General features: G+C 39.9%; 3 protein-coding genes across 6 annotated transcripts in view; 1 reads left to right on the forward strand and 2 right to left on the reverse strand.

Moving 5' to 3' along the window:
- Nucleotides 1-3,371: 3,371 nt before the first annotated feature.
- ubxn4 (UBX domain protein 4) lies at nt 3,372-36,355 on the reverse strand. Of its 3 annotated transcripts, XM_062432389.1 has the most exons (14): nt 34,903-35,102; nt 34,106-34,208; nt 33,452-33,480; nt 33,035-33,153; nt 30,954-31,083; nt 30,831-30,917; nt 27,793-27,925; nt 24,611-24,665; nt 23,921-24,085; nt 14,770-14,897; nt 12,640-12,742; nt 6,583-6,714; nt 6,061-6,275; nt 3,372-4,255 (listed from the first exon to the last, which is right to left on the reverse strand). In XM_062432389.1, exons 1-14 carry the CDS (start codon nt 34,982-34,984, stop codon nt 4,117-4,119), a joined length of 1,620 nt encoding a protein of 539 aa, XP_062288373.1. In that variant the 5' UTR covers nt 34,985-35,102; the 3' UTR covers nt 3,372-4,116. The 3 variants fall into 3 exon arrangements, with proteins under 3 accessions (XP_062288373.1, XP_062288372.1, XP_062288371.1); XM_062432388.1 differs by lacking the exon at nt 34,903-35,102 and adding an exon at nt 36,193-36,355 and having other exon boundaries at nt 30,831-31,083; XM_062432387.1 differs by having other exon boundaries at nt 30,831-31,083.
- Nucleotides 36,356-38,057: 1,702 nt separating this feature from the next.
- Nucleotides 38,058-57,175, forward strand: nmi (N-myc (and STAT) interactor). 2 transcript variants are annotated; one of them, XM_062432419.1, is made up of 10 exons: nt 38,058-38,181; nt 38,272-38,313; nt 38,394-38,462; nt 42,712-42,870; nt 42,976-43,092; nt 43,315-43,477; nt 43,704-43,810; nt 45,189-45,375; nt 46,535-46,638; nt 46,971-47,498. In XM_062432419.1, the coding sequence occupies exons 2-10, from the start codon at nt 38,275-38,277 to the stop codon at nt 47,169-47,171; spliced, it is 1,146 nt and encodes a 381-aa protein (XP_062288403.1). In that variant the 5' UTR covers nt 38,058-38,181; nt 38,272-38,274; the 3' UTR covers nt 47,172-47,498. The 2 variants fall into 2 exon arrangements, with proteins under 2 accessions (XP_062288403.1, XP_062288402.1); XM_062432418.1 differs by lacking the exons at nt 42,712-42,870; nt 42,976-43,092; nt 43,315-43,477; ... (2 more) ...; nt 46,535-46,638; nt 46,971-47,498 and adding exons at nt 52,277-52,435; nt 52,541-52,657; nt 52,880-53,042; ... (2 more) ...; nt 56,107-56,210; nt 56,543-57,175 and having other exon boundaries at nt 38,060-38,181.
- Nucleotides 57,176-58,185: 1,010 nt separating this feature from the next.
- Nucleotides 58,186-72,089, reverse strand: part of LOC133993443 (rho-related GTP-binding protein RhoE-like) — a 19,073-nt gene continuing 5,169 nt past the window's right edge. Inside the window, exons 3-5 of the mRNA XM_062432424.1 lie at nt 61,382-61,491; nt 60,829-60,954; nt 58,186-58,963 (exon numbers count right to left, since the gene is read on the reverse strand). Of these exons, the coding sequence (XP_062288408.1) occupies nt 58,718-58,963; nt 60,829-60,954; nt 61,382-61,491 (482 nt within the window). The 3' untranslated portion in view covers nt 58,186-58,717. The remainder of the gene's footprint in view (nt 58,964-60,828; nt 60,955-61,381; nt 61,492-72,089) is intronic.

Below are 72,089 nucleotides of genomic sequence, written 5' to 3' on the forward strand. Positions count from 1 at the left end.
ACACGTTCTGATGGGACACTTGTTGCAGGGATGGACAAGTAGTTTCTGGCCAATTTGGAAAGCAGTGGAAGATCCACCTGTTCTTTCCACCACTGCAACACATCACCATTCAGACATCAACAATCCCTCCCCCTGTACTTTGCAATTTCCTCCTGAGCTCTGTCCCTTATGCTCTTCTTTGGGGCTCTTGGAGTGAGGAAACCTCCAAACATCTGGTCCAAGGGTGACTTCTTTTTGGGGGGCTCTGGGAGAAGAGAAGAGAAATAAAATTCAATACTGTAGCATATTTCTACAATGATATCCTACCCATTTTCAAATCAACTCACTACAATATAGTTAAGTTTTAAGTTCATAACAAAATAAAACAAACCTGTCTCTGCCTCTTTCTCCTTCTCTTTGTCGTTGTCACCCCATCCGTGGGAGCTCTGGTGGTCACCTACTGGTTCAGCTGCCGGTCTCTCATTCAGTGTGCCATCATCCTCTGGCTGACAATAATCAGCACATATAAGCTATTAGATGTCTTTAAACTAAAAAAGACAAAAACAACAGTTAAGAAAAGCATAGTAAATGTAAGGGTGGGAGTGAGACAAAGACACTAGATACAATATACTGAGAATTTTCTTACGATTCCCTCCACTTCTGCTGTTATCCTCAGGAATATGGTGTCCCTAGTGTTGTCGTCATCCAGGAATTCCAGCTATTTGAAGCAGGGATCAAGTGCTGAGGCTTTGTTGAGGAGGTCTTGGATATATGTGTAGCGGGTGTCAAAGTCCTGTCTGAATTTCTCCTTCATCTCGAAAATGACCTGTAGATCACTGTCATCTGGCTCAAAATCCCCCCGCAGTTTGGCCAGTGTTGGGGCGATGATGGAGATGGTGGGGGTCTTTTCCCCACTGAAGCACTTAGTTGCCACTTTGAGCGGGGTCATCAGTTTGATGATCTCTGGGAGTAGGGCCAGTTCTTCATCTGTGATACTGGGCAGGCCTTTTGTCTTTACTCTCCTGGTTGTCAGCGACAGCATCACAGCAGGCTGCTGTTCCCAGAAACGCTCCATCATCTCCAAGGAACTGTTCCACCTTGTGGAAACATCATGCACTAGTTTGTGGTGTTTCAGGTGCAACTGGGTTTGGATTTCACGCAGCGCTTCACATGCTTTGGGGCTTTTGTGGAAATATGTCACTATCCTCCTCATTTTTACCAAGAGTGCTGACACTGTGTCCACTTGTAGAGCTTTTTGAAAGGACAAATTAAGTGTGTGTGCGATGCATCGTACATGTGGCTCCATCTTTGCAAGTATTCCAGCCAGTAACATATTTGATGCATTATCGGTGAACAATGCAGACTTCTTTCCTTCAATCTTCCACTCGCAGCAAACATCACGCAGTAAAGCTGCCAGATTTTCTCCTTTGTGTTCCTCATTGAACGCTCTGGTCTGGAGAACAGGGGTTTTCATGCTCCACTCATCATCAATATAGTGTGCAGTGACTGTTATGTATAACTGGGTAGCACAATACGTCCAGCCATCCACTGTGATTGCAACTCGCTGTGCATTGCTCAGGGACTCAACTATCTCTCTTCTCACTTTGTTGTACAAAGCAGGGATGTGTGTGTCAGTAAAGGTCCCCCTAACTGGTATTTTGTACCTAGGGTCTAAAATATGGAGGAGTTGTTGGAAGCCCTCGTTCTCTACAACACTGTATGGCTGAACATGGCCGTAGCTACCATTGAGGACACCGAGGTCATGTCCTCGGTATTTTTTTCTTGAAGTTACGTTTCATTGTGAAAATAGCTTACGAGACAATTATCTTTGCATCAACTGACCGTCACGTGACACGTTCTTGCAGATACTGCTGCCATGTCAAAACGAAAGTAGTCGGCTATAGTCAGCGGCGGAGTGAGGTCTTGAAATCCACCGGTGTCCCAACTGGTTTCCAATTTAACTGGTTTCCTTACCGAACAGCTCCAGCTGTGTTGCGCTTCCGTCAGCAGATTCGTCACAAATTCACAAATAAACACAGCATATTACTGGAGATTTTTAAGTCGCTGTTATATAGTGCTGACTTCCAGAAAATATTTGCTGCAGTAGATGTTGAACTGCGACTTCAAAATCACCAGAAATGTGTTGTCTAAATTTTGCAAACTGTTCATTCATTGGATGAGCCCTTTTCTCCCTTTCCCAGCAGGCCGTGCTCTGTTCCACATTTTAAGAACAAACAAAGAAAATAATATATTGCTTTTATAATTTTTAAATATACAACCATGGAAGTTGTAGAATACTGAAATAGGAGTTGATTTAAGTTGCACAATTGGAAGTGATAAGAAAGAACTGGACCACAAGAGTGACCATGACTGAGAAATGCACAACAAGAAAGCAACATAAATACATGATGGATTACAATGAACTAAAATATATGCCGTGGACTTCTTTTGGACCTCGGTATTTGAAAAATCCTGGCTACGGCCTTGTGGCTGAATATCTTTACAGATAAAATAGGCGCTGCGAGCGGGTAGAGGTAGCTGCCAGGGGAGTGTCATAGTTAAAAAAAAAATAGAGATACTTCTCTCACCAGTTTTGCTGCTGTTCGCTTTAGATTTATGTGCATCAGTATCATCTGAGGAAGAGGTGGGGGGAGCAGAGGTATCCACGCCATGCCGCCTTTTCATGTGAGTTGCCATGTTCGTCGTGCTGCTAACATTATTTATAGCAGCACGACATTGTTTGCAAATTGCGGATGTTTTAACAAGTTTTCCATCTTCCTTCTTAAAAAATTGCAAAAGTATTGCCAAACTTTGGACTTGTATGTCTTCCAAGGTATGCTGAATATCTCCTCTTCACCTGTTGTGTTGTTTCCCTCCATTTGTTCTGTTAACTAACTGCGTCTGCACTGCGCAAAAAGATAGTGATGGTGCGTTCAAGGCGCCTTGAAAACACGGGTGCAGAGGAGATAAACTACATGTAATAATCGATGTGACCATGGGTTTTACCGATGCAGACACGCAAAGAAAGATACATTGCGCATTTAGCCGGCAGTTATATCCGATGCACACTGAAGCTACCGGTACACTCGCATCGCAGACGTCTGTCTCGGACCAGCGATTCAAATCGGTGAATCTCTCCATCCCTAATTTACACAGCGTGTCAATTTTTTTTGGAATTGTTTTTTACATTTTTACACTTGTGAAACACTGTGACCTGCTTTGTGAAAGATGCAGTATGAAATAAACTTTATTATTATTATTTATATTATTATTAATAATAATGATAATAATAATACATTTTATTTATAAAGTACACACAAAACAGAAAATAATTAAAACACAAAACAGACAAAAAACAACAACCAACAAACAAACAAACACATAACCCAGGCTTTTTTAACAAGTTGCTTTTATTTTCATTGTTGGATGAAGAGCACTATGGTAATTGTCCAGTGTCATCTGGTAGAAACACATACTGCCGAGGTGTGTGCGTACCTTGGTAGCGCTCACACAGCTACAGATATACAGTCTTCTGCCAGTAGCTGCAAGCTGTCTGAAATATTTTTGCACAACTAAAACAAAAACTTCCTCATTTTACTGTATAAGAATGTGGATGAGTCACTCACCATCAGCAGGTGACTTTTCAAAGTTAAACATTTCCAAAATGCAACGACCCCATAACATAATTTAAAATTGGTCTCAGATTACGAGATCTTCTGGTCAACCGTCTACTGTGGACTTGCTTCTTTTCAACAAGCTTGGCGCCAGCAGGAAAATCACAACCACGGCCACCCATATTATTTTAAACCTGATGTTTTTGAGAATGATGTAGCCTTTCATAGTCTGTAAAAATCTTCAACCTGCTGTAATCTGAGCTCTGTTCAGGGGACAGAATCATATCAACAGAAGAACACGCATTTTAAGCTCAGAGGGAGGTTCTGTTGATTATTTTTAATCTACCCATGCCGGCAAATTGCAGGGGTATATGCCTGTTACACAACAGGAAAGAGAAGAAACCAAAAGGTTAGCCCTAAGCACAACAGAACCATGAACTGTCCAGACAGAACAAATTCACACAGGGACTGTGGGGTGGATGATTGAGAGGGTAAGGGGGGTTACAGACGGGCTGTTACTGCACTACATCTGCTGGGTTGAGTTCCCGTTCCAGGTGTTGTTGTCGTCCTCACTGTCCTCCTGAGTCCTGAGCCTGCAAATTTTACCGTCTTTCTTGAAGTCCTTGGGCCGCTTCTCCAGAGTGTGCTTAGAGAGAGTTTCTCTAAGGTGGACACAGAGGAAAATGGCAGGTCACACAGTGAGTGACTGACCACATATACAGTATATAATTATGTACAATATATCAACTATATTTCCATTGAAAAAGCTTTTTTTGTTGTTTTTTCTGTTGTAAATGCTAGTAAAACTGTGCTCTAATACCTCAAATAGCTGTTTAGAATCTGCTTTCTTATGCCATCGCCAAGTGTTGCCGTCACCAAGTGCTGCTCATTAAATTAAAGTAAAGTATGTGTAAAGTGCCTTGACATAACTTTTGTTGTGATTTGGTGCTATATAAATAAATATTGGTTGATTGATCTGTCGGGATCAGTCCCAACCCCAAATGCTCTATATGAATGTGGGTGTGCATGCTCAGCTGCTGAGCAGAGAGTAACGAGCTGTCTTTGATGTTTGAAAAATATTAGCAAAATAACTAATGACAAAACACATTAAGAATTGCATTGATTGCATAGACAACGGACATCCTATTTTGATGGGCTCGATAGGCTGCAGTGTCCAAACACTTCAGATTTCTGTCGGTTTGTTAAAAGACTTCCATCATCGGAACCTCCTCATTCCTCCTAACAAAAGTTGAAACTTTCATGGTGGCAGACCAGAATGATTTTGAGGTCAGCCAAGAAGCAAGAGACATGAAATAAGATAATGAGAAGCTTGCATCATCAACAGAAGGCCAGTGGAATGAGAGCAGAAAACAACAAACATGTTTCCTTGTGAGGTATGGTGTGATTACTTCTTATTTTACTCATGTTAAATGTGTGAGCTCACATTAACAACCATCACCTAATGGTCATACCAGAGACAGTGGCAATAGGGTGTGTTATTTATTTTTTAGGAATTCAACATTTTATTTTTAAGATGTGCCACTAGATGAATGTTCCATTAGTTCTTTCAAAAATTAAACTATAGTGCTGAGAGAGAGAGAGAGAGAGAGAGAGAGAGAGAGAGAGAGAGAGAGAGAGAGAGAGAGAGAGAGAGAGAGAGACGTTATATCCAATAAATTAAACTTAAATAAAGTGATATTAGGAGATTATTATTATTATTAGGGAATTTGGGGTCAAGCAAGCATGGACCTTGACGTCACAGTAAAGGCTGCAATATCATTTTGGCAGAAAGACATACTGTCTCTCTCCTTGAGATGGTGAAGGCAGCTGTCTGTGGTGTTTTGGGCAATGCAGGAGTCACTAATAATAGTGGCGCAGCATTGCTGTGGCACCCAAGGTCAGAGGATAACACTGTCTGACTCCCTAAACCCACAGATGGGTAACTGTGTTTCCTTGTTTGTAGAATAATGAACCAATAGGCTAATTCCATTACTGTCTATGCATTGAGTATGACCATTTATGGGCATAGAGTATTTGTGGTACTATCTGTGAAGGCTTAAAGACTATCCACGGAGAACGGTGTCCTCAGAATCATAGTGGCATCATGCATCAGACGGTGTATTGATAATACTTTGATCCTCCTTGACCGAGCTTCAATAAACACTTTCGGCGTAAGACATCCTGGACTCCTGTACACTTTTCTCTACTGCTGAGGTTAACCATTGACAAACATATTCTCCATAACAATTATGTTATCAACTCCAGTTATTACATTTGTAAAGGTTTTTTTTTTTTTTTACCATGCCAATAAAAACTTATTACGTTATTGGCAAAAAGTTATTACATTATTGGTTCAGGAATTGTATTACGTTATTGGCAAGTTATTACATTATCGACTTATTACATTTTTTAAAAAGAGGAAATGATTACATTATCAGCTGCTACATGCCTCATTCCTGTTCCTCACCTCTTTGGTTTATCAGAGGCTGATGCTGAGTTGGTGTAGGAGTTGGATTGGGGGGCAGGACTTCTGGATGATGCTTCGGGAGGGGGTGGTGTTGCAAACAAGAAGGAGCTAAGGAATCTCCATACAGCCAGCAGAGGGTAGAGGAGTCTGCCCAGAACTGCCCAGATGCCATCCCCAGAGGACTGGATCACTGTGTTAGCAGGCCTGCCTGACTGCTGAGAGTGAGAGAGCATCCAGATAATGTTTGATACATGTTACTACCATTCAAGTGGCATGTGGAAGGAATGGTTCAACATTTTGGGATTTGTGCTGATTTGAAGAGCTAGCTATATATTTTATGCAAAGCTAGGCTCATCTTGTCCTGACTCCAGCTTCATCCATAAAACAGACATGACATCCATCTGAGCATTTCTCATAAAGAATACAATGTACTATTCCTTTAAAACTGTATTATCAGGGATGACTCAGTTAGGTAGAATGTTGAGTCACTGACGCATGGAAGGTGGACTATAGTCTACTTACAGGCAGAAGCGCGATGGAAGCACTTGGAGCCAGTTCCAGTTCCAGCAAAGTCTTGTTCAGGTCCTCACTGGTGAACTCCCGCCGAGGGAACATGGTAGCCAGGGAGAAGTGACCATAGCGGTTTCCCACTTCCTGAGCACAAAACATTTTAATCATTAGGGTTAGCGATGTAAATTACTTATGTGAGTTACTTATAGTAGGGTGGAATGCATTCTCAACATGCTTCAACAACTCCGGCTCCAGGTTCAATACCAAATACTACATTCAGCATGACAGCACAAAATACTGAGTACCTTGAATTTTATTTTTGAGTGTAGCTGACAGATAATTTATATTAGTATATTTTAGTGTTAATATTGTTCAGTTCTTGCAAGGTAAAGTGACTGTAGTTGACAGAACTCAGTAGCACAGAACTAACGTTGGGAGGCACTATTATTGTCATTGTACATATGGATGATGTCACAGAGCACGATTCTTCAAGTTGTAGAACTTAGTTATAAAGTTGTGAAAAGGGTTACCCCAAAAGCTAAAAGATACTGACGAATTGATGCACTTAAATAATTAAGGACACTTTCCTCCCTTCTGTAACAAGAGGCTAATGGGGTACAATTCATGTTAGCTGAGTTAATCTGAGCTTCTAGTGTCAAAATATTGTGCATTAACTATATTCAGCAGGGATGTCGTCATTATGTTTGTTTTATTAATATCAGACATTAAAGTAACCCCTAATGAAAGACTATATGTATGGTAAGCATACATATTTCCTTTTGTGTGTCGTGTACACCAATCAACAAAAACATTAAAACCACCTGCCCAATATTGTGTATATATATTTTACCAGTTAATTTAATGTTCCAATTAAACAATCAAAAAAAGACTATGCCCATATTTCCGCTGTGAAACAAAGAAAGCAGAAGTGATCATCAAAGTTCAACTAGTTAATTACTTATGAACACTACTTTTCTACATTCCCTTTTATACCCTTTTTGTGTTTCTTCAAATAACTAAACCAACTGTCTGCTAATCAATAAAAGACTCAACTTTCAGATGACTTAGAAGTGGATCAGGAACAGAGTTGATTTATTTTACAGATGGAAATAAAGAAGATCTGTCATTAAGCCTTTATTAAACTGAACCAATTAAAGCAGTATAATGTTGCTGCTGTGTTTTAAACAGCAGCAGGTGTTTCACATTCAGAAGTTTGAGGCTGAGCTGCAGGGTTGGGGGGAGGTGTGAGGAGAAGTTTATTTGTGCTGTTGAACGTAACCGCTGTGAAACAATCAGAAAATAACGTTTTATTGATCTGATTCACCGGCTTTCTTAATGTCAGCGCTCCCTCTCTTCATTCACTCTCTGGCTCGCTCGACCACAGCCGCTAACAGCATCCTGTAGCCACTTACTAACGGAGCAACTCTGTCCGCTATGCAGTGTCCTAACCTTTTATACAGAACAGTGAGGAGGAATAAAGTAGCAGTATTTCCGCAGACTCTCTGAGAGCAGAGGAGAGCAATGCGACGAGAAGTGACAGCAAACAGCAGCAGAGGTTAACGTTAGCTGATCCTCTCCTCTGTCTCAGAAGGGTGGAGCTGAGTCCTCCGTGTGCAGCAGAAACAGAGACGGTGGAAAGTTGTCACAACTTCATTCAGTAATTTGGCAATATAATCCGCACATAAGAAGATAATGTTTCGTCCTATATCTCGTTTGAAAATACATTGATATGTCTTATAAACTCAATATAGCTCAGCCCTAAAACAACGCAACATTTTGGAGAGTGTACAGACATGTTCAGCTCACTGTGGCGGCACAAATTAGACTATGGCGGGCCGCCAAAGTATATATAATTAATGGGAAACACTGCTATAGTATACAGTGCATCCTACAAATGCTTGACTGGATTGAGATCTGGGGAATATGGAGGCCAAGATAATACCTTGAACTCTTTGTCATGTTCCACAAACCATTCCTGAATATTTTTTGCAGTGTGGCAGGGTGCATTATTCTGCTGAAAGAGAACCACTGCCATCAGGGAATACCATTGCCATGAAGGGGTGTCTGCAACAATGTTTAGGTAGGTGGTATGTGTCACAAGGTGAAATGTACTGGGTGTTCTGACCACGACCCTGTTGCAGGTTCATCGGTTGTCCTTCATTGGACCATTTTTGGTAGGAACTGATTGCTACATACTGGGAAGACTCCATAACCTGGGTTTCGCGTTAGCTGGTACAGCATATGCTGGCTTTTCTGATATAACGTGTTCTGTATTCCTCTACTCATCCACATGCATTTAATGTAGGCTAATGCCTTTAATTAAGAACAGCAAGGCTATTTGTTTTATTCTATTTTTGTAGACTATGATCAGTTCTGTGAAGAGTTCAATCTGCTGACAACTTTCAATAAAGTACATTTGTTGAATCAAAACTTGTTAACGATTGTTAAATCTGCCATTAAATTTAGATTAAATTTAATTTACTGGGTGGATGTGATCACCGCAGTCATGCAAGGCATAGACTTTGTATATATATACAAACAAAGTATCAATAATAAAAATAAAAAGACGAAAATATTATTGCAACTGGTTCTAATGAAAGACAGAAAGTCAAAGAAAGTTGGTTCCATATTATGTTTAACTGTTTTGATTTACAATAGAATAGAATTTGTCTTAGCTGCTAAGTTTATCATTAAATATTCTAGGATTTTCTTGCCTAAGACTTGCTGCCACCTGGCAGCGCTTCTTAAGAGACAGCTGAGTCACATTTGCTCTGAGGGAGGTGGCAGTTGAAACCCTCAGTATGGCTGTAAGGTGGACATCACTCAGCCTGGACCTGTACTTTGATTTGTTAAACTTCATAGTGGAGAACAGTTTCTCACAGAGATATGTGCTACCAAAAAGGCACATAGTCTGCTTGAACATCTTGGAAACCTCCAGGAAGGATAGGGGTAATTTTTCTGTATTTCCATTTGTCTCTCTGAACTTGGCTTTGAGCTCAGAGTTGCATTGGAGGTTTATAAGCTCCATTTGTAGCACACTGGGGGCATTTTGCACATCGAATGAGAAGGGGTCTGCAAACATCTGAAAAGTGGCACTGTGGGTCTTGAAGTCAGCAAACCGCTTTTCAAATTCTTGCTGTAGCTTCTCAATTGCAGCAACATATTTTTTACCATTGAATGCTGTGCCCTCTTCCACAACACACCTGCACGCTGGAAAATGGTGCAGTTTCTTCTCACAAAGCTGGGATTTCCATAAATTCAATTTTTGGAGAATGCTTTTATATTCTCAAATGCTGCAGTGACAAGCTGACCTGGGCCCTGCAACTTCAGGTTGAGTGCATTCTGCTCCTGTGTGATAAACAAGGAAAGCCGGGTCCATCAGCCAGCTGAGATCAGCAAGCTCTGGGAGATCCATCCTGCCCTCCTCCATGAAGGTCTTCACCTCTGCTCTCAGCTCAAAAAACCTCTTCAGGACATTTCCCCTGCTGAGCCAATGTAACTCTGTGAAGTACAGCGCATCCCCGTATGCCGCGTCAATTTCCTCCAAAAAGGCACAGAACTGGCATTGCTCTAGGCCCCTGGATCGGATGTAATTTATGCATTAGAGGATGACGGACATCAAATTCTCAAACTTCAAGCATTTGCTACACAGTGCCTGCTGATGGATAATGCAGTGCAAAGCAATTGCCATATCTGCACCTTCCTTTTCCAATTTTTCTTCCAAAGTGCTACCAGTCCGTTTCTCCTCCCTATCATGGACGGTGCGCCATCTGTTGTTATCCCTCTCATCGACTAGCATTCTCAATTGTGTCACACAGTTGCTCAAACACATCGTTGGCGGTGGTACAGCCTTGCATTGTTTTAATACTCAGCAATTCCTCTGTCACTTCAAATTGGTCATTAACACCACAGACAAAAATGACGAGCTGAGCATTATCATTTATGTCGGTGCTTTCGTCCAGAGCCACAGAGTATGCGCTGAAACCTTTGCCTTTGTCATGTAGCTGATCATAAATATCACTTGACAGCTCAGTAATCCGCTCTGCTACCGTGTTGGCTGAAAGGCTGATGTTGCTGAAGTGACACTTTGTTTCTGGACACATGATATTTGCACCTACCAGCAGACAGTCTTTTAAAAACTGGCCTTCAGTAAATGGCTTCCCAGCTTTCGCTATCATCTCACTCACCACGTAACTTGCTTCAACAGCCACATCAGCTTCCTTGCTGGCCTTATGGAAAAGGTTTTGTTGAGTTGATTACCCTTTCTTTAGCTATGAAGCTCGTTTGTTCCTCTCTTCTCCCTGGTATTTATCATACTCCCCTGAATTCTTCGTTGAATAGTGCCGCTTCAGGTTATACTCTTTTAACACCGCAATTTTCTCTTTACAGATTAGGCAGGTGGTGTTTCCGCTGAACTCAACAAAAACAATCCAGCTCCCACTTCTCCTGAAAACGTTGGTGCTCATCATCAACTTTTCTTTAAAATTTTGACAGCAACATCTTGACCTCTCAACAAAAGACGCTATATTGATTAGTCAATGGCAGCATACCGTTGCTAGATCTCTATTATTCTTATAGTGACTGTTATCCACAGCTGTTTATACTGTAGGACTGATATGTTGAAAAGTCTGCAGCCTCTGAGATGCTGCCCATAACAGGGCCATTACACACAGCTGCTCACTGTTTATTAAATCAGCTGATGACACCAGGCTGCTGCAGTATAACCACACACACCTCTACACTCATCAGACTGGTTGGTTATATCTCCATATTCTTCATCTTTATGAATTCAATGTGAGGTTAGCAGCTCATCAGCCAACTTTCTTTTCAGCAAAAGTAACTCATGTTTTATTCTTGAAACACATTGCTTGACAAAAGCACCATTATAATAGCAATCTGCCAACGTGACAGCGCTCCTGGCTTTTAAAGGGAATAGGAGATGACACTCCGATTGGTTTACCGCGTGTAACACCCAAAACACACCTATGATTAATGAGGGGACTTAAGTCCAACCCTTTTAGACCATGCGCTTGGCGCCGTTAAAATAGCAAAAGTGGATTTGGACACGCCCCAAAGGCACTTGCGCCACGCGCTTCACGCCATGCGCTATAGATCGTTAAAATGGGGCCCATCGTGTCTCAAAATGACGCTGAAAAACTAGTCCACGCATTTGTTACCTCTAGGCTTGATTATTTTAATTCATTATTATCAGGCTGCTCTAACAAGTCTCTAAAGACTCTCCAGCTGGTCCAAAATGCAGCTTCCATGCATTCTGACAAAAACTAGAAAGAGAGATCACATTACTCCTATTGTAGCTTCACTGCATTGGCTTCCTGTAAAATCCAGAATAGAATTTAAAATCCTTCTCCTCACTTTCAAAGCTCTTAATGGTCAGGCTCCATCATATCCCAAAGAGCTCATAGTACCTTATGTACCTAACAGAACACTGCGCTCCCCAAACACTTGTCCTGGACCAGCTCCTAGTTTATGCTGCTATAGGCTTAGACTGCTGGGGGACTCCCATGGTGCACTGAGCTCCCCTCTCCTCCTCCCTCTCTCTATCCATCTATATCCATTTACATTCATATACTATTAATGCATTCACTAATTTAAACTTCTTCCCCGGAGTTCTCTGTGCTTTCTCTACTCACAGGTAACCTGAAGTTGTAGATAACTGGATGACATATTCATACCCTGGACACGCTATTCTACCGTCCGGGACCTACTAAAGTCAATGTTGACTTTTTTTCAATGTGCTTCAATCTCCTATCCTTTCTCTCTCTCCTCTTTACCCCCCCCACTCCTCCTGCTCTCAACCCCAACCGGTCGAGGCAGATGGCCGCCCACTTTTAGCCTGGTTCTGCCTGAGGTTTCTTCCTGTTAAAAAGTTTTTCTTGCCACTGTCGCCAATTCTTGCTCATGTGGGAATGTTGGGTCTCTTTAAATTAAATTAAAGAGTACAGTCTAGACCTGTTTATGCGTAAAGTGCCTTGAGATTGCTTTTGTTGTGATTTGGCGCTATACAAATAAAGAAGAAGCAGGGACTGTATATTAATCTGTCAGACTGACCTGAACAGCAAACTGCCGAGCCTCCTGTAGTTTGCTCTGTGAGGGAAACTGGTTGGTGAAGGATGAGCCGTCTGGGAGGCGGAACTGTATCCTTGCTATGGTACTGATCACACACACACACACACACACACACACACACACACACACACACACACACACACACACACACACACACACACACACACACACACACACACACACGACAAGGTTAAAGTTAGCATAATATGCAACAAACTGCTTTTGTCACCAGAGTAAAAGGTGGAAGAGTCCAATTAGAAGACCCATTCATTTATTTGTTGTGGACCATCATATGATAAAACTTTGCCAGCCACTAATTTATTTTCTATTTTTGGAGCTATGCAGCCTGATCGCTCTCTTTGATATACCCTAAAACAGATGTGGACAAACCTGCACTGTGAGTCGATCTTCCTCTGCTTCACACACACACATACTCCGCTGAGCTTTTACCCTGCAGACACTTCATGCCATCAACACTTGGAGCTATCTCCATGTAAACACACCTTAAAGCGATGGTTCGGCGTAATTTCGACCTAGCGTCATATGCACCATGAGGTCTATCTAATTTTGTAAGTACACAAGGAGTTTATTAAAATAAACATTTACCTGATGGCTTTTACTGTAAACATCTCGCACGACCACACGGTATTTCAGTGATCGCGCGAGATTTCAACGATGTTTACAGCTTTAGCAGTAGCAGCAGGGTAAAAGCCATCGGGTAAGTTTATCTTAATAAACTCCTGGTGTACTTACAAACTTTCCAATGCATCGATTTATGAGTAAAGACCCTATTTGTACTACTGTAGAAGTTTGATAACAATCCAGGCATTATTAGTGGAGTAATTTACGAGATACACTGACGCTAACGGAACCATAGCGTCTGTACTAAGCCATTCGGCTGATGGCTCTAACTCCACTATTTTGTGACCAAATGAAAAAAAAGGGCTGAGGCGGTGATTAGATAGACCTCATGGTGCATATGACGCTAGGTCGAAATTACGAACCATCGCTTTAAGTTTGGCTGTGCATCTACATTGCTTTATAAAGCACCGACCATAGACTGCATAAACAGGGAACCTCATAGTGCATTCAAATGCACCTCGTGAACCCAGAAATCCATCCTCAAATGGACATAAAGGTTGCACGTTTTATTAATAACAAGCTACAATCATAAAAACAATATCCCATTCATTTCTACACAGGCACATTAAAAATAAATCTACTCCCAGGCCATGTCGGCTACCACTACAAATAAAATCTGCCCTGTCATTAAATTAACAGACTACATCAATTAGTAGCTAGAGAATTATTGATGGGTTTTCACTCATCTCTGCTATGATTAAGGTGTCATAAATAATGGATTGTTCATGTCATTGAACTGTTTTAAAGCAGACAACGACGACTGCAGCTACCACTGAATTATGATGATGATTTTATCAGTGATAAAAATAAAGAATAAAATGTGTTTTTTTAAACTACTTTTGTGGCTGTATAACATTGGATACGTTGTTTTGAGCATAACATACCCCTCAAAATGACTCATTTTACCATCAGAAATTGATCCATTTGGTCCTATAACATTTATGAAGTCCAGAGGAGTCTAACAGCTAAACAGCTAGCATGGGAAGGTCATGCCTGAAAAGAGATTTAATGAGAATTATATGGTGGTGACATGCTTAATCAGCACTGTGTGAACCCATTTGACAAGGGCTTGAAAATAACAGACATGAATTTAAATTTAAAAGTTCAACGTTGCAACTTTAAAAATAAATAAAAGTCAGCTTATTGATCTTTATTTGCATATTTGATATTAAAGTTGTCCTAAATGACGGAAAATAATCAAGATATATTACTTTAATATAGTGATATTTTATGATTTTAATTTCTATATCTAGTCCTGCTTTAACAAATGGCAGACAGGGCTGAGCCTCTAGCAGTTAACTATAACTTTGGAAAAAACAGAAAGAAAAAGCCCTAAGCCTCTGCTACATGTAAGTAGGTGGGAAAACTACATAATATGAATAATCTGTACAAATGATTGTACATTTTCTTTTGCTGTGCTGGTTGATGACGTATACAGTTTATACAGCTGTCCCCCCCTGGTCTCTTTACCTCCTCTCCCTCAATATTGTTTCCTTTCTGGCCTCCTCCTCTGACTGTCTGGCCTGCAGTAGGGCCTGCTTGGCAGCCTTCTCCTCCTCCTGGATTTTGGCATAGCGGGCTGCTCTGTCAGCTCGGTCCTGCAGGGTAGAGGGAACAGAAATTTCTCTCAGAGGAAGGGGGTGTGGGTCTTTTGAACAGAAGTAGTTTGATACGGTTAATGTCTGTGATAGGTCTGTGTAGTTTTAAAACAGCTGTGACAGAGTTAAAGCTGGTAAACTCATTTGAATATATCCCACCATTCACTATAAGCCTTTGTGGTTACCAAGGCTTATATTAAAGCAACTTTCATAAAATGACAAACTTGTGGCAGCTACACCTATACTTGTGTTTACACTATGGTTACATTACGTACTCAATATGTTGCCACGGTAGCGAACTTGTCAATCACAAAGTAGCCATGCTCTAAAACTGATAATAAAAATAACGTATGCTTTAGACTCTAAAGCATACGTTATTTTTATTATCAGTTTTATTCTAAATATGACAGTAATTTACAAGACCACAAAACTCATTAGACAAGTGCTTACTGAGGGGTAATAAATCAAATGAGAGGTAGAGTAACTTTCTCATAGTTACATACAATCAGAACAACTTTCTGCAACCAGTGGAGTCACCCCCTGCTGGCCTTTAGAAATAATGCAGGGTTATGGCATGTCCACATTGGCTTCACTTTTTAGACATGGTGCCCCATCTTATTTTAAGACCATGGGCATATTGGTCTCAAACTGAGGTGTGGTCAGGCACATTGTTGGTGCATTATTATCTTGAGGCAGTGGAAAGTAATTGTCTAATTGACCACCAAACCCTGAACTCAGTGATGCAGAAGTGGTGGTTATTTTAAAGTCGCATTATCAAGATTTTTAAAGATTTTGATTATGTTGATAAACCTCCAGCCTCTGAGATGCTGCACAGAACGCAGTGTCATTGCACACAGCTGTTCACTATGTTTACCTTCATTAAATCAGCGGATGACACCAGGCTGCTACAGTATAACCACACACATCTCTACTCTCATCAGAATGGTCTGTTATGACTCCATATTCTTCCTTTTTATGAATGACACGTCAGGTTAGGAGCTCATCAAACTTTTTGCAGAAAGAAAAGGAACTCATATTTTATTAGGATGTTGTGTAACATTAAGAACTACACTATGTGACCATTAAGGAACTCAGATAGGTTACATTAGTGTTATGGCTGGAAAGGGTCGACCTGATGATGACCAGTGTTTGGGGTCGTATTAAACATTAGTCAAAAAAAAAAAGGGAAAAAAAGTAATGTGTTACTTTACTTAAGTACTGCTTTTGGAAAATAATCAATTACTAGTTACATTACTTTTGCGTTATTCCTTAGCAATGCCGGTGATGCCGTGTAAAAATAATATATCAACAGATAAAATAATATGGGTCTTGACCATCATAACACCATGTTGTACAAATAATAACTCAAACTATTATATACACATGGACAAAATTGTTGGTACCCCTCTGTTAATGAAAGAAAAACCCACAATGGTCATTGAAATAACTTGAAACTGACAAAAGTAATAATAAATAAAAATGTACTGAAAATTAACCAATGAAAATCAGACATTGCTTTTGAGTTGTGGTTAAACAGAATCATTTAAAAAAACTAATGAAACAGGCCTGGACAAAAATGATGATACCCTGGGACTTCCGGCAGCGCCATGTTCGTGTAAGACGTAGAAGTTTGAGCTCTACTGAATAACCAACCTACCAAACGACATTTGAAGTAAAAACTCGGCAAAAACATGCCCAACGACACCACAAAGATAAACGCTACCGATAGACTCTCCAGATATCAGTTTAGAAACAAAGAAGGGGAGGAAAAATCGTCGGACACTACTGAAGCTAACAAGCCTGACGCACCTGGCACTAGCAAAGGTGCTGATGCTGCTGCTAAAAACATGGAGGAGATGCTGCAAACTATCGTTCAATCGAACCGAGAAATACGGGAGGACATTTCGCAGATGAGGGTGGATGTAAAGGAATTTAAAGGCCAAACCAAGGAATCATTCACAAAACTTGAAACGTCAGTTGGAGGTTTGAGTGCACAACTAACAAAGCTGGAAAATAGGGTCGTCGACACGGAGGAACGCATAACAACCATGGAAGAGACCACCGCGGCCCACGGAAAAGCCATCGGCTACCTGCTACAACGCGAGGCGGAACTTGTGGAACGATGTGAGGAACTTCAGAACAGGGTGAGAAGGCAAAACTTAAGGTTGTACCAGGTTCCTGAAGGAAGCGAGGGAAAAGACATGGTGGCCTTTATTAAAAAGTTACTGCCGAAGGTACTGACTGATCTGCCGTTAACTGAAGATTACATCATGATTGACTGGGCGCACAGAGCGCTTATGAGACTTAATATGAGTGATTTACACTCAGCCATCACAAGGCCGCAGCAGTTTACCCACCGGAGTGGGACTGCTGCACAATGTGACATTATCACGGAGGGATTCCGCCACCCGGTTCCACACGGGGACTGGTCACTATTGAAGATAGGCCAGTTGAGGACTTGGAAGACAAGTCGATGTGTTTGTTTTCTGATGTTCTTTATTGGAAATTGTATATAGTTTCTGTTCTGTTTTGTGTTACTTCCTTGACAACTAATAGGACTTCTACAACAGGCGACGGTGCATCTGGCATTTATAAATTGACTACAAAGCATTATGACAGCAAGGATTAAAAGTAGTGTTACATGGATGGTTTAAATGTGGTTAGCTAGAACATAAAGGGTCTGGGAAGTCCAATTAAAAGGAAAGCAAATACTCATCCAACTTAAATCTTTACAATGTTCAGTTGCAATGCTATAAGAGACACATTTGTCGGAGGAAGAACACAAGAAATTAACGAGGGATTGAGTGGAACAAATATACAGCGCATCTCATGAAGGAGGGAGGAAAAGAGGGGTTGCTATTTTATTCAGAAGGAATGTTTTCTTAAACAGTGAAAAAGTATTGAAAGACAAGGAAGGCAGATATATCATGGTGATAAGTACAATTGGGGAGAATAGATTTACATTCTTGAACTTGTATGCACCAAATTAGGACTGTCAACATTTTTTTAAGAAAATAGCTTCCAAATTGGCAGATGAAGGGAAGGGAATCATAATGGTTGGGGGGGACTATAACTGTGTACTTAATTCAAATATGGACTGATTACCTGCTGAGAAGGGACCTCGAACTAGAAAATCAGCTACTGTTCTGAGAATGATCGATGGACTCGGCTTGATAGATATATGGCGATATCATCATCCCAGAGACAGAGATTACACATATAGGTCCCAAGTTCATGGAAGCTACTCCAGAATAGATATGTTTCTTGTTTTAAAGGCTGATGTAGGGGAGAACGGGGTTGGTAGTCCCACTTTTTACTTTCCTTTGAATTCCTCACAAACCATAAACTGAATAAATTCCCTTTTAATTTGTAATGAAAGCCTAAAGGGTCAGGTAGGAATAGAGTGGTCTTACGCTCCTTCAGCTGATCCTGTTCAAAAGATATGGGCCGTCAAATATGTCTTGTATACTTGTGACAACCAACCCCACGATGGGGATGGTTGTCACACACTATGGGGTTGGTTGTCCCTATGTTATTTTAATGGGGAAAAATAAAAAATGTATACAGTCTTAAAAAAATATTTAAAATGTTTAGTTTAATTGAAATACAACAACCTAATACATCACCTGTACCAAGAGAACATAAACAGGAAAAATCATTCCGCTAAGTGCCTTTTTTGTCCTTATATGACAATATTGTTAATTTTCACCTCTCTGACTGCTCTGAGCATCACATCTGGAGGAGTCTGACCCTTGTTTGTCTTCCTGAAAAACCATATATGTATATACCAACATGTGACAACCAACCCCGAAGAGAATGTGACAAGCTTCCCCAACTAGGATTTTTTGCTATCAACAAAGCTAACAACCACATGTTTTGGCGTAGCTAAGAAAAAAACCTACCTAACTATCGCTCTCTCTTCATACTTTTTAGTGGTAATGATTGTTTTATTATAAACTCATTGTGTAAAAGCCCAGAAGAGAAATACTGAAGAGTTGGATATTCACATTTTCACATGACAAACACTAAACGTCCTCTCACCTCAATGTCCAGCAGTTTACTCCAGAAATTACCTCTGAAGTAACATCTCACCTAAATTCTGAAACTTTCAGTGCCAAAACAGCGCCCTCTAGGGACCGAGATCTGATGAATGTGACAACCAACCCGTGTGACAACCAACCCCGTTCTCCCCTACATAGAGTGACAGAGTGTAAGATAGAACCCATAACTTTGTCAGATCATGGCCCCATTAAGATGAAAATAAATTTAGGTCAAGAAAAACAATTCAGGTACTGGAGACTTAACGTCTCAATACTGAATGACCCCCTAATCCAACAGGAACTACGGGACAGGCTAAAAGAATATATTGATATAAATGACAACAGAGTTACTCCATCTATTCTGTGGGATGGTGCCAAGTCTGTTATGAGGGGACATCAAATTACATCGAGAATTAAAAAACAAAGTAATTATGAAGTATCAAGAAGAAGGAATATATTAGACTTATTAAAACAGTAGAGGCAAAAATTAGACGACCTACTCACATATAAAGCAGAGGCATTGCTTAGATTTGTGAAAAGAAAATACTATGAAATGGGCAATAAAGGAAGTAGGTTATTGGCTTTTCAGCTACGGAAAGCTCAATTGAGCCGGGTGGTACCTAAAATTAAACACCCTGACACAAATAGAATTACCTCTCAAGAAATATCAGAGGCGTTTGCTGCGTATTATAAAAAATGATATGAAGGCCAACAATTATTAGGGAAGAAGGAGAAAATAACAAAACTTTTAGACTCGATTCAATTGAATAGATTATCACAGGTTGAGGCTGATAGCATAAGCTCCCCCATAACAGTAAAGGAAATAATAGATAGTATTAGTAAGATAAAGAACAGTAAATCCCCGGGTGTTGACGGATACTCTGGGGAATACTATAAAGTTTTTGTTAACGAGCTAGCCCCAATTTTGTGTCGGGTATATAATTATGACCCAAAAACCTGGTCAGAGGCAATAATCACGGTCATTCACAAAGACGGAAAGGACCCCACTCAATGTATGGGATATCGGTCTATAAGTTTGCTTTGTCAAGATTTAAAAATCTTGACCTCCATCTTGGCAAACAGAATACAAAGATACATTCGGAAATTAGTTAACTCAGACCAAATCGGGTTCATCACTGGACGGCAGGGCACCAATAATGTTAGACGAGCTCTAAATCTACAATCTATTGCTTCGGAAAGAAAGACTCCATCAATGATTCTCAGCCTAGATGCTGAGAAAGCGTTTGATAGATTGGACTGGACATTTTTGGAGCAAACACCGGATCATATGGGCTTTAATGAAACTTCTTTGAGTTGGATTGGAGTGTTTTATATGAACCCGCGGTCAAGAGTCAGAGTTAATGGCCAATGCTCTGATTTCTTCAATCTGGGAAGGGGGCCAAGGCAGGGGGACGCACTTTCGCCAGCCCTATTTGCTCTTAGCATTGAGCCCCTCACAACCCCCTTATACAAGGAATAAGAGATGAGGGTGGAAACCAACATAAAATAGCTTTATACGCAGACGGCATATTATTATTTATTGAAAATCCCATCCATTCAATCCCAGCTCTCCTACAAAATCTTAATGAATATGGTCTAGTATCTGGTTATAAAGTTAATCCTAGTAAGTCAGAAGCAATGATGGTGTCTGGTGCATGGCCTAGCCAGCTTGATGATATAGTGTCCTTTTGCAGATCTAAACAGGGTTTCAGATATTTAAGGATTACACTCCCCAAGTAACTCAACTATACCAGGCGAATTATAAAAAAATATTTTAGATATTTAGAAATGAACTGGCAAGATGGGATGTGCTACCGCTATCCCTTCTGGGTAGAGTAGAGGCTGTTAAAATGAATTTACTTCCCAGACTTTTGTTCTTGTTTCAATCTCTCCCAATTGGGATCCCGACATCAGCCTTCAATATGCTAGACAAGCTTATATCTAGATTCATATGGTAAAATATGAGACCAAGAGTGAGACTTAAAACGCTCACTACTGGGAAGAACAGGGGTGGACTCAGTCTCCCCAATTTAAAATATTATTTCTGGGCAGCGCAACTGACAGCAGTGGTAGCCTGGATTTCCAATGACATGGAGTCAGGATGGGTAAATATAGAGCAGAATTCACTACCAGGTATACCTCTATCCGCTCTAGTGTTTCTGAGCAAGCAGTCCCAGAAGAAACTGGAAATCAAAATGTATGGGTGAGACACACTTTAAAAGTATGGTCAACAGTCCAAAAGAGAATTAGAGGGACGGCTGCCCTTTCAAGGGCCATGCAGATGGATGGGGATCCGGATTTCCCCCCCTCAATAACAGATATCACTTTTAAGAAATGGGCAGACAGAGAATTAAGGGATTGACCAGTTGTTTTGTCACAACGTTTTACAGCCATTCTCCTACCTCCAAAACAAATTCTCTCTACCTCAAAGTGATATGTTCTGGTATTTTCAGATTAGGCATTACATCACAAGCCATAAAGATTGGAATATAATTAAAAATGCTCCAACAAATGTAGAAACTTACTTTATTAATATAATTAAGCATCAGCTACCCAACAAAAAGCATGTTTCTCATATATACAGAAATCTATTATTGGATACACCAGACAGTACTCTTTATATCAAAAATAAGTGGGAGCTAGAGTTAAATATTATAATTGAGGATGGAGAGTGGGAAACAATGTGCATTGGATGTCATAAGGGTGTTAATAGTAACGTGGAGGGAGTTTGACTGGAAGATGAAGAGTAAGTTCTTTAAGACACCTTCGGTGATTTCCAAATTTGTAGATAACCCAGCTGCAATATACTGCTGGAGAGAATGTGGAATGGTTGGTGACCACTCACACATATTTTGGGACTGCCCAATGATGCTTCCTTTTTGGAAGGGGGTAAAAAGTGAGATAGATAAAGTTCTGGGAATCGACTTACCATTCACCCCGAGTCAGTTTCTTTTCGATCTAACTCCTGAAGACATTACATATACTCTTGATGACTGCTATGAAAATTGAATTCAATTACAATTAAGGTCTGATGTCTTTTTGAGGAGGTGGCTACTGTAGCAAGTTACCTCTATAACTGAGGGGAACACCACATTGTGCTGTAATATCATAATTGTCCACTTATGTATTTATTTATTTTTCATTCATTATTACTATTCAGCTTCTGGACCCCAATGTTTTGTTGCTGTTGGTTTTTTTTGTCGCACTTTCATACATATTCTCTGATGTTGTCAAGGAATGTTCTGTACTATGTTTTTCCATGTTAAGTGTTTAATAAAAATATAGTTTAAAAAAAAATGATGGTACCCTTAACTTAATATTTTGTTGCACAACCTTTTGAGGCAATAACTGCAATCAAACAATGTCTGTAACTGTCAATGAGACTTCTGCACCTGTCAACAGGTATTTTGACCCACTCCTCGTGAGGAAACTGCTCCAGTTGTCTCAGGTTTGAAGGGTGCCTTCTCCAGACGGCATGTTTCAGCTCCTTCCACAGATGTTTAATAGTATTTAGATCAGGGCTCATAGAAGGCCACTTCAGAATAGACCAATGTCTTGCTCTTAGCCATTCTTGGGTGTTTTTAACTGTGTGTTTTGGGTCATTATCCTGTTGGAAGACCCATGACCTGCAACTGAGACCAAGCTTTCTGACACTAGGCAGCACATTTCTCTCCAGAATGCCTCAATAGTCTTGAGATTTCATTGTACCCTGCACAGATTCAAGACACCCTGTGCCAGATGCAGCAACGCAGCCCCAGAACATAACTGAGCCTCCTCCATGTTTCACAGTAGAGACAGTGTTCTTTTCTTGGTATGCTTCATTTTTGCGTCTGTGAACATAGAGCTGATGTGCCTTGCCAAAAAGCTCCAGTTTTGTCTCATCTGTCCAAAGGACATTCTTGTGGCTTGTCAATATGCATTGTGGCAAATTCCAGTCTCGCTTTTTTATGATTTGCTTTCAACAGTGGTGTCCTCCTTGGTCGTCTCCCATGAAGTCCACTTTGGCTCAAACAACGACGAATGGTGCGATCTGACACTGATGTACCTTGACCTTGGAGTTCACATTTAATTTATTTGGAGGTTGTTCTGGGCTCTTTGGTTACCATTCGTATTATCCGTCTCTTCAATTTGTCATCAATTTTCCTCCTGCGACCACGTCCAGGGAGGCTGGCTACAGTCCTGTGGACCTTAAACTTCTGAATAATATGTGCAACTGTAGTCACAGGAACATCAAGCTGCTTGGAGATGGTCTTATAGCCTTTACCTTTAACATGCTTGTCTATCATTTTCTTTCTAATCTCCTGAGACAACTCTCTCCTTCACTTCCTGTGGTCCATGTTCAGTGTGGTACACAGCACAGTGACTACTTGTCACCCTTTAAATAGGCAGACTGCCTAGCAATGTCTGATTTTCATTGGTTAATTTTCAGTCCATTTTTTATTTATTATTACTTTTGTCAGTTTCAAGTTATTTCAGTGACCATTGTGGGTTTTTCTTTCATTAACAGAGGGGTACCAACAATTTTGTCCATGTGTGTATAGACAACCTGTTTCTCCTCGGAGTCAGCACAAGACTGACCAGGCTAAAGAGCCTTTACACGTTTCCATCCTGACATAACACCGGTCTAGACTGCTAACCAAAGTTTTCCTGTTTGATGACGGCCGTCTGTTCACTATTATCGGTACAAGCAACACACAAGCTTTAGCTGCTTGGTTGGGGTCTGTATATACTCAATTTCAGCATCACTGTGGGTCTATGTCAATGAGTGTCTCGTTACTATCCATGTGTTAGCATGAGAGGTCAGGCAGTTGTACCGCAAGCATGAATGAAATTTAATTTCAAAGCCTCATGAACTAACACTGCAAAAGAGGGCCATTCTGAAAACACTGATTACTTATTACATAGCAACTTGACGTTTTCTTCCACATCTAAACCATGCAAACTGTGATATGACCTTTAGGTAAGGGAGAAAGATACTGTTACCAAGGCAATCTGCTGTTTGACCCGCTCCCTGGCAGCTTTCTCTTCTGCCTTCTCTCTATTCCTCTCCTCAAGGAGTCGCTTGGTCTTGTCCTCTTCCTGCTTCCTCTTTAAGTCCTGCATGTCCTTCCCCAACTTCCGCCGTTCCATTTCTTTCATGATCTCGTTCTGAATCAAAGGCAACACAGACTTAGTTCAGGGGCAATTAATCTATTTAGTCAAACTTGAAAATCATTGAGGGCAAAAACCTCTTTTACAATGACGTTGAGCAAGAAAGAGCAATTAAAACAAACATATACATATAATTGATAAATAAAGTAACAACAAAATTGATTGTGTAAATTGTGTTCATATCAATTGATTTTTTAATTTGAATGAATTTTTAATAAATTAAATCTTAATTCTTTTGAATTCAATTATGTATTCTAGTAACATTGCTGCAAACACTACTGTAAATTCACAGGCAAGATATATAATCCAAAAACGCTGTTTGTAGAGACCTAACAAGCAAGCAATTGAATTAAAATCAAGCACTCATAGCCAATATGATCTGGAAAATCAGGATATGCCTGTATTCATAGCATCTACAGTATTCTGTGACAAAAATGTTAGAATTGCCACACTCCGCCTGGTTTAAACTCCATAAAATAGATGACCTATTGTTCAGCGCTTAAAACATGCTTGTCTCCTTACCTCTTCTTCTCCTCTCTTTCTTTGTTCTTGTCTCTCCTCCAGCTTTTTGGTTAATCTGTCAGGATAACATTAAATATCCCATTTTACTTAACAATTAATGTAACAGTACATGGTATTTCCTTCCTTGTGTTGGCTCATTTCCTTATCAATTACTGTCTTGAACAATTAAGGGTCTGGATATCTGGACTGCACTATGGGCGGCCTAGTTGGTTGACCTTCTGGTTAAATGTAGCAATTTTCACATTTATTCAGTACATCTTAAATGAGTATATATATGTATGGGTTAGGGTTAGATAGAAATAACAACCATAAATACCAAAATTAAATACATAAAATCATAACAATCACGAATACCAAAAAATGTACAAAGAATAGAAACAATAGTATAAATATAAATAAAATAGTTATTTTAATTATGAGTTATAACATATTGCTAATATAAAAAAAAGGAAATTGCACAAATACTATATCACACAAATAGAACAACACACTTACAAATCAATATTACCCATCCTCCAGCAGTGTCAACCAAGAGTCAAGTCCAAACCAGTTCACCTTGGTGGTGTGAAGACTGATTTTATAGTATTCTTACAATTTCACTCACAACCCAGAAAAAAATACAACAATGTGTCTGTGTAACTACAGATTCACTGTATGAATTGTGGTTTATTTGGTAGTGTGACTGATTTTACTTTTTGCATCAGTAGGTTACCAAACAAATAAAGTGTGCTAGATTCGCCTGCTCCTCTCTCCGTCTCCTACTTCTGACTGTGAGTAGTTCACATACTAGAACTAGGAAGCACACTCTGACAAGGTTAACTGATCCAAGCGGTGACATTATATTATTGACAAGATTGACAGATGAGTGACAGAAAACTGGTAGGGTTTTTTTTTTGGTTGGCCCTTGTTGCCCTTGGCAAAATGCTATCTATCGTCCATTTTAAAATCCGCCACTGAATCTGTGTTATATCACTTCTATTGCTCATTTGCATGTCACGTCACTGTGTGGATCATTAACCTTGTTGTTCTAGTTTGTGAACTATCAGCTTCTACCTGCTGAGAAGATCTCACAGTCAGATTTAAAAGAGGGGGAGAGGAGCAGGGGAATCTAGCGCATATAGTTTTGTATGGTAGCCTACTGATGCAAAAAGTAAAACTGGTCACAAACAAATAAAGCACAATTCATACTGTAAATATGTAGTTTCACAGACACATGGTTGTATTTTTTTTATTATGTTATGTGTGAAACCATTAGGTGTTTTGTTTGTTTAATAAGTGTTTGTCCGAAAGTTTGTCGTGTTCGTCTCGTCTATCTACATCGGAATATAAATACAGTCGACAGGCTCTGCTAGACATAGGCAAGAGCAAGCCGTACAACGTTTTGGACATTGCAACAGAGACACTTAAGGAGCTCGGATTACTTCGCCGGCCTACGACCACACCGGACTCGACTGCCACTCCTCCCCCGAAAAGGAGACGTCGGAAGCGGTGTGCGAGGAAGCACAAGAGGAGAATCCAGGCTAGGCTAGCGGCTAGTCCAACTCACCCAGCCATACCATCTTTCATCCTGGCAAATGTACGATCCTTGGACAACAAAATGGATCACATACAACTGCTAAAGTCAGCGAATCGGACAGTGAGTGCTGTGTGCTTGTTTTCACTGAAACATGGCTAAATGACAACATCCCGACTCCGCTGTACAACTGGAGCAACTAACATGCTATCGAGCGGACAGAGCCCTCGTAATTTAAGTAAGACTCGCGGAGGCGGGGTCTGTGTTTACATCCGTGATGCCGGGACGCTGTGGTAGTATGCAATCACTGTTCACCACTGGCGTTGTAACCGAGTGCGAGGACACAGTGCGAGCATGCGCAGAGCAAATTTGAATGCGAGAGCAGAGTTTTGAGAGAAAATATCACAAAACCTGAGCATGAAATCAATAAATACTGCTCTCAAATCCATTTAATATGCTCTTTAATTAAGATAGGGAATAAACTCCATATAAAATACCTCTTTTTGTGCAACATACATTTGTTTGTTTGTTTTTTAAAGCTATCTAATGTCCACATTTAGTTGTTTCTTCTTATTATTTTTATTATAAATTATTATGAATAGTAAAATGTATAATAATTTATACATTATTATGAATAATAAAATGTATAATAATTTATATTATAATATTTGTTTATTATTATTGATAATAAGATCATTTAATATATATTAAATATATATTATATATTTTTCAATGAAGGAGTGGATTTCTTTTTTTAAATCCGATTCATTAAAAAATAATCGACCGATTAATTGATTATTAAAATAATCGTTAGTTGGAGCCCTAATCGTATCGTGAAGAAACTTGTGATTTACACCACTAACAAACACACCCACACCGACTCACACGCTTTCAACTTCTGCATATGATCCTTTCTAAATGTGGCCAAAAGCTGTCTCTTTCTTTACGAACCGACCCTTAACCAATCCCACAGATATAACTGCAACCTGCAATCCAATCTCTACTTGGTATTAAATAGAGTTAAAGTTTACATTACACGTATGTCTCGTCTGAATTCCATATTTAATTCACGTTCACATGACTTTGTTAAATGGAAGTGCTGCATTTAGTAACATAATCACAAATCAGTAAATTTCTCAACGAAATGGAGGGAAAACCAAACTTTTGCATGAGTTTTTATTTAAGCTGTCTTGGCAACATATCTTATAGGATATCTCAAATAATATTAGTGTATTTAATATGCTTTTATTGAATTTATACATTTATTTATTTAGCATATTTCCCGGTGGAGATTTCCCTTTGATATTTTCATATGCCGGACAATTATACATGAGACCTGCCAAAAGCTGGCATATATGGGCTAACATAAACCCAGTTATCAACCTAATCCAACAACAATAAAACTGAGCTGATGTTGTCAAATTTGTGTTGACAGTCTGTCAGATTGCAGGTGAGTAAACTGTGTAGTCATTAGCTGTATGAGCTGTCTCCATTATATTGAAAAGTGTTCCTAAGGCTTTGTGACTTATAGTTCCTCAAGTGATGAATTTGGTAACCTAACATTTGTTTGATAACTGGTTTTGGTTGACATTTGACGTACACAGAGCATGTTTTCTGTTCAGAATACACAGAGGTTAATATTCATATACCGGTGTATATGTGCACCTACCTTTCCACTTTAGCATCCAGGTTTTCTTCACTGTGAGAACATGAAGGAACAGGATCCGAAGATGCAATATTACTGTCTGCAGGAGTCACTATGGCTGAACCACTTCCATCATCTGGTGTGCTCAAGAGGGATGCTACATAGGTAGAAAAGAACCCCAAGAACATAAAGCACTTGGTTAATTAGGTAATTGACACCTTTTCTACACAAAGCAAACTGATAGATTCCTACATCCATACTTGATTTCTGTGTGCAATGGTAAAGTAAATGACTATACTTGCAGATTGAAACTGTGTAAGATAGCAACAAACTGGATGCCTGCACATAAACAAAATCTTCTAAGCCTGGCTTTAGTAGCCTGCTACTTTTTGCAGTTGTTGGCTACTCCAAAATTTTAGAAAACTGAATAAAGTGACAATGGTCATCCTACTGTAAACAGAAGGATGAATGAGTCCCACCCTCACGAGGTTGTGTCATTCATTGATCTGAACCACTGCTTAACCATAAGGTGCATAAAGACAGATCTCTCTCTGTAGCCTTCATATTAGGGCGAGATGGCCACAGAATGTTTTAACCATAGATAGAGCCTGACTTCTGTCTACTAATAGTGGAAGGAGGATAATCCCATCAGATAGAGGGCATAATATGTGCCCTTCTCTACACAACTGCACTGAAAAGTGGACCATTTTGTGACGCCATAGTAGATGGAGAAAGTGTGGGAGTACATCACTTGGAATCCACCTCTGCCTGAGATCAACTATGAGTTTTACATTATAACTTGATACTGGTCTTCTTTCTTCATTCTTCTTTTTTTGGCATGGCAATACGCTTCCGTAGCTGCATCTGCCATCTTTGGCTATCATAACATGACCACATTTCTTACATAGAATAGTAGTTTGCATTGTGTCAAATGATTTATAACCAAACCAGCTTCAAATACTGTAGTACCCTGCTTTTCAGGTACCAATCTTTCCACCTTGGCCTCTCCATCCGGTTCAGATGCCACATTCATTTCTTTTCATAGAAGAAGTTCCATTCTTCTGGATGTATGATCTTGCCTATGTAGCTGTATGCTTACGGTAAACTGTCATTTGCTTTTAAGGTCTGTCACTTAAAAAATAAAAATAAATAATCAAGATTAAATGAATTTGAAAGGATCCACAGATAAACGCCCCACCCCTAATCCAGATTAGATAGATTGAGGGTGCTATGAAAAGCAGGAATGCATCAGGAACAGTACATAATTGGATGATCAGGACAGGAAATGAGTATAAGGAGAACGGCTATTTCATATTTGAAATTATATTCATAAAAACAATACGTAACCTAAAATGGTAGCAGATTGCAGGGTATGAAGCCATCTTGAAGGATAAACAAGGACAAAAAATATATAATTAGACCTTACAGAAACTATTACATTAGTTTGATTATTTCATTATTATTTGTTGTTTGTGTTTTATTTTGTAAACACTAGGGGGGCACTAAGCACCAGACCAACAACTTGGCAGGATTAGGAATGAAGGTAGCAGGCGTGTCTCTGTCAGGTGATACACCAGGAGGGGAGATGTTTTCCCCATCAAGAGAGAGGTAGAATGTTGACCCATCAGTGTGCTCTCATTAATCAGCGATGGATTCAGCTGAAACACTGGTCCAAAAATACTACTTAATTTTGTGAGTTGCTTTTAATAGTAAAATGTAAGGATGCACCATATTTAAATATCAGATATGACAATGTTTTCCAGCTCATTTTGGCAACCTGATGATACCACAGTATGCATGTATTTTTTCACCTAGTTGAGTTGAGTAGACTATAATGCATGCAATGATAGATTGTACTCAGTATGATCAAGATAGACAACATATTAAGGAGGAACTTAGGAAGACTAGAATTCAGGAACTCAGCATTACAACTTTAATGAACCTGTCAATTAGTTTGAGCAGTAGAGTTGAGTTTATTACATACAGGACTACTGGGTAGGATTTAATCCCTGGTCCATTCTCTGAAGCAGAAGGTGGCAGTAATGCAACTAATATTTGATTTGATTTAATTTGATAAACTTTACTTAGTAAACATTAAAAAAAACAAATAGAAAAATCAGTAACCAATAGATACCAATACCAATACATATTAAGGCCTGTTTTCACCTGGAAGGCTCTATGGAAATCTGGCACTCTCTTGAACGAAGTTAAACTGTGAGAAAGCGCCGTTCACAAACGCCAGAATGAACGTGTTCACAATAACGTTCATCAGGCAGAAATACAGTACGTTCTGTTCACGTTCGCCCAAAATATGAACGAGTTCATGAACGATGGTTCATTGAACGCGTTCAGGCACAACACTGCAGGTGCCTATGAAAGTGAATATTTCTCTACTTCAGTTGCAAAAATATTGTCTCTGTCAGCCAGAGTAGCTAAGAAACAGCAGCTGGCATACTGCACTGTCAACAGTAGCCATGATTCTCCCCTCCTTTGACAAGGTAACAATTTACATGGAGCCCAGATCATCATCATCAGTGTGAGTTAAAATACTATTACTGGTGTTGAATGGATGCAAACTTTTCAATAGCTGATAAAAGTGGAATTCTGTTATGCCACACTGTGGCCGCAGTTTACATTACAGCATTGAAACAACAGGGTGTTGGCTGGGGCACATTGCTACAGGTTCTGGTGATGAAATACAATCCAGTATTGAGTATGTTGAGGTTTTCTTGTCTCTTGTATATCTTTCCTGTCCCCTCATACTCAGCCAGTATGTTTTACAGCCACCTGGAGCTTGTTATGCTCACATCTAACAAACTCAAAATGATTGTTAACTGTATGTGTTGAGTCTATTGACCCTGAAATCCCATATCGGTGCATATTAGCAATTAGCCTCTAAACATACAGAAAATGGGCCACCATGGATTAATTTAATACAGTGTACTTTACTCCTGCACTAATTAAGCTAAATTTAATTTGAACTAGGCCTTAGAGCCCCATTTTCCTTGAGTGACAAAGCTGAACCTAACTAGTGGGTGACTGTGTGATCCAGGCTCACTCACCATTTACCGTTGCTGGTACTGATGCGGGCTCCGTGGCTGCTGCTGAAGGACTTTTGGGTTCCCGTGGTGACATGACTGGTACTGCTGCTGGAGCTGAGCCTGGAGCTGAGCCTGGAGCTGAGCCTGGAGCTGAGCCTGGAGCTGAGCCTGGAGCTGGGGCAGTTTCTATGGCTGTGCTGTAACATGGGCTGATCTGCACAAGAGAATCCGCCTCTGGTGAGACTGACCCACCTCCAATGGACTGAGCATGCATCTATTAGAGAACAAGGAGAAATGTCATCACCCTAGGGCAGAGCACGTAGCTTCAGTGTCAGTAGATCCGCTTTCTAGAGTAAATTCCTCAATTATTTTCAGATTTCAGCCCTGTCTTGTGCTCGGCGTACAGCGGATGGCGGGCACGACACACGTGTCTTTGTTAGTTTCAGGTCGAGGCAGTTGTTATTTTCTCGCCCTGCGCCTACGTTATTTAAATAGCAAATGAACTTGCACCAGTCTGTGTGCCCGTGGGCGTGTTGGTCTAAAGCTGCGTTCAGACCAAAAGCGTCTGACGCGAAAAAACCGCGCCGCTTGATCATAAATATACATTTTTGGATCATTGCTTCATTCGCGCTTGTGACGTCGCCGCTGATTGGATGTTGCGGCGCGATGCCACCTGAAAAGTTCAATTTTTCCAACTTTATTCGTGCCGCTTCAGACGCTTGATTCATTCATTCATTTGCTTCAGACGCTTCATTCGCGCCGCCTGATATAGAATCACGTGTGATCGCGCCATTTACATTCATTTTCTATGTAGACTTGCTGCTCAATTCGCGTCAGACCCTTTTGGTCTGAACGCAGCTTAAGAATGAGGTCATGCGCTTTGCTATTTTGAAGCAGAGGAAAGCGATTATTTTAAAGCCGCATTATTAAGATTTTAATAGGTGGGTGCATAATGTGCGTACACTCTGCCTGTAACACGCACACAAGGACAGGCAGCTGCACACAAACATACAAAAAATAGAAATGGAAGTATTACATCAGCATATTAAAAAATACATGTCAGATTGGTTGGTCATAATATTTATCAGATTTAATTAATTGCAAAAATAACAGATTAAATGATAATGAGTCTTCCACTACTGTGTATGTTTTTTTTTTTTTTTTTGGGGGGGGGGGGGGGGTCAGCACCTTGGAGAGTGTCACTGTAGACAGTCCTAACAACTGTATGAGGGGTTAACATGATTAAAACAGATTTTGAACAATATTAAACACATATTATTGAGATGACATGGATCAGGTTTATATACTTTCAACAATTAAAAACCTGCTGAGTTTACCTGTTACTACATGACTGAACAAAACAATTTTAAAGATAACCAAAAACGAAAAAATTAATAGATAAATAAACAAAAACAAAACGTCACGATGTCTGTGTGGTGCAGCTGCATGCACGGTCAAGGGACGAGAGGAGAGGCGAAAAATATGCAGCACAGAGTTCACTGCCACTTAGTGATTTTATCAACAAGAAAGGCTAAACAGCTGTTGTTAAAACATCTGTATTAATCTGTTAATGAATGTGGGTGATTCTTACAGTGTCTGTTATCCACAGCTGTTAATACTGTAGGACTGATATGTTGATAAGTCTGCAGCCTCTGAGATGCTGCACAGAGCACAATGCCATTACACACAGCTGTTCACTGTTCATAAAATCAGCTGATGACACCAGGCTGCTGCAGTATAACCACACACACCTCTACACTCATCAGACTGGTCAGTTATAACTCTATATTCTTCCTTTTTATAAATGACATGTCAGGTTAGCAGCTCATCAGCCAACTTTTTTTGTTACACAGCACACTAGCATTTCAGATTCAGAGGCTTAAGACTGAGCGCTGCAGGGTTAAGTAGAGGTATGCGGGGGTGTTTACTTGTGCTGTAGAATGTACTCTAACAGCTGTGAAACAATCAGAAAACAATGTTTTATTGATCTGATTCACCGGCTTTCTCAGTGTAAGTGCTCCCTCTCCTCATTCACTCTCTAGCTCGTCCGACCACAGTTGTTAATACAACAACGTCAGCTGGGGCCTTTGTGACAACATGCATGTGATTCTTCATTATGGGGTACTGTGGATATATAGATATTGTAAAAGAATGAAAGCTTTGAAGAACCAGAAATGATCTCCCAGGAAGTAAGTCTTTATGCAATGCAATCTTTGTGTCCTTACCTGCTTGACTCTGTTGATTCTGTTCATCAGTTCTTCGGCAGACACACTGCCAGCAATGACCTCCAAAGGAATCCCATTTTCTCCAATAAAGAAGCTGGAGGGTATGCACACAACTGGATCTTCACACAGGGGGTGGTGTTAAGGAACGAGCTCTTACCAACTGACATTTTGTATTACCAAGTGTTAACACAAGCAGCTTACATACAGTATATAGAACCCCTTCTGTGGCTGTATCATGTACATACATTACTTTCATTTATATGTCAATCTGAGGGAAGCTAAATATCTAGGCTGTCAGGTAGTTCAACTAATTATCTTTTTTGGTTTTTTTGCAAATGACTTCTTAACTAACTTTCTGTAGTAGCCCCACAATAATTTAACCAAGATGGTCAATACTTAGAACAACAAAAAAGATACAGATCTGGGAAAACTGCACACAAGTCTCACTGTGGAAAAAATGTTACATCATTATAAGGTGAAAATCCCTACACATGAACACATCTATTATTTAAATTACATCACACACCTGACAAATTGATCAAGATGTCAAAATAAGTTCCATATTTTTCATTAAATGAACTAACACTCAGAATGGAATGGCCAATTTAGGAAAGAATTAAGAACAAATCAGGACGTCCTTTTTCAGTTAGTAACTACATTTTTGAAAGATTGATGGCACAATCTTTCAAATTAATTGGCCAAATTAAAGGTTCATGCATATGCACACAAGTTCCAGTACAGTCAGCCTTATGTGTTACTTAAGTTATATTAGTTCCCTACAAGTCAAATAGAGAGGAAGTTTAATAAAACGTAGCATACATTTCATTGTACTTGTAGTTTTGTAGCAGTAGTTTGGATTTCTCTCACAGGTCATTAGGACTGATCAGCATAAATGAAGTTGGATTTATGTATTACACCCATATTCTTACTTCCAACAAGAAAATAATCTGACATCTTTCACTCAACAATCAGAAAACAAAATCCAAAAACAACACAGATGTCACTGTATAGTCACAGGCAATGTAAAAATCAGTACAATGAATTGTTTTCTTTAACTGAATGCATCAGTACCTCTTGGCATCCACTTTGATGGCCACACAACAGTTCTGTGCTGCTTCTGAGACTGTGTCATCCTCCCAGCTGGCCATCAGCTGTGTCGACTGTTCATCTTCCCCTGAGAGCAGAGAATGTGACAGTGATTAGTCATTTAGTTAATTTAAAGGTGAATGTGGTAACATTAGACTGACCATCCTGTCACAAGTTTGATCATTTCTAGAAAGCTGCAATGGTTAAACAACCATTAACGCGGCCAACGCTAATACTGGTGCCTATTATGCAACAATGACCAAACACAAACTGGTGACGTTTTGAGATACCTGGCTAAATGTGGGTTGGTTAGCTATCAGGTGTGAACCAACAGTAAATTCGACATGTCGGGAGTAGAAGCCAGTGACCGGTTCTCAAGTCATAATCTGACCATGTCAATTAAATACCATAAATGATTTGTTAAATGTTTAAACTGGCCTACAATCATCTAGCCTCTGCTCTTTCCAGTTAACGTTACGTTAATCTGAGTATTAGTATTAATACCAGGCGCTATTGCAAAGTTATTTAACATAACGCTACACACGGGCCAGTAACCAACACTAGTGGTCAGCGCATACTTCAACATCATATTTGGGTTGTTACGTTTCTGCCTACAAGCTTTCGATGGTTAATTTCCCTCAACTATGCGTAACGGACATTTGACAGCTGGTTGGCTATGTTAGCTATCTGGCTAGCTGGCTAGCACACTAATGCTATCTATTCTTTATCACTTGTTACCTATGCAGGCTAATATTAGATAACTGCCAAATAGATACCCATACCTGTAATGACAACGACAAAGACTAGACTTCGTTGTTTGGCCGAGTTAATGGCTTCAGGAATGGAACCCTCAAACCAAAACATCTTTGCTGTGTGTTTTGTCTCTGGTGTGATGACGCTGTTGACCAGCTAACGCTAAGCTACATCAAATCATAGAGCCAAGTCAGCCTGTCTGCTTGTACTTCCGAGCATAAACTGAAGCGCTGCTCCGCTTGTAGGAGGGACACACTTCAGGGAAGTGTTATTCTTTCCCACCCGTATTCTGTGAAGACCTACACCAACTCTACCTCTGATTGGCTCTGACCCTGACATTTTACCCTAATCTTAACTAGGCCTATATCACCCCTCATACTTATACCTAACCAACGAAGGCAATGAGAATTAGCCAATCACATAGAAAGAGAGTAGGACGGTTCTTCGCTGAATACGGGTGGGAAAATATGCAAGGAGAAACACAAGTGTCACGTGATTGCCGTTTATTTGACTTAAAACATGGACAATAGCATCTGCACACATGACTTGGTTAACAATTTACATTTATTTTCAGGGACCTTGCACTTAGCGCTTTAAATTCATTACCAAATTGAAAAAAATCCAGCTTGGAATATGACCATTTTACATGATACATAATACTGTTTTATCTGCGACGTTGTGCCCACCGGTAAAAATGGAAAGGGTCCATTACAAGTGTAGCCTACTATTCAGACTCCTCAGACTCTTTCCTCTAAGAGCCAGACACGCTGTTTCACTTCTTTATTCATCCAGTCTGTATAAAGCACGCATCAAAGCGCCCTTATTAGCAGAGGCTACTGTCTGACAGAATCAAAATTCCACTTGGATATTAGTTTAGTTAGTCAAGGACTTTCTAAAGTTAACGCTTATATTCACATCAATCATGTATTTGCACAACAGTTTCTGCCCTAACGTTCGCATATGACGCAACATGAATTCACCCTCAGCTGATCATGTCCTATTAAGAGGAGCCACGCTCTCCCTGGCTCCCCTGTACTGTAGTTTGCGCCCTGTAGACTGTACAGACGAGACAGCTGTCACTTTGTTGGAGCAGCTTCTGCACGGAAATGTTTAGTGTAGCCTACATAAAATGCTATTATATAGAAATGATATATATAATTCCTACAATAGTAATTTTGCTATTGTAGGATCAATTAATAATTGTCTATTATCGTGTTAAGTTACTCACTATTTTCCTTCTTTGACTAAAGCTGTTTTTTTAGAGGTGAATGTGCATATCTCTACTGCTGGATTATAATAGAAGCTTTGCTTTTATTTACCTGTTGCCTTGGTTAATCGTTGTGTCGGGGCTCCACTGGTGATGGCTTTTTCATTCATCACGCACGCTGTTGTTCCGAAACGGAAAACTCAGTTCCCCCATCTCTGTTTTAATCAACTTAGAGTAGCCTACAGGGTTAGACTCAAAGTTTATTGAGCCTGATGTTTCAATGGACCCCAAATCCAGAAAAATCATAGTAGTCCTTTTTGGGATGGCCTGTGACTACCACTAGGTGGTGGAAGAGACAGCTTTTTCAGAGTTGCAAAAAAGCCAGGATGTACAGTACTAGTGGACTGGATAAACAAGTGTGAGAGCACTCTTTAATTTCTTTTTTTCACAGGATAATTCTATCCAATATCTTGACACTGTTTGTATCATTTCCAAAGCTTTCTTTGTATATCATCGCTCTTTGATGATCAAAGAGCGAAGACCAAAATACTAATGTAAACAATGATGAAACAATGTTTAAAATCAATTTTTTTCTCTTCTACAATGAAAATTCCTCACACTCTAGTTGTTGGGAAATTCATGAAAAAAAATCAAAAGTTAACTCCAAATAACTTTGTAAAATTACAGTAACAAAGTTGCAATCTAGCAGGTAGGCTAAGAAAGCTTATAAAGCATTACCTTTCAGTGGCCCCCAATCCTCTTAAGATAATGCAGTGTGTTTTTGCATAATATAATAGAGGTCTTTTAGCTCAAAATCTCAAGTCTAGTTGCTTTGAGTATATTGTATGTGTCTTGACAGTTGACAAAACTATTTCAAGTTTTGTCCTCTGTATTCCGTTTCATTTTTGTAGCCTCTTCAAATTATAAAACATCATCTAAACAAAATCTGATAATACTGTGAAATAGGAGGAATCTTCAGAAAGTACTTTTCTTGAGACTTTTGCACTGACTTTTAGTAGATCTATTTGAACTAACACTATCTTAATTAAAAAGTTGCACTGCACCATCCGCAAACCTCAGAACTACCCACAGTCTAAGGGATCTTACAATTGAACATATGAACAGCAAGGAAAAGTACAAACATTAAGTTGTATCATAATATTAAACGCCCAAATGGTTTTCAAAGCAAACACTGGAGGACTGAGCAAGAGATTGAGAGAGAAAACAGGGGTTTTGGGCAACAGGGCAACAGGGATTACAGGGATTTTTGTAAATACAGTCTTCGTTGTGATAATTTTTTTCATTCTTTATTGACAACAACACAGGAGTATAGACATGGGTGAATACAAACAAAGATAAGTCTATACAACATTATTACACATACATACAATCATAAACACGCCAGGAGGTTTAAGAGTGACAACACGATTAAGAAAGAAGAAAGGAAATACTTATTCAATGAATATTTTGCAAAGCTTAAAGCGATCATATGTTTTAACAGCATTTTTATTTTCACAAACATATATAGAAGAGATGTATTGTTTAACATACGCAGACAGTTCCAGAAAATGTGGCTTCTTGCCTGAAAATTTAGATTTGTGTATGTGAAATTTGGATACAATAATTATCAAATGAATCAAGTAAAACTGGGAATTTAGTTTCTTATCAAATTCTGTGTAACCAAACAGAACATTTTTCCAGCATAAATTAAACTTGGGGTAAATATGATCACTGATGAAACGTGCCAGTTAACTCCAGAGTTGTCTGGTGTGTGGGCAAGACCAAAATAAATGAACCAAAGTTTCATTAACAGTCACAGTGGGTACAGTTCACATTAATGTCCTTTTGAGCCTCTGTATATAATGATTAGTTGGGTAAAATCTGTGAAGCATTTGAAATGATATCTCTTTGATCTTGTCGGTGTGGTCTATTCTATACAGAACATTCTGTGCTGTGGCGTTGCCCTACATCCAGTTTAACTTTCACTTTTGATTTAATTTCAGTCAAGAAGTGCATCGCACCGGAGCCTCTGTGTGTGTCTTTGTCTCACTTTACGCTGCTTTGACGGAAAAATAAGGCCGGGAACTAAATACAGTTACAGGTTTGGTTCTTTATCTTTAGAATGTGTTATTTGTCTGGCGTTATTTTACACAAGCTACTTTGTTAACTTAGTTTCGTTTTCGTCAATCAGGTCATGGCTGACATCTACAATAACAGACCAATAAATGACAAGGTAAGGATTATTAAACTCTTTGAAAAGTGTAATCGTTACTTCGCGTTACTCAGTGATTCAGTAACAGTCCTTATTATCAGATGGACGGGGGTCTGGAGGAAGGAGACGGTCAACTTGCGGAGGCCAAGAAAGAGCTGGAAACATGGAAGGTAAGCGGCAATATGTAAAATACTGACATCATTTCAACATCTGTCTCTTAGCCAAAACATAAAAAGTTGCAGCAGGTCAAGTACATGCATCCTCTGAATCCCAAATCCCGCCGGCGGGATCAAAATACCACTTATTTTTAAATGAGTGGCATTTACAAACCATTTGTCCAATCCAAAAACTGAAAAAACTGGCGTAATCGTCAGATTCTCACGTTTCCGAGGGTACCTGAATATATCACAAGTGACAAGCAACACGGCCGGAGAATTTCATGAGATTTCATCAACATTGCTTTGATTCTCATGTCTTCTTTAAAAATGTGCAGAAAATAAACCGTTTTCTCTAGCTACATTCTGTAAAAAAACAAATAATTATACGCTCCGACTGAATCTGATGCATCCCACGGCATTGTTTTGCAGGCGTAAAATTTCAGCTCAGAGCCGCTCAGCACCAATGAGCATGCTCTATTACGCCTGCTCTCAGTGCCTTCAAAACCTGTTACAGGGCAAATTTAACAATATTTGATACTTCTCATGAAACATTGTTGAGTTACATTTGGCTTTAGCCATGGTTGTCCTGAACCCATAGAGGTGCAGGACTTCAATTTGCAGAGAAAAATGAGACCACAGTAAGTAAAAATATGACAGAAGCAAAAAACGACCAGAAACTGCTTGGGATTCAGAGGGTTAAGGCCCAGTGTTTAAACTGAACTGGCACCGGAAAGTGATAAAAATTAAAGCGGCTTCTGACCTCTCGCTGCAACTGAAAATAATGACTTTTACAGTGCATTTCTCATGTTTTTGTTGGCTCTTTAACCCAGTAGGAAAGGTATAGGGTTGCCAACCGTACCTTGAAAAACGGAATCGTCCCGTATTTAGAAACAAAATGACGCGTCCCGTATTGAGCTGAAAAGGGACGCACTTTGGAATCAATGAATGACATGGCGTTTTATATGGACATTTACGGTATTCTTATTGTCAGCCCTCTCCTGCTCTGTGACCAATGAGCTGACAGCACACTCACACACGAGAATGACAATGCGGAATTCGGCTCTTCTCATTGGTCGAGGTACTGTTGCTTGCAAGCAGAAACCGGAAGACAAGATTTTGAGGCACAAAGTGTTTATGTTTACAACTTTTTCACAGACTTTCTGTTTGCACTTTTCTTATTGCACTAAATGTGCACTATTACAGGAATTTTCTGCTTTCTATTGTTTTTTGTTATTTTATACTGTTTTCAGTTAAGCAGGACAGCTCTGTTAAAAAAATAGATTTATTTTATTCTGTTAAGTTAAGCAGGACTGAGTTCTGTTAGAAGAAAGATATTTATTTTATTCTGTTAAGTTAAGCAGGACAGATTTCTGTTAAAAAGATTTAAAAAAAGGATGTGCTTCAGTGATGCTGGACTTGGACAGAGAGGGCATGTGGGGTCTTCGCCGTACCACTGGCTTAGGTTTGTGGGAGAAGGTAGGACATCATAGGCAGCCCTGATGGTAAAACTTGCCCTGAATGCCTCCATTTCCCACAGCTCTTGCCAGGATATCTTCCTCTTCTCTATTCCTTCCCATGCCATCCACTGCCCTTGTTTTGCCTGCGCCACAGCCTTTGCGCACCTTCCCACTTCTTCTTCCCAATGTACCTCCTGGACCACCAGCTTGCATCTCTGAGATGGGGTGGCCTTGCTCCAGGTTGGTGTGCTGGCCCCAAGGCCAAGACCACCTCTCCCCTCCTGCACTCGGCCCACAATGTCCCTGTGTCTGAGTGCTGCCTTTGCCTGCTCAGTTGCAGTCCGTGGGGTCCACTTCCTCCCGGTAGCCAGGATGGGGGCAGCTTGGGCTACAACTGGATCACTTGAATCCAGTAGCGTCATTTCCAGTCTGACTTTTGGCGCATTTGTACTCCTCTGACAGACTGGAAATGGGCAGATCTAACATCCCTTTGCCGTAGAGCCCAATACTGCTGAGGCACCTGGGAAGGCCAAGCCACTTCCTTGCATATGAGCTGACTAGCCTCTCCAGCTTTTCCACCTTCGATAGCGGGACCTCATACAAGGTTAGTGGCCACATGAGCCGTGGAAGTAGTCCATACTGTATGCACAAGAGCTTCAGTTTGCCAGGGAGCAGGGTTTTGTCGATGTTATCCAGGCCGCTGGCTACCTCCTTCCTGAGCTGATCTACCTGCGCCTTGTCTTTGAGAGAGGCATCATACCAGTGACCTAGGCTCTTCACAGGCTTCTCTGAGACCGTTGGAATAGGTTCCTTGCCAATGTGGAAGCGGTGGTCTGACAGTTTCCCCTTGACAATGCTGATGCTTCTGGACTTACTCGGCTTGATGTTCATGCGAGCCAGCTCAATGTTTTCCTGGAGCTTTCTTAGTAGCCGTACGGTCCTTGCTCTATGCACAGACTTGTCTACTTCGCTCCATCTGGGTGGGCTGATGTCTAGTTGGTGCTCTGGTGGATTGACTGGTGGCATGTCAGGTGGGAGCGTAAGTTCTTCATGGCTTCGGTCATCTGTGCAGGACTTTCTCAGATGTTCTTCCAAGTCGGCTTTTGACACTGAGAGACTTCCACTCTTCTCCTTTGTGAAGATGCTCTTCACAAATTTGAAGGGATCTTTGTAGAAGCGCGATCTTGTTTGCTCCTTCCTTCGGCGCTTCCTCAGTAGGTTTTCAGCTCTCCTCAGTGTAGCAAGCCTGCTCTGGATCTCTCCCTGCAGCAGGTTTATGCCCTCCTTCTCCTCCTCTGTGGCCTTCCTCCACTGCTTCTTCAGCTGCCTCCTCTCCTTGACCAGGCGATCTATTTCTGTCTGCCTTCTGGACTTACTGGGGATAGACGGAGACCACTGCAAACCGTTCCACTCCATAAGCATAGATTAGATCGCTTAATCTCTTCAACTTCTTCATGGTGGTGCCTCTGATCCCTTCTAGGATGTTGCAGAGATCAGTGTTGACCTCCTTCCACAGTGTCTTATCGCAGGATTTTGGCAACTTGATTAATGGCCTTCGCCCCTGGATCCCTTGCCTAGTTCTTCCTCCTCTGGGACAGGGGTGTTGATGTCCTGCAGGCTGTGGATTCTGTCCTGCTGAACTTCAGTCGACTGACTCGACCTGCTTCTCAGAAAGTAGCTAGAATACAGCAACACATATACTGACAAAAACTAGAAAAAGGGATACATTTTCTCCCATTTTGGCTTTGCTGCATTGGCTCTCTGTACAATCCAGAATAGAATCTAAAATCCTCCTCTTTACTGACAAAGCTTAATGGTCAGGCACCATCATATTTGTATTCCCTATTACTACACTAGAACACTGTGCTCCCAGACAACAGGGCTTACTAGTATCTCCAAAAGTAGAATGGGAGGCAGAGTCTTCCGTTGTCAGGCTGCTCTTTCGTAGAAGCATCTTCCAGATTTGGTCCAGGGGACAGACACCTTCTCTATCCTCAAGAGTAGTCTTAAAAGTTTTGTTTTTGATAAAGCATATAATTAATGCTGGCCCAGGCTTGTATTACACCACTCGATAAAAGACAGTATGGTGTGGGAAGGGTTCACTTTTATTGCTCACCGGCAGGACTGGCAAATGTAAAACAATAAACTGTCGATACAGCACCAGGCGCACGTCTCAGTACCTCTGCTCTGTCTCACGACCCAGAATACTTCTTCTTCTGCTGTTAAACAGCTGGCAGTACTTTTAGACAGACAGTTTCACTCTGCCCCCTGCTGTCGGGTATAGTTACACACGCTTAACCAAAATAACTGCATATTACTGAAAACACTGTACAAAATGTTAACAGATGATACTATAACATAAAATATATTTTCAGGTGTTACACTTGCCTTGGACGAGACCCTAGCTTTGCCACTCCTAGAATGCTGGTGGACTTGATGCACTGAACTTTTTTCTCCCCCTCCCCATCTCCACCTGTATGCATTCATTAATGTATGAATGTGTGTCACTAACTGGGCATCTTCCCCACAGTTTTGTACTTTCTTGTCTCGCAGGTGACCTTTGGGTACATAGTGACTGCTGCCCAGCCTGACACCCACTATTGCTACTACTATCACTTTTTCAAAAAATCTAGTTAGAATGAATTTGAAATTTAATAGCAGTAACTAAAATCCACAGACCCCACTAAACAGTTTCACAGGAACGTGGCTTTTTTTACTAGTTCTTAAGAAAACTGTCCACTTTTCTATCTGTATCCTCTCTGAATTCTTGAACGTTTTCAAATTGGCTCTGCTTTGTTTTTAAGGCTAAAGTAGAAAAAGCATACGATGTGAAAGCCCGGCTTTTACTGGAAAAACTGGAAGAAGATGAAGCCAAGATTAAGGCCCAGCAGGAGATGATGGCTTGTCTCAAAAATCAGGAAGAGTGTCAGAAGGAATTCATTGAAACAACGAAAGAAGTGCAGGTACAGTTACTGTAATCTCTATTATCTTAATAAGCTGCTGGGCAAAAATGAGACAGAATTACAAGAAGCTCACTATACTTTTTTTCATGTGGTGCTTTCACATAGGATGAAATCCTAAAGCTTGGAGAACGCAGGAAGGTTTTGCTGGATAAACTGAGGAGATGTCAAACTGAGCTAGAGGCTAAGAAAACGGAGTCTGCCAAACTGAAGCAGAAATTCAAGGTGGGAATAAAGGAAGTCCTCAAAATCATGCACCAGTCAAAAGTGTTTTTCCATCGTATTCATACCAGTGTATAGTAAGTAGCAGAAATATAAGACAATATGCTTAATGATATATAGTACATTGAAATTAAAAATATAACAAAAATGTACAATATATCATTTATCATTTGACAGATACTGTTGTACATAAACTGTTGTGCTGTAACTCATCCACATGTCCAGATCTATGCCCAAATTCCAGACACAGAGGTGAAGTTCACTTGTCAGAATAAAGAGGAGAGTGATGACAACAATCAGCCAATCAGTGAAGTGTTTGCCATCAGCCAGAGACCCACTGTGCTTCTTCAGGGAGGACAGGCACTCATCACTTTTGAGGAAGAGAAAGGTACACATAGTGAATGTATGACTATGTGTAGGCTTGTAGGCTTAGGTACAGTAGGTGCTAAATAAGAGGAAAATATTTTCTGTTTACTGATAGTACATTTTGAAAAAAAGATTAACCTCTCATGTAATAATTTGCACAACCCAGAGTATGTCAACTAACACTACAACAACACTACTATATATCTGATGTATATATCTGAATCTCTGTCATATTTTCTGTCTTCCAGTGGCTTCTCAGATCCTGCAGCTCGCCAAGTGCTCTGTGTCCTGTGAGCAAACTAGTTTGGATGTGAAACCAAAAAGAATTAAAATGGATCCTGCTGTAAAGTTTGAGGTGAATAAAAGACCCTAACAGCATTTTCATATTGATTGTTTCTGAGTAGTTTAAAATGTCCATAGAAGGCCATACTGTGAAACAATCAGTTAATCAATCAATCTTTATTTATATAGCACCAAATTGCAACAAAAGTCATCTCAAGGCACTTTTCGAATAGAGCAGGTCTAGACTGTACTCTTTAATTCATTTCAAAGAGACCTAACATTCCCACATGTCATTTGGTGACAGCAAGCAAAGAAAACTCCCTTTTGACAGGAACAAACCTCAGGCAGAACCAGGCTCTTTCTAAGGTGTTTGGGGCCAAGCACAATAACTTCAGTTTTTTCAGATTTTAATAGCAGGAAGTTGCAGGTCATCCAGGCCTTTATAACCTTAAGGCATGTTTGTAGTTTGGTTAACTGGTTGGATTCATCTGGCTTTATTGATAGATATAATTGAGTATTGTTACACTACATTTAACCTTTAATGTAATAGTTTCAAGTTAGTCTAGTCTAGTGCTTCATGGGGGAGGAAGAAAATAAAATAGTTGCTGGTTCGTTTGTCAGCTGGTGTGATGCAAACTTTTTAAAACTGAATGTGGGAAAGACAAAATAATTCATTGTTGATTTCAGAAGGAAGAGGAAGGATATCTTTCCACTTATTATTAAGGGTCAACAGGTTGTTGAAACATACAAATATCTCTGTGTCTTTCAGGACAATAAATTAAATAGGAAAAAGAACACTGATGTGGTATTCAAGAAGGCTCAGTCAAGACTCTTCTTCTTGAGAAAATTGAGATCTTTTGACATCAGCAGGAACCTTTTACATGTGTTCTATCAAGGAATCTTGGCTAGTGTCCTCTTCTATGCTGTGCTTTGCTGGGGAGGCAGCATCTGCGTTGATGACAAAAACCGAATGAACAAGCAGATAAAAAAAAGTTGGCTCTGTGTTTGGCATTAACCCAGACTCACTTGAAGTTATTCTAGAACAGAGAGCGAGGATAAAACTAAAACAGTTTTACTCCTTGAAGGCCGACCTTTATGTGTAATGTCTTTAACAGCTTTTTAAATCTACAGTTCTTACTGCAATAATCAAAGGCGTTTGTAAGCTTTAATAATGGCTGAAACTGCCCCACATTCAATTTTGATATGCAGGACGCCTTTTTTAATTCTATTTTTATTTTTATTTATTTATTTTAATCTTTTGTTAATATATTTAACAAACATTTCCTCACATGTAGCCTTCCATTTTGCTGAGGAATTGTGCACTTTGCACTTCCAGAGGTTAGCATCAGGTCTGACAGTGGTCCTGGCATTAACTGTGGTAGATTGGTAAATTGATGAAGTTATTTACTTTGAGACTCTCCTGTAATCAGTATGTTCTGTCTTCAATGTAGATCCACCTCAGAGTTTCCAAAAAGGACCTCCATGTCTCCATGGTTCCTCCATCCATTCCAGAGGAGAGAATGAGGGACCGACTGGAGATCAGTTTCTCCAGGGCCAGCAGAGGGGGTGGAGAGGTGGAGAGAGTGGTGTATGATAAGAACACTGGGACAGGAAAGATCACCTTCCTCCACCCTGGAGGTATGACTCTCTGTTTGTTTGTTTAAATGTTGCTTCTACTAAATGAAAATGTAAAGCTTGTATCTGTATTTATTTTACTGCTCTTTTGTCAGGAGTTGGTTATCCTTTCATAGTCATAACTAGATTTTAACAAAAACAATGAACATCTTCTAAAATATTGGACTGGGAAATGAGTGAAACACGAATTGGGTTGGAAGTATCTGGAAATGAGCTCTTGAAAAAAAAAAAAAAATCCTTTGCACCATGAAGCTGTTTTCTATTATTTGCACGTCAAGTCAATCTATCACTCTGTTGTGCACGCGCCCATAATTGCTGAGATGGTGCCACGCGCACAGAAGCTGTGAGAGAAGGGGAAGGGGAGGGGGGACAGTTCACCTCTGGGTCTCCCTACTGGAACGGGCAGGGGGGAACGGGGATCCACTAAATAGAGTAATACTGTAATGGAATTAGTGGGCTAAAGTCAGTCACACCTCGACTTTCTTCCAAACATCGCACATTTCATTCATAGTATTATAAATACAGGCCTATAGTTCATGTACATTGTTATTTTTCTGTGTTGTGTGAAATGGCTAAAAAAAAGGTAATATAAAATGAATCTGTGCACTTCCAAGGTGAATTGGTTTAGTCTTAGTATCAATCATGAAATAGGGGAGCAGATTTCATATGATGACATCATTGACGATTTTGCATCAAGTAAGTCCAGAAGAGTCAGGCTTTAGTTGGCTGTTTAAACAGTGTGTTTGCTGTTCTAAGTGCAATAGTGTAATAATTAGATTCTCTTCAGTGTGTTTTACCATTTGTGTAAGAAGGATTTGTGCTATTAAGAATATTTATTCTCTAGGCGGGGGGCGGGGGGGTCATTCAAACTACAAACGCCACTGCATTGTAATTACACATGCCAAGATAGCAAATATATTTGATCTTTTTACCAACTTTAATCACAAAATATCTTATGACCAATACAGAAGCCTTATCTGACCCAGAGACACTCCATTTTTTCACAGCGTATCTGCATCTTATTCTACTGTCAGAACATACTGACAATTGTAGCAAATATAACACAAAAACAGTTCCATACTACACATTTAAGTGATGGCCACCTTTCTGAGCATCAGCATGTTCACAATGTATTGATGCTAAAATGTGTGCCTGTGTGTAGTTGCAGAGAGCCTGGCCCTGAGAGAGAGGTACTGTGTGGATCTGGACTCTGAAGTGAATGTACAGGTTGGACCCATTTATCAATACCAGCTGCGTAAATTTCAGGTAAAATTCTAAGATTGGTTCCTTTTTTTTCTTTGGGGAAGCAGGGCATTTTTTTGTATTCCTTTATAATCCTGTTGTCACCTTTCCTGTCGTAAAAATAAAAAGAATAAAAAGAATTGTTGTTTTTTGTTTATTAGTATTTTGTAAGGTGATGACAGGAAATGATTAACATACATCAAAGGTCTGCAACTGGAATCAGATCAGATCAACAGTCAATCAGCTTGAATTCACCAGATGTTGCAGCAAATCAATATTGATCTCCTTGAACTAGCTATGCAGTAAACAGTGTGTGGCAGAACTATGACAACGCTGATATCAGTGATTCATTTCAGACCTTCTGTGGCACTCCGAAGCGAACCATCCTCCTAGATGACATTGATGATGTGGAGGATGAGGAGGACCTTCAGGACCACCTGGAAATCCATTTCCAGAAGCCCAGTAACTACGGTGGTGAGATAGAGAGCATCAAGTACTCCAGGGGGAAGGCTCTGCAGGCCTTTTTCTGTGAGGACAAGATGGAGATAGATAACTGACTTTAGGCAGCAGGATGCCACCTAAAGCTCTAAGGAAAGTACTAAGAGTTATTTGTTATCTATCTGCTTCTAACTACTGTCAGAAATACTAATTCATATCCGTAATACGTTTTTTGATTATTTATCATACTGATTAGTGTCAAATGAGAAGGTATAGTAATTTCATCTTTTGTTCAATAGAGGGTATGAATTTGATGATATGGTATAATTGGTACATCAGGTGTTAAATGGCAAAACAAAGGCAATTGGCAAGGTGTTCAACAGTGATCTGTCTTTTCCCTTCATACAAGCTTTAGTGTGGAATTCTTATTTTACAGCTAATCTAACCTGGTGAGTCTAAAAACTCCATGACATAGATGGTTTACAGCATTACACAACTATCATTTGACAACTATTTATTCTCATTTGTCTGTGAATGTCTGTGCATTGTAATAAAAGTTTTGAATGCTCATTCAATCATGGGTTGTTTTTTTAATAACAGAGAATTGGGCTACATACAGTCCAACATTAAGTATTTGGACAGTTACATATCTGTTGGTTCCACACTCTGTTTCTGCACATTCAATTGTAAATAAAATAATGGATACTACATAAAGTATCAAGTCTCAGCTTTGAGTAGGTTTACATCAATATAGAAAGAACTATGTGGGAAATCTAGCCCTTTTACCACGTATTGCACAACATTTAGGGGTTCAAACATTATTGGACATTTGGCTACTAAATGTTTCTTGGGCAGTTGTGTGTATATTTAACTAATGAAAACTATGATTAAAAATGTTTGTTAATTACTTTTTTTCCCATGACAATACCATGACCAGATGCGGTAGACAGGCAATATAGTTGATGAAAAAACTAGACTAAAAAATAGTTTAAAAAATGAACCAACCAAAATCTCTTATTTTCATTGACAAAAAAGAGGAGACATTTTTCTAAATCACCTTCCAAATATCCTGATCATTTAAAAATGTGTAGCCGTTCTGTTTCCTGTGCTATGTGCACCAGTTTCATTCATTCCTCCTGTGCTGCATGTGCCATATCAGTACTACACCAGCACCAATGAGCACAGTGAGAAGTACATCAACAGTTTTACAGAAAGCAAGTTAACATTAATAATGACAACAACGTGGCTTTGGAGAAGTAAATGAGCTGATATCTGGACCCATCTTTGTTACAATGAGGCTGAGAAAACAACAAAACAAATACATTGTGTCAACTAGGCCAGCAGAAACTTCAGGACTTCCACAAAATATTTTTCAAACAAAGTAAACGCAAGAAAATCCAGAGTCAGACAGAGTTCAATGCAATCAAATCAATCCCATGGACCAGCAGGATGAATCTGGCTGGGGAAAGGGAAAAAGTAGCACTTCCCCCTCCCTCATTACCACTACCACCTTGAGACCCTTAACCCCAATTGCACCAGTGGAGTTGCTCAATTCACTGAATGGCTTGATGAAAATGAAAATTATGTGAATCATATGAAACCATTCACATCATCAGTCATCAGATGTCAGCCCAACTAGACACCTATGGGAGTTTTTGGAGCTACTTGTCAGCCACCATTGTCCAAACCCAGAAGAGGGAATGTCTACTCAAAGAAGCAGTGAAGCTGTCCTTGTGGTCAACATTTTACTAACAAACAAAGTTTTCCTTTTGTTTTGTCATCTAGCTTTAGCTGCAGGTGATGGTTTATTGCACATATATGTTTGTGTGAAAGTTCGTAGGAATTGAGGTGAAATCTGCTTCTTTTTAGTTCGGAGCCCATCATTTTTCTGTCAATGTATACTCCAGATTGTATTCTTTCAGTCAAATGTGTACATAGAGTCTGCTTGGCACAGTTTTTCCCCAAAGCATCAAAACAGTCTTCATTTTCAAATAATGCCCAGCCCATATACACCTCAGAACACCCCACTCTGAGGTGACGGAAACAGTTTTCATCAGCTGACAGAACTTCTGGTTCGTATTATGTGTTTGTGTTTACATGACAGCACAGCTTTTAGCTTTGGTCTGCTGATAGTGTGGTGTTACCACAGTGGAGATGTCTCTTCCACTGTGAAACATCCTCTTCGTGGCCCTGAAGGACTTCCTTCTCTTCATGTTCTTGTTGTGTTTACTGACACAGGCCAGCGTGGCCACGTGGAAAATGTCTCTGATGCTGTTCTCCGACTGCAGTGAGGAACACTCCAGGTAGGGGGCGCTCAGCTGCTTGGCTGTGTTGGAGCCCTGTCAAAGATAACATCAACAGGAATCAACAGTATGTCACATTATACTTGGCATTTTCAAATATTCTGTTTATGCTGATAATTAGAGCTGACACATTAAGTCGATTAAGTCTGCAGTATGCTTAGGACTTCAGGTAGAGGATTTTATGTGAGGTAATCAGTGGCAATGAAAACCTGCAGACTGTAGGGCACCTCTAGAGAAGTCATGTTACAGAAAATGAATCAACAATAATTTTGATAATCAATTCACTGAGTTGTCAAGCAAAACATCTGCTGGTTCCAGCTTTTTCTCCACAATGTTTGATTCAACTTTTTAACACGGTGCAATACAGCCTTTTTAATTCAAATAATATAAATCACAACATCAAACTGCTGCATTAACACAAAACAAAAAAGCAACAAGGATATGTATTATGATGTGTATTACGGTACTTGAAAATCTACATACAAAGAAAAGTAAGTAAAAAAGAATTTTCCATCAAAATTAGTCATTCACTTGATCATCTGTTAAGTCCTGTCAAGTAAATTCTGTTGTTAAATCCTTAACATGATTAATGAAGGGCAACCATATATTCTCACACATACCCTGTTAAGCCGTCAATATGTAAATGATCCTTTCTAATGGAAGGCTTGATAACATCCGTCTTATTCATTGCTTGGCCTGTAAACCTCTTTTCAATGACCGTGCAATTCATTTTTTGGTGTTAAGCAAGCAGAGGTCTCTACTCTAAATGCTCATTTGTTTAAACTATAATTATGGTTCTTTGGATATAAACAAAAAAGGTTGCGGTCCAACAGGATTTGTTTTGAAATAATCTTCTTGTAATATATACAGTACAGTAGTAATATATACTTCTTGTAACTATAACCTCTTGCAGAGCCTTCTTAATCTTTTGCACAGCCAATACAATGAAACAAAGCTCCTCTAGTTTCCGTACATATTAATACACTGATGTGATACAAATATCAGATGTCGGCCCTGATATAGAATAAATAGCTAGATCAGGTATCGGATAATGGGGAACCATGGGGCCACTCTACTCACTTCAATTGTATGTTTGTGACGCGTGCTGCGTCAGTAGAACACACACACACACACACACACACACACACACACACACACACACACACACACACACACACACACACACACACACACACACACACACACACACACACACACACACACACACACACACACTTCCACTCTTCTCCTTTGTGAAGATGCTCTTCACAAATTTGAAGGGATCTTTGTAGAAGCGCGATCTTGTTTGCTCCTTCCTTCTGCGCTTCCTCAGTAGGTTTTCAGCTCTCCTCAGTGTAGCAAGCCTGCTCTGGATCTCTCCCTGCAACAGGTTTATGCCCTCCTTCTCCTCCTCTGTGGCCTTCCTCCACTGCTTCTTCAGCTGCCTCCTCTCCTTGACCAGGCGATCTATTTCTGTCTGCCTTCTGGACTTACTGGGGATAGACGGAGACCACTGCAAACCGTTCCACTCCATAAGCATAGATTAGATCGCTTAATCTCTTCAACTTCTTCATGGTGGTGCCTCTGATCCCTTCTAGGATGTTGCAGAGATCAGTGTTGACCTCCTTCCACAGTGTCTTATCGCAGGATTTTGGCAACTTGATTAATGGCCTTCGCCCCTGGATCCCTTGCCTAGTTCTTCCTCCTCTGGGACAGGGGTGTTGATGTCCTGCAGCCTGTGGATTCTGTCCTGCTGAACTTCAGTCGACTGACTCGACCTGCTTCTCAGAAAGTAGCTAGAATACAGCAACACATATACTGACAAAAACTAGAAAAAGCGATACATTTTCTCCCATTTTGGCTTTGCTGCATTGGCTCTCTGTACAATCCAGAATAGAATCTAAAATCCTCCTCTTTACTGACAAAGCTTAATGGTCAGGCACCATCATATTTGTATTCCCTATTACTACACTAGAACACTGTGCTCCCAGACAACAGGGCTTACTAGTATCTCCAAAAGTAGAATGGGAGGCAGAGTCTTCCGTTGTCAGGCTGCTCTTTCGTAGAAGCATCTTCCAGATTTGGTCCAGGGGACAGACACCTTCTCTATCCTCAAGAGTAGTCTTAAAAGTTTTGTTTTTGATAAAGCATATAATTAATGCTGGCCCAGGCTTGTATTACACCACTCGATAAAAGACAGTATGGTGTGGGAAGGGTTCACTTTTATTGCTCACCGGCAGGACTGGCAAATGTAAAACAATAAACTGTCGATACAGCACCAGGCGCACGTCTCAGTACCTCTGCTCTGTCTCACGACCCAGAATACTTCTTCTTCTGCTGTTAATTAGCTGGCAGTACTTTTAGACAGACAGTTTCACTCTGCCCCCTGCTGTCGGGTATAGTTACACACGCTTAACCAAAATAACTGCATATTACTGAAAACACTGTACAAAATGTTAACAGATGATACTATAACATAAAATATATTTTCAGGTGTTACACTTGCCTTGGACGAGACCCTAGCTTTGCCACTCCTAGAATGCTGGTGGACTTGATGCACTGAACTTTTTTCTCCCCCTCCCCATCTCCACCTGTATGCATTCATTAATGTATGAATGTGTGTCACTAACTGGGCATCTTCCCCACAGTTTTGTACTTTCTTGTCTCGCAGGTGACCTTTGGGTACATAGTGACTGCTGCCTAGCCTGAGACCCACTATTGCTACTACTATCACTTTTTCAAAAAATCTAGTTAGAATGAATTTGAAATTTAATAGCAGTAACTAAAATCCACAGACCCCACTAAACAGTTTCACAGGAACGTGGCTTTTTTTACTAGTTCTTAAGAAACTGTCCACTTTTCTATCTGTATCCTCTCTGAATTCTTGAACGTTTTCAAATTGGCTCTGCTTTGTTTTTAAGGCTAAAGTAGAAAAAGCATACGATGTGAAAGCCCGGTTTACACTGGAAAAACTGGAAGAAGATGAAGCCAAGATTAAGGCCCAGCAGGAGATGATGGCTTGTCTCAAAAATCAGGAAGAGTGTCAGAAGGAATTCATTGAAACAACGAAAGAAGTGCAGGTACAGTTACTGTAATCTCTATTATCTTAATAAGCTGCTGGGCAAAAATGAGACAGAATTACAAGAAGCTCACTATACTTTTTTTCATGTGGTGCTTTCACATAGGATGAAATCCTAAAGCTTGGAGAACGCAGGAAGGTTTTGCTGGATAAACTGAGGAGATGTCAAACTGAGCTAGAGGTTAAGAAAACGGAGTCTGCCAAACTGAAGCAGAAATTCAAGGTGGGAATAAAGGAAGTCCTCAAAATCATGCACCAGTCAAAAGTGTTTTTCCATCGTATTCATACCAGTGTATAGTAAGTAGCAGAAATATAAGACAATATGCTTAATGATATATAGTACATTGAAATTAAAAATATAACAAAAATGTACAATATATCATTTATCATTTGACAGATACTGTTGTACATAAACTGTTGTGCTGTAACTCATCCGCATGTCCAGATCTATGCCCAAATTCCAGACACAGAGGTGAAGTTCACTTGTCAGAATAAAGAGGAGAGTGATGACAACAATCAGCCAATCAGAGAAGTGTTTGCCATCAGCCAGAGACCCACTGTGCTTCTTCAGGGAGGACAGGCACTCATCACTTTTGAGGAAGAGAAAGGTACACATAGTGAATGTATGACTATGTGTAGGCTTGTAGGCTTAGGTACAGTAGGTGCTAAATAAGAGGAAAATATTTTCTGTTTACTGATAGTACATTTTGAAAAAAAGATTAACCTCTCATGTAATAATTTGCACAACCCAGAGTATGTCAACTAACACTACAACAACACTACTATATATCTGATGTATATATCTGAATCTCTGTCATATTTTCTGTCTTCCAGTGGCTTCTCAGATCCTGCAGCTCGCCAAGTGCTCTGTGTCCTGTGAGCAAACTAGTTTGGATGTGAAACCAAAAAGAATTAAAATGGATCCTGCTGTAAAGTTTGAGGTGAATAAAAGACCCTAACAGCATTTTCATATTGATTGTTTCTGAGTAGTTTAAAATGTCCATAGAAGGCCATACTGTGAAACAATCAGTTAATCAATCAATCTTTATTTATATAGCACCAAATTGCAACAAAAGTCATCTCAAGGCACTTTTCAAATAGAGCAGGTCTAGACTGTACTCTTTAATTTAATTCAAAGAGACCTAACATTCCCACATGTCACTTGGTGACAGCAGCAAAGAAAACTCCCTTTTGACAGGAACAAACCTCAGGCAGAACCAGGCTCTTTCTAAGGTGTTTGGGGCCAAGCACAATAACTTCAGTTTTTTCAGATTTTAATAGCAGGAAGTTGCAGGTCATCCAGGCCTTTATAACCTTAAGGCATGTTTGTAGTTTGGTTAACTGGTTGGATTCATCTGGCTTTATTGATAGATATAATTGAGTATTGTTACACTACATTTAACCTTTAATTTAATAGTTTCAAGTTAGTCTAGTCTAGTACTTCATGGGGGAGGAAGAAAATAAAATAGTTGCTGGTTCGTTTGTCAGCTGGTGTGATGCAAACTTTTTAAAACTGAATGTGGGAAAGACAAATAATTCATTGTTGATTTCAGAAGGAAGAGGAAGGATATCTTTCCACTTATTATTAAGGGTCAACAGGTTGTTGAAACATACAAATATCTCTGTGTCTTTCAGGACAATAAATTAAATAGGAAAAAGAACACTGATGTGGTATTCAAGAAGGCTCAGTCAAGACTCTTCTTCTTGAGAAAATTGAGATCTTTTGACATCAGCAGGAACCTTTTACATGTGTTCTATCAAGGAATCTTGGCTAGTGTCCTCTTCTATGCTGTGCTTTGCTGGGGAGGCAGCATCTGCGTTGATGACAAAAACCGAATGAACAAGCAGATAAAAAAAAGTTGGCTCTGTGTTTGGCATTAACCCAGACTCACTTGAAGTTATTCTAGAACAGAGAGCGAGGATAAAACTAAAACAGTTTTACTCCTTGCAGGCCGACCTTTATGTGTAATGTCTTTAACAGCTTTTTAAATCTACAGTTCTTACTGCAATAATCAAAGGCGTTTGTAAGCTTTAATAATGGCTGAAACTGCCCCACATTCAATTTTGATATGCAGGACGCCTTTTTTAATTCTATTTTTATTTTTATTTATTTATTTTAATCTTTTGTTAAGATATTTAACAAACATTTCCTCACATGTAGCCTTCCATTTTGCTGAGAAATTGTGCACTTTGCACTTCCAGAGGTTAGCATCAGGTCTGACAGTGGTCCTGGCATTAACTGTGGTAGACTGGTAAATTGATGAAGTTATTTACTTTGAGACTCTCCTGTAATCAGTATGTTCTGTCTTCAATGTAGATCCACCTCAGAGTTTCCAAAAAGGACCTCCATGTCTCCATGGTTCCTCCATCCATTCCAGAGGAGAGAATGAGGGACCGACTGGAGATCAGTTTCTCCAGGGCCAGCAGAGGGGGTGGAGAGGTGGAGAGAGTGGTGTATGATAAGAACACTGGGACAGGAAAGATCACCTTCCTCCACCCTGGAGGTATGACTCTCTGTTTGTTTGTTTAAATGTTGCTTCTACTAAATGAAAATGTAAAGCTTCTATCTGTATTTATTTTACTGCTCTTTTGTCAGGAGTTGGTTATCCTTTCATAGTCATAACTAGATTTTAACAAAAACAATGAACATCTTCTAAAATATTGGACTGGGAAATGAGTGAAACACGAATTGGGTTGGAAGTATCTGGAAATGAGCTCTTGAAAAAAAAAAAAAAATCCTTTGCACCATGAAGCGGTTTTCTATTATTTGCACGTCAAGTCAATCTATCACTCTGTTGTGCACGCGCCCATAATTGCTGAGATGGTGCCACGCGCACAGAAGCTGTGAGAGAAGGGGAAGGGGAGGGGGGACAGTTCACCTCTGGGTCTCCCTAATGGAACGGGCAGGGGGGAACGGGGATCCACTAAATAGAGTAATACTCTAATGGAATTAGTGGGCTAAAGTCAGTCACACCTCGACTTTCTTCCAAACATCGCACATTTCATTCATAGTATTATAAATACAGGCCTATAGTTCATGCACATTGTTATTTTTCTGGGTTGTGGGAAATGGCTAAAAAAAAGGTAATATAAAACAAATCTGTGCACTTCCAAGGTGAATTGGTTTAGTCTTAGTATCAATCATGAAATAGGGGAGCAGATTTCATATGATGACATCATTGACGATTTTGCATCAAGTAAGTCCAGAAGAGTCAGGCTTTAGATGGCTGTTTAAACAGTGTGTTTGCTGTTCTAAGTGCAATAGTGTAATAATTAGATTCTCTTCAGTGTGTTTTACCATTTGTGTAAGAAGGATTTGTGCTATTAAGAATATTTATTCTCTAGGCGGGGGGGGGGGGGGGGGGGGGGGTCATTCAAACTACAAACGCCACTGCATTGTAATTACACATGCCAAGATAGCAAATATATTTCATCTTTTTACCAACTTTAATCACAAAATATCTTATGACCAATACAGAAGCCTTATCTGACCCAGAGACACTCCATTTTTTCACAGCGTATCTGCATCTTATTCTACTGTCAGAACATACTGACAATTTTAGCAAATATAACACAAAAACAGTTCCATACTACATATTTAAGTGATGGCCACCTTTCTGAGCATCACCATGTTCACAATGTATTGATGCTAAAATGTGTGCCTGTGTGTAGTTGCAGAGAGCCTGGCCCTGAGAGAGAGGTACTGTGTGGATCTGGACTCTGAAGTGAATGTACAGGTTGGACCCATTTATCAATACCAGCTGCGTAAATTTCAGGTAAAATTCTAAGATTGGTTCCTTTTTTTTCTTTGGGGAAGCAGGGCATTTTTTTGTATTCCTTTATAATCCTGTTGTCACCTTTCCTGTCGTAAAAATAAAAAGAATAAAAAGAATAGTTGTTTTTTGTTTATTAGTATTTTGTAAGGTGATGACAGGAAATGATTAACATACATCAAAGGTCTGCAACTGGAATCAGATCAGATCAACAGTCAATCAGCTTGAATTCACCAGATGTTGCAGCAAATCAATATTGATCTCCTTGAACTAGCTATGCAGTAAACAGTGTGTGGCAGAACTATGACAACGCTGATATCAGTGATTCATTTCAGACCTTCTGTGGCACTCCGAAGCGAACCATCCTCCTAGATGACATTGATGATGTGGAGGATGAGGAGGACCTTCAGGACCACCTGGAGATCCATTTCCAGAAGCCCAGTAACTACGGTGGTGAGATAGAGAGCATCAAGTACTCCAGGGGGAAGGCTCTGCAGGCCTTTTTCTGTGAGGACAAGATGGAGATAGATAACTGACTTTAGCCAGCAGGATGCCACCTAAAGCTCTAAGGAAAGTACTAAGAGTTATTTGTTATCTATCTGCTTCTAACTACTGTCAGAAATACTAATTCATATCCGTAATACGTTTTTTGATTATTTATCATACTGATTAGTGTCAAATGAGAAGGTATAGTAATTTCATCTTTTGTTCAATAGAGGGTATGAATTTGATGATATGGTATAATTGGTACATCAGGTGTTAAATGGCAAAACAAAGGCAATTGGCAAGGTGTTCAACAGTGATCTGTCTTTTCCCTTCATACAAGCTTTAGTGTGGAATTCTTATTTTACAGCTAATCTAACCTGGTGAGTCTAAAAAATACATGACATAGATGGTTTACAGCATTACACAACTATCATTTGACAACTATTTATTCTCATTTGTCTGTGAATGTCTGTGCATTGTAATAAAAGTTTTGAATGCTCATTCAATCATGGGTTGTTTTTTTAATAACAGAGAATTGGGCTACATACAGTCCAACATTAAGTATTTGGACAGTTACATATCTGTTGGTTCCACACTCTGTTTCTGCACATTCAATTGTAAATAAAATAATGGATACTACATAAAGTATCAAGTCTCAGCTTTAAGTAGGTTTACATCAATATAGAAAGAACTATGTGGGAAATCTAGCCCTTTTACCACGTATTGCACAACATTTAGGGGTTCAAACATTATTGGACATTTGGCTACTAAATGTTTCTTGGGCAGTTGTGTGTATATTTAACTAATGAAAACTATGATTAAAAATGTTTGTTAATTACTTTTTTTCCCATGACAATACCATGACCAGATGCGGTAGACAGGCAATATAGTTGATGAAAAAACTAGACTAAAAAATAGTTTAAAAAATGAACCAACCAAAATCTCTTATTTTCATTGACAAAAAAGAGGAGACATTTTTCTAAATCACCTTCCAAATATCCTGATCATTTAAAAATGTGTAGCCGTTCTGTTTCCTGTGCTATGTGCACCAGTTTCATTCATTCCTCCTGTGCTGCATGTGCCATATCAGTACTACACCAGCACCAATGAGCACAGTGAGAAGTACATCAACAGTTTTACAGAAAGCAAGTTAACATTAATAATGACAACAACGTGGCTTTGGAGAAGTAAATGAGCTGATATCTGGACCCATCTTTGTTACAATGAGGCTGAGAAAACAACAAAACAAATACATTGTGTCAACTAGGCCAGCAGAAACTTCAGGACTTCCACAAAATATTTTTCAAACAAAGTAAACGCAAGAAAATCCAGAGTCAGACAGAGTTCAATGCAATCAAATCAATCCCATGGACCAGCAGGATGAATCTGGCTGGGGAAAGGGAAAAAGTAGCACTTCCCCCTCCCTCATTACCACTACCACCTTGAGACCCTTAACCCCAATTGCACCAGTGGAGTTGCTCAATTCACTGAATGGCTTGATGAAAATGAAAATTATGTGAATCATATGAAACCATTCACATCATCAGTCATCAGATGTCAGCCCAACTAGACACCTATGGGAGTTTTTGGAGCTACTTGTCAGCCACCATCGTCCAAACCCAGAAGAGGGAATGTCTACTCAAAGAAGCAGTGAAGCTGTCCTTGTGGTCAACATTTTACTAACAAACAAAGTTTTCCTTTTGTTTTGTCATCTAGCTTTAGCTGCAGGTGATGGTTTATTGCACATATATGTTTGTGTGAAAGTTCGTAGGAATTGAGGTGAAATCTGCTTCTTTTTAGTTCGGAGCCCATCATTTTTCTGTCAATGTATACTCCAGATTGTATTCTTTCAGTCAAATGTGTACATAGAGTCTGCTTGGCACAGTTTTTCCCCAAAGCATCAAAACAGTCTTCATTTTCAAATAATGCCCAGCCCATATACACCTCAGAACACCCCACTCTGAGGTGACGGAAACAGTTTTCATCAGCTGACAGAACTTCTGGTTCGTATTATGTGTTTGTGTTTACATGACAGCACAGCTTTTAGCTTTGGTCTGCTGATAGTGTGGTGTTACCACAGTGGAGATGTCTCTTCCACTGTGAAACATCCTCTTCGTGGCCCTGAAGGACTTCCTTCTCTTCATGTTCTTGTTGTGTTTACTGACACAGGCCAGCGTGGCCACGTGGAAAATGTCTCTGATGCTGTTCTCCGACTGCAGTGAGGAACACTCCAGGTAGGGGGCGCTCAGCTGCTTGGCTGTGTTGGAGCCCTGTCAAAGATAACATCAACAGGAATCAACAGTATGTCACATTATACTTGGCATTTTCAAATATTCTGTTTATGCTGATAATTAGAGCTGACACATTAAGTCGATTAAGTCTGCAGTATGCTTAGGACTTCAGGTAGAGGATTTTATGTGAGGTAATCAGTGGCAATGAAAACCTGCAGACTGTAGGGCACCTCTAGAGAAGTCATGTTACAGAAAATGAATCAACAATAATTTTGATAATCAATTCACTGAGTTGTCAAGCAAAACATCTGCTGGTTCCAGCTTTTTCTCCACAATGTTTGATTCAACTTTTTAACACGGTGCAATACAGCCTTTTTAATTCAAATAATATAAATCACAACATAAAACTGCTGCATTAACACAAAACAAAAAAGCAACAAGGATATGTATTATGATGTGTATTACGGTACTTGAAAATCTACATACAAAGAAAAGTAAGTAAAAAAGAATTTTCCATCAAAATTAGTCATTCACTTGATCATCTGTTAAGTCCTGTCAAGTAAATTCTGTTGTTAAATCCTTAACATGATTAATGAAGGGCAACCATATATTCTCACACATACCCTGTTAAGCCGTCAATATGTAAATGATCCTTTCTAATGGAAGGCTTGATAACATCCGTCTTATTCATTGCTTGGCCTGTAAACCTCTTTTCAATGACCGTGCAATTCATTTTTTGGTGTTAAGCAAGCAGAGGTCTCTACTCTAAATGCTCATTTGTTTAAACTATAATTATGGTTCTTTGGATATAAACAAAAAAGGTTGCGGTCCAACAGGATTTGTTTTGAAATAATCTTCTTGTAATATATACAGTACAGTAGTAATATATACTTCTTGTAACTATAACCTCTTGCAGAGCCTTCTTAATCTTTTGCACAGCCAATACAATGAAACAAAGCTCCTCTAGTTTCCGTACATATTAATACACTGATGTGATACAAATATCAGATGTCGGCCCTGATATAGAATAAATAGCTAGATCAGGTATCGGATAATGGGGAACCATGGGGCCACTCTACTCACTTCAATTGTATGTTTGTGACGCGTGCTGCGTCAGTAGAACACACACACACACACACACACACACACACACACACACACACACACACACACACACACACACACACACACACACACACACACACACACACACACACACACACACACACACACACACACACACACACACACACACACACACACACACACACACACACACACACACACACACACACACACACACACACACACACACACACGACTAATCTTGAGTACTTAATATTGACTTCTCTTGATTTTGAACAGTTTTCTTTCTGGTTACTTGTTCTACCTATAGCCTACGTAAATCATTGTGATACTGGAACATTCTTTACAAAACCCAAAGAACTTGAAACAGTTTTTCCCTGCTAAAACTTCTGGTAGAGGTCAATAAGCAAATGATCTGAGATACTCTGGAAATACCTGACAGCAGTTTAAGACCACCTGTTCACCTGTCTCAGTCTAACATATTTAGTCTTATTTGTATTGTTTGTTTTTCACTCACAAGCTGTGTCTGTATTTGATGTATTTGTTACTGTTGAATAAATATTACGCATTTAGTATTATTATGCAAGGTGGTGCTGAATAATAAACAATCCAAATGAAAGACAATGTAATCAACTGAAGACAACAGAAATGACAACAATTGAATTAGAGAACTTATTGTCATAGCTGCATCTGTCTGCAACACTAAGTCTCCACAGATCCTTTAAGATGAGTTCATGTACGACACATTTGTTTTTTCAGAGAAAAATCCCCAACCAACAACAATGAAATGAACAAGAGTATCAGACACATTCACCCACCTGATCATATGATACTGGAGTCTGTCTGTTGTGGGATCTGGTGAAGAGGTCTGTCCGGAGGTCTGACTTGCATCCAACCAGCAGCAACTTGGTGTTGGGACAGAACTCTTCAATCTCTGCTCTCCACTGGAGAGAACAAAGAGCAAGACACTGTTAACATTAATCTGTGATTTTGTGTTTTGTATGTTATATAACTGTATTTTGATAATAATAAATAATTATATAGTCATCCTCTGACCTAAAATGTACATGTTAAGGCCATGTTAGAAACTTCAGCTTATGTGTAAACCAGAAAGTACAGTGGTTATAATTAACCCATTTTTGTTTTGTTTTGGACAGTAAAATGTTCCTTATATAAATGTCATTGTACCAATCACAGAAGTATGTTCTTCCTCAGGGCACATTAACTTTGGAACTGATGCAAATGCATAAATACAAAAATACTACAAAAATGCTGCTCAAAACCACCGATCATCCTGTACTGGTCATGTTTATCATTTAGCTTGGTGAATTATCTCCACTTTCTACAGGGAGGTTCATTCTTTACACTCACCTTCTTGAGAATGTTATCTAAGGTTTCTGGCCTGCTGATGTCAAAGCAGATGAGGACTATGTCAGCATCAGGGTAGGAAAGAGGCCGCACGTTGTCATAGTAGGAAGAACCTTAATTGGAAAAAACATCACATAACTTTGAATTTTTGCAGTCTTTATTTTGGCTTTAGTTACCAATATATATAAGATTAACTGCTTGCACTTCCTGTTTACACTAACTATGGATGTGCAGACAACAATCAGTGGATTAATATTGATACTGAAATTAAAAATGATCACTATTACCCAAGAACTGAAGTTGCAAGTAGTGTCTTTTTATGTGATTTCTAAATTGATGTATGAAAGTTGAAAGGCAAAGAAATGCATTTAACACAGAAATAGCTAATTTTGTTAATTGAGCAGTGTGAATATAATTGAATATGTCTGCACATTTCTGTTAATGTGCTTCTCTCTCTCTCCTATTCTTCCTCTCTCTCCCCTCTACCCCAACCGGTCGAGGCAGATGTTCTCCCACTTTGAGCCTGGTTCTGGTTCTGAGGTTTCTTCCTGTTAAAAGGGAGTTTTTTCTTGCCATTGTCGCTAAGTGCTGCTCATGTGGGAATGTTGGGTCTCTTTAAAATTAAAACCTGAAGAGTTCGGTTTAGACCTGCTCCATGTGTAAAGTGCCTTGAGATAACTTTGTTGTGATTCGGAGATATACAAACAAAGATTGATTGATTGATTGATTGATATTACCATTTTTCAATACAAGCCATGATATGTGTTGCAAAACTTGTTAGTCAACTGCCAAGAATTAAGAATATACTGCCAGACATCATAAAATGATTTTTTGCACATCCCCTGACACTTGAAACACAATAACATTATTTGGTTCAAAACAGAGGCTCTTATGTAAAAATATATTACTGAACTACTTTAGTATGTGGCATGTAAAATAATTGTACCTCATTGTACACAAAAGGTAATTTTTCAACATGATCACTGATAGTGGAGCCTTGCCTCTCCTTGTGGTAATCAATAAACCTACTTGACACAGACTAGCTGTGAATGGATTCTTGGTTTTTGTCAGTCATAATGAAGTAAAAAATACTGATTATTATGCTAAAATGCTCACAATGACACTGTTAACAAACTGCATCTTAGTTCAGTGTAGTTACACTAATCGGGAGACAACTTAAAAGAGAAAGGAGAAACATGACTGCAGAGGCTTCCACACTGGTGCACTATAAAGTACAATCAAGAAATGAACATCCAGTCATGGTGTGTGGCAGGTATAAAAATGCTGAGCAGGCCCACTTAACTCTGGTTTTGTATCAAGATGGCAAGAGGAAAATATCTGAGTTACTTTCAAAGAGGGTTGATTGTTGGGACAAAGGTGGCAAGAGCTTCAGTCACAAAGACTTCAAGTGTTTCATAGTAGCAGGGACTAAAGTGACATCAGCATTTAGATCTATGGGACAGACATAGTAAATAAGGGTCGTTGTTTTGTGGTCGACAACACACATTTGATGACCATGATGCTCATGCATTAGTGTGATATGTATGTGGAAAAAAGAAGAGCACTTCCTCCTCAGGTGACATGATCAGACTGTGTCAGCAACAACAGTCCATCAAAAAATGAGAGAGATATTATTATAGGGCTGCAGTGAATAAACCCCTTATTGCAAAGAGAAAGGCACATTTGGTTCAATGGTGCATCATAGGCACTGGTCCACAGAGACATAGAAGAAGAAAGTGATATGGTTAGATGAGTCACCACCTAATTCTTGACAAGTGGGTGAGGGCATGTGTGGCGCACACTAAAAGAATGGTACAGGCCTGAATACTCGAACCCCACAGTGAGGGCATCCGGTAGCTCTGTAATGCTGTGGGGGGCATTTTGCTGGCATGGTTTGGGTCCACTTGTCCACTTAGAAGGAAAGGTCACTGCAAATCAATGCAAAGTTGTTCTGAGTGATCATCTTTACATACATGATGAAACATTTCTGATGGGAACGTTCTCTTGCAGGATGATAAAACCCTCATCTCAACATCTATAGGGCATTTAGGACTGGTGTGTTTAACAGTACTCGTCTGTATGTTGACTATATTCAGCATCTTAGTTTAATATAATAAAATGATCAGTTTACAATTCTATTAGTTTTGCAGGTGTGAGATCATGGACCAATATATTGGACAAACTGAAATTTTGATCTGATGATGGTGCAGCATGGAAAGCTAAGGCATTACCACAGTCATTAAGAATGCAAATGTCTACACCAAATTTTGTGCCAATCCATTGAGCAGATGTTGAGAACTTCCCCTGGTGGTGCCATTATATGTCAGGAAAGCCATCAATTTATCCTAAGGGGGTGTGGCTGTCTTTCTATGGGTTTCGGCCGCCTTCCTTAGTTCAGAGGAGAACTGCGGTCCTGACGTGCTCCAATAAAACAATCACTGCCTGGCTTGGATCGAACAGAGGTTTTACTATACTGTAGATGGTGCAGTGTCCACAACAAAACATAAACCCAATTAGGAGATAACGAAAAAAAGAGAGTGGTCCAAAAACAATACGGCTCTCCCCTGTCTCATCAGCACACCTGTCCCTCGCTCCTCTATATGTCATTTCCTGGGAGGAGGACCTCATCATATAAACATTACACAGTTAAACTAAAACATAAACTTAGAGCCATTAATTATTTAATTGTCCATAATGCTGTATTATTAAACATAACAATAATCAAACTAAATATGCAGAAATGGCTCTAATAAGGGGACAATTAATGTCTTTACAAACTTTCATGGCCAACTATCCAATAGTTCTTATATTTTTCTCTGGACCAAAGGGAAAGAAAAGCCAACAAAATTATCTAGAACATTAACACAGCTAATCCTACACAAACACTGTCACACTGCAAGTATGACTACAAATATCTTGACAAACAAAAGAAAAACAGATGCATGTAAAATAACACACCCCACAGAAGAAAATACTTAGTCCGTGTAAAGTCAATCCATTGATGTACTTCTAAACATATTATACATGTTGGAAAATGGTTACAGAAAACATGTGAAAAGGCTGATAACTATGCAGTACTGAATTGTGGAGATAGAGCCTTAAACTGTTTCTCAACCTCTCATTTTTCCTGATTTTCTGAGCCTGCAAAAAAGGGGTACTCTGTGACGTAGTGGCGTGACCGTGGTCCCTCCCCTACTATATAAGACCGAGAGTCCGCTCTCCTCAGTGTTTAACCTGCCTAGTGGCGAGTTATTGTTACTACATCTAACACTACTACTACTATTACAGTCTACAGTTTGCCAGTTAGCAGCTGAGTTAGCAGCAGAAAGCTCTCAGACGTAGCGTCCATGTTTCAGGTAGAGGTGGTGACTTTGAGTGACAGGTGACACTTGGTAGGAGGCGGGGTTTCGGCAAACTCGGCGGGCACGCCCACAGCGTTTGGGAGCAGAGACAGAGGCTGATTTTTACACAACTTTCATATATTTGGCGATTTTTTTAATCATTCAAATTTGAAAGTTGTTAACACACTTTTCTGTGGTATGTCAAACTCAGAACACATTTATTCTTACTTTACACAGACTTTAAAGTGAGTGTAGGAGCCTAAATGCCGTTTATTTGTGTTTGACTTATTAGTAATAATTTAAGTTTATATTCAAATATTTTGATTAGATTTTAGCAGTATTACAAAACAAACACACATAGAACAGCACAGTTAGGGGCAGATGACATTAAGCTTTGTAACCACCGGCATACCCACAATGCACTGTCCCACATACGCACGCACACGGGGTATGGAGGGGAGGGAGGGGGTAAAAGAAAAGAAAAAAAATAATAATAATTAGACAAGTAGATAAGTAAATAAAATAAAAAATATATATATACAGTAATAGAATTAAATAAATATAGATATAAAAATGAAAAGGAACAAAAGTAAAGATAAGCAGACGGTAAACAAAAGAAAGAATATGAGATTTAGAGGTCAGGATCAGCTGTACTTGCCAGGGGAAATTCATGTTCGAAATAATATAAAAATGGTTGCCAGACCTTATAGAAATTTATGAGAGGAGCCTCGAATGGTATATTTGAGGTGTTCAAGTTTGAGGTGGGCCATCACTGACTCTACCCAGCGTTTGTGGGACGGTGGTGCTGCCTTTTTCCAGCTTAATAGAATCATGCGTCTAGCCAATAACGTTGTCCAGGCGGAGGCTGTGGCCTTTTCAGCTGCGTCTCAACCGGCACTACACCGAAGATGGAAGTCAGAGGGCTAGGGTTGATGTCCTTATCGCACATAAATGAAAAGGTTCGGAACACATCTGACCAGAATTTTGTCAGTCTGGGACATTCCCAGAACCAGAGGTGGACAGAGTACACAACTTCACTACTTGAGTAAAAGTACAGATACTCCTTGTCAAATATTACTCCAATACAAGTAAAAGTAGCTTTCCATATTTTACAAGCACATACAATTACGTCTAAAATGTTCATCTGCATTTAACAAACATTAAGCTAGTTAACGTAAGTAGCTACTTTTACCACAACGTGCTTTTTCAGGTTGGAAGACGCGTTTTTGTAGGCCGTGATATAATTTGTTGGCGGTAAGCACAACAAACAACATCTCAAACATGGGTTTGAGATAAGGCTACGGCTGCTCGGTGGGAGTTTCTCCAGTTTCTTCCTCCATTTCTTCGTATGGCATGACATAGTACAGGTACGGCAATACGACTAAGACAAACCATACGCGAATCAGCAGAAACTCTTTTGACTTTTGCTGATTCAAAAAAAATAAATAAAAAAAATCAGCTGACGTAAGCTCAAAAGTAGCGAGTAACGAGAGCATCAATAGAAATGTAGTGGAGTAAAAAGTACAATATTTGTCCTTCAAATGTAGTGGAGTGAAAGTAAAAGTATCCCCAAAAAATAATACTCAAGTAAAGTACAGATACTCAAAAACTGTACTTAAGTACAGTCCTCAAGTAAATTTACTTCGTTACTGTCCACCACTGCCCAGAACATATGACTCATACATATGCTACTAGGTTACACCTGGGGAAAGATGGGTCAGAACCTGGATAGATTTTAGCCAGCCTGCTCCTGGAGAGGTGGAGCCTATGGATCACCTTGAATTGTATTAAACCTTGTCTGATACACACTGAAGATGAGTGCACCAGTTCTATTGCCCGCTGCCAATCTGGATCTGCTATTTCTGTCCCTAGCTCCTCCTCCCACTGTCTCCTTATGCGATCAAGTGTTGGGGAAGTAACCCTCCGAATGTTCCCATAGAAGATGGACACCGTACCCCCTCCATGTTCATCAACTCATCTATACAGCCACCCTGTGGTGGGTCCAGAGACTGAGAGAAATGGGTTTTAACGAAGCTGCGGACCTGTAAATACCTGAAGAAATTGGACTGCGGGATATTGAAGTCCGACCTTAATTGCTTTAAAAAGGTCCTTCACACATTTAATCCCCTCTTTAGACCAGAGCTGAAATGCGGAGTCTATAAGGGAAGGGGGGAACATAGGGTTTGCCACGAAGGGAGCTGAGGGGAGGGCTTGCCTGCAGTTAAAGTGAATTCTGAACTGCGACCATATCCTGAGTGAACCGCGGATAACTGGGTTATTCGTAGAATAGCTTTTGCTATAGGGTACCGGGGCACACACCAACGAGCGCAATGATACTGGGCCGCAATGGAGTACAGCTCCATAAGCACCCAAACCGGAGCTTCCCCCTCAGGTAGATCGGCGACCCAGAATAACAGCTTCTGGAGGTTTGCAGCCCAGTAGTAGTGCATATAATTGGGCAAAGCCAGTCCCTCCTCCTCTTTCCGTCTCTCCAGATAATCTTTCCTAATACGGGGTATATTTTTGTTCCAAATAAAGTTTGATGTACATTTGTTCAAACCCTTAAAAAATGATTTGGGGAGGAAGACCGGCACAGCTTGAAATAAGAATAAGAACTTCGGCATGACTGTCATTTTAATAGAATTGATCCTCCCGGCCAATGACAAGGGCACTGTAGACCACCGTATCATGTCCTGTTTAGTCTTATCAAGTGCTACCTTAAAGTTACTGTTACTGTCGTTGTACCTGTATGTTACATTTACGCCGAAATAGGTGAATTTGTCGAGGCTAACTGAGAATGGGAAGGACTGAAATGACATTTGCCAAAATCGGATATAATCTTAAGAGCGGCAAGTATGGAGGAGCCAGGATTTGACAGAAAGAGGAGGAGATCGTCCGCATGAAGTGAAAGCTTATGTAACTGACCCTCCCTATGAATACCAACCAGGCCGGCCGCATTCCTCAGCATAATCGCGAGGGGTTCAGCCCTGCCTCGTCCCCCGGAAGAGAGGGAAGTATTCAGATATTATGGTATTCGTTCGTATAGATGCTTGGGGCATAGTGTAAAGAGTTTTAATCCAGGAGCAGAATTTTAGACCAAAACCGAATCTTTTGAGTGCTGTGAACAGGTATGCATATTCGATCCTGTCAAACGCTTTATGGGCGTCCAGCGATATTAGAATCTCAGAGCTGATGTTATCGTTGGGTGAGTAGAGCACATTGAACAAGCGACGGAGGTTGCCAGATAACTGCCTGCAAGCAACAAAGCCAGTCTGGTCCGTATGTATGATCTCGGTCATGACAGGCTCTATTCTGGCTGCCAGCACCTTAGCCAGAATTTTATAAATCGCAACAGAGAAGGCTTGTAGGGCGACACCAGTCGCACTTAAGTGGATCTTTATTCTTTTTCAAAAGGACCGATATTGTAGCTTGCATCATGGTTGGGGGAAGAGACTTAGTGGTATCGACCTCCCCAAATACCTTACACAGAAGAGGAGTTAGTTTGGCAGAGAACTTTTTGTAGAACTCGGCCGGGTACCGGTCAGGGCCTGGCGCTTTGCCTGATTTCAGTTTCTTGATTGCACCATCGATCTCAGCTGCTGTTATGCTACCTTCAAGATTGGCTACGACCGATTCGTCCAGCGTCAGCATCTCCAAATTAGTAAAAAACCCTTCCACTAGGTCATTACCGCTCCCTTCAGAGGTATACAGGTCTTCATAAAAGAGTTTGAATTAGGCATTGACACCTTTTTGGTCCATGATAGTACAACCCTCGCTGTCTCCAATTGCTGCAATAAAGCCCGCTGCTGCAGATTGTTTTAGTTGGTGGCATAGAAGCCTGCCGGCCCGCTCACCATGCTCATAGTGAGACTGCCGTGATTTCAAATGGAGGTCTTCAGCATGCTCACTGGTTAGAGTGTCAAACTCAGTTTGTAGTAGTATTCTCTCCCTATGTAACTCCCCAGAGGGTGCTGTTGAATGTAACTGATCGATTACCGTAATTCTATCCATTATCTCTATGGTACGATTCGATTTCCTCTTACGTTCGCTTGAGTGATACGATATAATTTGTCCCCTCACATAGGCTTTTAAAGTTTCCCACAGAGTGGTGTAACTTATCTCTGGGGATTCATTAATTTCGAGAGAAAATTCAATTTGATTCTGAACGAACTTAATGAAATCCTCATCTGCCAAAAGCCTTGGGTTAAGACGCCAGGTGCGTTGAGGGGGCAAATTCTCTGGGAAGTGGAGCTTCAGCAGGACCGGACTGTGGTCTGAGATAACTATACAGTCATACTCCACTTGTGTTACTAGAGGGAGTAACTTGCTATCCAGAAGGAAATAATCGATCATGGAGTATGTTTGGTGTACCAGTGAGTAAAAGGAAAACTGTTTGGATGACGGGTATTTAAATCTCCAGGGGTCACATACACCATATGCCTGGAGGAAAGAGTTGATGCATTGCGCCGATTTATTTAATGTATAAGCCGTGTAGCTAGAGCGATCTAGAGTTTGGTGAAGAACACAGTTTAGATCTCCTAATATTAGATTATGGGTGTCAAGATTGGGTAGGAGTGAAAAGATATCACAAAAAAATTGTACATTGTCCCAATTAGGGGCGTACATGTTGGCCAAAACCACGGACATATTAAATAATTTGCCCTGAAGTATTATGTATCGGCCATTTCTGTCCTTTATAACAGTCTCCTCTACAAACTGTACATTATTATGCATAAGAATGGCAACTCCCCTGCTTTTGCTGTTAAAGTCAGAGTGGTAAATCTGTGTGAAACCTCTTTTGCAAAGTTTGGGCAGGTCCTTAATCAACAAGTGGGTCTATTGTAAATATGCTATGTATGTTTTCAGTTTATTTAGGTGTGTGAATACCTTATTCGGCTTCACCGAACGTTCCAGCTTTTGAGTGTTGAGTCCACTCTGCCCACACTACCTGAAGCCATCGCTAGCACCCATCAAGTGATGTCGCCATTGAACCCCCTGGTATGACATCGGCTGTGTCAAAAAGGTTGTAGGACCAGACATCTTGTATTCCTTGCACCTCTACTTGTGGCAACAAAAGGATGGCAGTACAGAAAGAGATATAAAATATAATAGAGAAAAAGAAAAAAAAACTGAGCACACAAACAACATCGAACAATCAACATTATACAGAACTAACATTCCCCAACAGAACGTGTAGCCAGTCTCTCGTGTAGGAGCCTGCATACCCTTCCAGTTATCACTAAACCTAAGTAGCTTACCACATGAGCCCACACTTAAAATCAGAACAAAAGGTAAGTTGCTCTCTTAATGTATTATCTTTCAAGCTGCACCATAGACATAGAAAAGTAAAGAAAACACGAAAGAAAAAAACCCAGCATAAGGTATAGTATAGTCTGGTGACTGCAGGTCAGCCCTCACCCCGAACAATGAAGTGTGTGCAGAGTGCCCCCCTTACTGTTAAAATAAGGTGACACCTGATATACACCCAGCAGCAATCATATATTCCAGTATTGTACCTGATAAAATGAACTGCACACATGTCGGTAAGGGGCAAAAAAGACTCAAAAGCAGCATAACACGCTGCATATGGGGATAGAAATAAAAATGGGCTGCAACCCCGGATCAGAATCAACATGAACACTTGAGTAGCAATTAACATATGCCTAAAGTTAACAATACTAAACATGGTGAAAGACCCAAACTTATCTGAACTCAGAGATTTAAATTGGCAATAAACTGAGGAGGAAATCGCAGTGGTGAAAGAATAAAATAGAAAATAAATGCAAATAAATATTTTAGTCAGTCACAGATACTGTATTGAACGTAACTGGGGTATCAGCCCTTAATATCCAGGTGGTTCCCAAATAAATCCAAGTCCATCAGTCGTCCTACGGGTCAAATGCTTTGAAACAAAACCTCAGCGAACGTTGAGTAGTAGTTCGTCCGCAAGCAGCTAACAGATAGCCAGCATCAGCATTAGCATCCTGCCCTCCCTGCCCTCACAGTAACTATCGCTTGGCATGAAACTGGGGCTGGCGTTAGCGCCAGTGACTATGTATGGCAACAAAGCAAAATAAAGCTAACATTAGCATTGACTAAAAGTTGCCATCGTGCGACTGATAACATTAAAAGTAAATCGAGTAAATCTTTTAAATTTAACAAGTCGTACTATGTGGATTTTCTTGGATTTTGGATACCGAAAGGGAATTGTAAGAGCATCAGGCTAAGGTTTCACACATGGAAAACCCACAGTGAGAATAAAAGTGAAGTCCTAGCATACTCAAACCTCTATTTGAACTTGAAGAATCATCGAGGTCCCCCTCATTTACAATGATGTCACCTTACAAACATGTTAAAATGAAGATAAAAAAAGAAGAAGCATAATCCTTTCTTTGGATCACAGGTAGAGTAACCTTTCTAAAGTCTGTTTTGTTCCTCGTGCATACAAAAAAACTTGACCTCAAAGACTAAGATAGACTTCAAGTCACAGATTAAGGTACGACTTAACAGCATTTAAAACAGATTGTTGAGTACAGCTACAACAACTTCTGTGAGTTGATAAATCATTAAAGAACATCCTGTCAGGTCCCATACTGTTTAGTTGGTTTCGTTTTTGATTTCCTGTTTTATTTTGTTGAGATTTCCTCTCTTCCTGTTTGTGTTCTTTCTAGGTGTCTTGATTCACTGTGTGTGTGATTGTTCATTGTGTTCACCTGTGCTTAGTTATCTCCTCCCCTCATGTGTATAAATGCCTGTTTCCCCCAGTGTGTCTTTGTCAGTTTGTCTGCATCGTTTTGTTAGTAGCTTTCCGGCATTCTCCTTGTGATTATTACTCCTCGTGTTCCGAACTTGTTTTCCCATTGACACTAGTTATAGCCTAGCGTTTTTGTACCGTTGCCTTATCCTACCTTTGATGGTTTTGAACCTCGCCTGTTTTTTGGACTACCCTTTTTGCCTCGTGTTTTTGTACTTCTGCCTGTGCTGACTGCCTTTGTGTACCGAACCTGGACTGTTAATAAACCGCCTCACCACACCTGTCTGTCTCTGGTCTGCTCTGTGGGTCCCAGTTGTCTGTCTGAGCCTGACACATCCAGCAACTGAATTATTTATTGTTCTTTTACAACAACACTTAAAAAATATTCTGAGCAAAAACAAAACAAATCTACTGCCATTTTACCGGTTTTCACAGAAAAACAAAAACCTATTTACACAAAGATGTTTGGATGCAGAGATAGAATTAAGATCAGAGACAACACTGCAAAGGATCCCAATAGTCACTTTATTTTATTATTCCAATTCACCTACATACAAAAAAGGGAGTGACAATCCTCTAGAGCAAGAGCTCTTTAACATTCTGAAAACATGTTTTC

The sequence above is a fragment of the Scomber scombrus genome, chromosome 13 (genome assembly GCF_963691925.1).
Source record: "Scomber scombrus chromosome 13, fScoSco1.1, whole genome shotgun sequence".
NCBI classification, from domain to species: Eukaryota; Metazoa; Chordata; class Actinopteri; order Scombriformes; family Scombridae; genus Scomber; species Scomber scombrus.

Bases quoted from the DNA above. Each gene is read 5' to 3' on its own strand.
- ubxn4 (XM_062432387.1), bottom strand. From the start codon at position 34,984: ATGTTTTGGTTTGAGGGTTCCATTCCTGAAGCCATTAACTCGGCCAAA. The intron at 24,086-24,610 runs GTAAGGAGACAA...CCTTTGATTCAG, and splicing joins GAAAGAGAGGAGAAGAAGAG to AACGAGATCATGAAAGAAAT. The intron at 6,276-6,582 runs GTAAGTAGACTA...TCTCACTCTCAG, and splicing joins CTTCCATCGCGCTTCTGCCT to CAGTCAGGCAGGCCTGCTAA.
- nmi (XM_062432419.1), top strand. From the start codon at position 38,275: ATGGCTGACATCTACAATAACAGACCAATAAATGACAAG. The intron at 43,811-45,188 runs GTGAATAAAAGA...TCTTCAATGTAG, and splicing joins ATCCTGCTGTAAAGTTTGAG to ATCCACCTCAGAGTTTCCAA. The intron at 45,376-46,534 runs GTATGACTCTCT...GCCTGTGTGTAG, and splicing joins CACCTTCCTCCACCCTGGAG to TTGCAGAGAGCCTGGCCCTG.